Here is a 72,089-nt window from a genome sequence, read left to right on the forward strand (position 1 = left end):
TTTTTTCAATTTCAATATAGTCAGATCTTGTTTGAGAATTTTTCCTTATAAATGACCTAAGGAAGGAAGGATTAGGAGACCTGAATGAAAGAAGATACACATTGTGTTCCAGGTTCAGATTCAAAATTGTAAAGAACGAATTCTACATAAAATAAAATATTGATTCACTACAATCCCAATCAAGACACTTCACATGCTTTTTTAGTAAAGCCTGACTAACAGGTCTTAATTACCAGAGATAAAGAATAAGAGAAGGCCTGAAAAAATACGTAAGGAATATTTTAACTGCAGCTTTATTACACGAAAATGAGACTTGCTATCTCCTTTTCTTTTCTTTTTTCAGGAAATCACCCACCCTAGGGGTTTGAAAGAAAATTGAACAGACATATGTTTCCATTACACGTTAAAGTTCTTTAAAAATGAGCATTTCTTTCCTTTAACTGTATTTCGGTTTAACTTGGTGATCCTCCTCCCTCTAAACGAGGGAAGGACCTCCTGCTTTCCCCATCACAGGGAGGGGGCGGAGCATCCTCTAGAAGCTTGGAAGTGAGCCGTCCCTGGCCAGTCTTGGGGGAGGAGCCGCATTACAGACAGACTTCGGAGGCCTCCGCCGAAGGGAGAGGAGAAGCTTGGAGGTAATGGCTGTCGTAAAAGCTAGTTATTTTTCGAGATTTCTGGAGACTTGGCAGTAAAGGTGAGAAAAGAAGGGACTGTTGCTTTGGAGTAGTGGGAGAGGAGTGTCGTTTTGTGAGAGTCGTTGTTTCTGTGAGGGAATTAATATCTGGATTTTGTATTCCTCCCAGCTATTTTAAAAGTCCACTCTTTAAAAGTGGGGGAGGTGATCAGATTACACCTGCGGAAAAAATACCTCATGAGGTTGCAAAAGCTAACTGTTGAATAGGGCATTTTATGTTTCAGTCAGAAAGCAGTGGTAACAGAAAAATGATGAAACAAAACTTGAGAAATTAATGGTCCTTATTTTGAAAAAAAAAAAAAGAGATTGTGATAATCCCAAATGAAAAATGAAGTTATTAGTTGGGAGTGTTGACTTTTTATATTTCTTTGGTTGTTGATTGGGTTTCTAACAAATCTTACTGTCTGGGTGGAGTTTGTATAGCAATAATCTGAAGTAATATATATCACTGTGCAAGTTTAAGTACTTCTCACAATTAGAAGTTTGGTTATCTGGCTGTTAAGAGAATGATGTATTCCTATTTGTACTGTAATATGAAAAATATCTGAAAGACCGTAAACTGAAGAATAATAAACATATTGATATAACAGAACACAACAATATATGTAGTAATAAATGATGTCTAAGGAAAAAAGAGAGGAAATTTTCCACTTCTTTTCCCACATTTCACTTAGCATATAGATCCTGTGTCACCATAAAAAATAACTGAGATAAGAATTTTAAAACATGGGGGAAAAAAACTGTCTGCACAAAAAATGTGTAAACATATAGAAACATGGAAAGATATTCAAGTATGTTGATGAATAAACGTAATTTCAAATTGTGTATTCTAATATATACACATCAGAGTGAGGGAAGGACATATATATGCATATATATATGAATACACTATTTTAAATTAAATATATATGATGAAATTTCATATATGATTAGGGAAAAATCAAGGGGATTAGACTCAAAAAAAAGCAGTGAACAATTCAGGGGTTGGGATATGAAGTTTGTGTATTTTCTTCTTTAGGTTTTGTGTACCTTTATGGTTTTTTTGAAACACATAGTGGAGCTGAAAGAGAAAAATCCATTTTGTTACAGACATAGATACCCACACACACTCCATTGTTTTTAGCTAAAAGTGGATTTTTCTGTGGATCTGAGAAGGCTGGTTATCTGGTTGCTTATGCTCTTCTTGCAGTTCAAATGTTTAGACTGTTATCCAGACTTTGGTTCAAGTAGAAGATATTTATTTGTATTTTTATATAATCTCGAGAAAGAATTCAAGAAATGTTTAAAATATTGTGAAATAGTCATGTAGGCTCTTACATGCATAATTTTGAATACTATGCAGCTGTAAAAAGAATAAGCTAATGCAGTGAACTAAATGCAAAAATAAGAAAGGATGTGGGAAGTATACTCTCAAAATAAGCAAATTGCAGAATGGCCTGTAATATTAGTACAATGTACCCAAGAAAATTTTGGAAATATACATGCTACTTTATTATTTGGGCATATGAGTGTAATTGGAGACAGAACAGTTCAACCTTTTATATATTACATTTCTCCATTTAAAAAATCTTATTTTGAAAACAGTAAGCTTCAATAATTTTCATTATGAGAAGATAAGATAAAGCTTTAGAAATAAAGAATAATCTTGTAAAAGTAATTCATAAAAAGATGATGCAGAAAATATTTATTGATGTGGAAAGATGTTAAAATTTATCCTTGGTGGGGATAAAGGTCTGCTTTCAAAAAAAATGCACATTTATAAATATGTGTTAAGAAATCTGTAAATGTATAAAACAATCCATTACATTTTGACCATTATTCTGGGGATTTGCTTTCTTTCTTGAAATAATCAAAAAATGAAGAAAGATATACAGTATACATGAGAGATATTATAAGAACAAACATTAAAATGGGAAAATATGATCCCATTTTTCTGCAACACACACACAACTCTTCAGTTGAAAATGAAAAAATGTACAAGCCTGAGAAGGCTACTGTCTGGAGGGCTGTAGTTCCCACCCTTTCTCACCAAGGACCTGGGTGTCTGCAGTTCTGGTTCTAGTCACAAGATGGCGCTTGCCAGGTAACCAAAATTTTCTTCCAGGCAACCATTTTTATGAAGTGGACAAAGCAATGAAATGTATTTTCTGTTAACAGATTATGAGACAATATGTAGAGTGTGATTGCAGTTCCGGTGAAATATTACACGTATATAAAAGAAAAAAAAACACAAGTACTGATGTGAGAATTCACAACAGAAAGCACTTAAAAAAATGTATCCACTCAGATTTGGCCTGTAGAGAGACACAAGGCAATTGTTACTTCCATTCTTTCTTGTTTCCAAATCATACTTTTTCATGAGAGGGATGATTTTAGCATGAACCAACTAGCATAACTGTATCACAGAGAGCATTTCAGATAATAAGGACAAGAAGGAAAATAAACATGGCATCTACATCACAGGGGAGATTTCTTCTCATTCCTGTGTGTCAGAATGACATGCCGGCTGAAGTTTTGGCAGCGAAGTTTCTTTACGCCTTTTCCATTTAATTGGTTTGATTCCCTGTCTCCTCTTGGACAGCTTAGGTCAATATCAGAGATACACACGACCTGGGGGATCTGCATGTGATGCCAGTCGAGCCCCAGAAAGGCAGCGTGACCACAAAAGTGCCGAGCAGGGAGAAGGCTCTGCTGGACAAGCAGCTGGAGTGAGAATAAAACCAACCACATCACAGGGCCAGACTCTCCACGATCCACGTGACACTGGGTAAGGCTCTTCCCATTTCATGAAATATTTCACATTAAACACACGTTGAAAACTTGGGGTATAATTTGTTTTGCTTCCTGCTCTGCAGCAATATAGCATGCTAAATTAAAAGCCACCTTTCATATCAAAGTCATGTTAGGTTCAGAATTTGAGATACAATTCATTTTGCTCCGTGTTCTGCAGGCGTAATGGTTTGTAATTAAAAGTCATAGCTTCTGGTTTTGAGGAAATAATATCTCATGTGTTAAAATCACTGTGAAGAAATAGTGTAAGAGACTATTCAGGTATTTACCAGAGGTTCCAGCCCATGGCCTGACTCTCCAATCCTTGACAACTATGCTAGGTTGTCATCACCACATACTAGATAGCATAGTTCTAAGGATTTCTTAAGACCTGCTTAAGGTCTCACAGCCTTCCTTAAATAGACATCTGTGTCCTCTCTTGAATGAGGTTGTTGATGCTGAACCTCGCTGTCTGCATCCATGATTTCTTTGGTTGCTTTGGAGAGACACTAACAGCACTAACAGCATAGGAAACACTAAAGCCAGCCTTCCGTCATGACAACCCAGTGAGATTTAAAAGGCCCAAATTATCCAGGAACACAAATAACGTCTCTGCCATTTTCAAAGGCCCTCCCACACACATTCCCTATTTATAGTACAAAATAGAAATAGTAAAGGTGGGATATTGGGTTTGTGTTATCATAATTCTTCTCAGTTTTTGTTCCTTTCTCCCGAAAGATGTCCAGTTCTCTGACCTCCTCTGTCTGAAATGCACTACTTATTCTTCTGAATTTGTATCTTGTCTCCAGTTTCATTGTCTGTGTTGTTTCTGCTTAGCAGAGTAAACTTATCTGTTCCCTCTTCTTTTTTGCCGTGTTTTAATCTAATCCAGCTGTCACCTATTGAAAACACGTTATTCAAGCTACTTTGTATAGTCTCAGAAGGATAAGGAGAGGCTATAGCAGGTAAGAGCCATTTACTAGCCCTAACACAACAGAGTTAAGGGCCCTTCAAATACACTGCTTTTCTAGAAAACCAGGCAGCTAGAACCACACAGTGTCCCAGGGAGTTTTCCAGCACATTGCGTATCTGTTTATTGATTTCTTGTCTATATCCAGGTGCACTAACTGAACATGTGCAAATTCAGTTTCTCTGTGATTAAATTAGGACTTCTTTCCCCTCTTTTCCCATCCTTCTTGTCTCCTCTGTTTCTCACTACACACTTAGGCAGGTACCAAAATCTTTTTTTTAAATTATTGTACCTTCAAATATGGTTTAATATTTAATATTTAGACAACCTAGGTTAATATCAGAGGTGCATGTGAGTCATGTATGTTTCTTACCTGTGCTATCAAGTAGGGGACATTGACAAGTTAGCATAGTTGTCGGGGATTTGAAAATGTTCTCTCCACTGAGCTAATAAAGGTCTCAAACCCACAACTGTCTGCCTGCCTGCCTGTTTGAACACTTCAAAAAATGTAAGTCTATCATAATGCCTCTGTGGCACACTCCTGAAGGCTAGACATTGGATTCTGCCAACAGAAATCCGTATTTCCTCACCAGAGAACCCTTGATATCCTTTACTCAGATTGGTTAGTGGAATAATTTTGATCCAGCTTGACCCTTCTTTCTTTAGAGCCCCTGATGCAGTTTTCTTTCCCTTTGTTTGTTAATCACAGGAAGAGCTGTGTCATACTGCAGCTCTGTTTCCCTAACCTGAATTAGTCAGAGGTGGCAGGAGACAGGAGTCATGTTTACTTGTTCACTGTGATGATGGATGGAACTGTGAGGGCCTCACCAACTTTACCTGCATTTTGTGACGTTTTTCTTTTTAAAACATGTAACATTATCTTAAGAGAACTAACCCTTAAAGTGATCCATTAGCAGTATGTAGGTTTTACCCCTTCCTGGGAAACAATCCCCCTAGATTAAAGGCAATTTAAATCTAAATTTAAATCTTAATTTCTTGAATATTTTGTGAACAAAAAAAGCTCAATGAAAGAGGATATTGAATTTGAAGTTTCAAATAACAAAACACAAGAACAGGGAGCTGCCAACAGTAAATGAGGATAAAGTGGAATAGGCATTTCTCTGCGTAACAGGTGGTTTTCAGTCCCTGTCCAGGAATAACCATATCTGAAAGGAAAGTTACTACCAGGACCCTGCAACACAAAACAGACGTGTCTTAACTACTCAATGGCCAAGTGAAAGTATACGGTCAGTGCAAAAGCATAGTACAGAAACATATGTTTTAATTGGTGTAAGAATGTAGATTTATGTAAAAGATGGAGACATCATAGCTAAGTATGGTAATAATTGAAGGCTGTTGTAGTTCACCAGTGGGTCCACCAGCAGGGACGTAAGATTAAACAACACTCACTCGGAGGTTACATTCACTAATTCCCCCACAATAAGAAGGTGGATGACATCATCCTTGGTTATGCCCAAGAAACAGGATTCGAAGCCCAGAAGGCACTGAGTACTGGTGGAGAGAGAACACGTCTTTCTGTCTGGGAGTCAGAGAAGACTTTGGCTTTGACTTTGTTTTGCCCCCTTCCCAGCTTTATGACCTTGCACGTGAGCAAGAGTGCCCATTTCCTCACTCTCTTGCCAACTGTCTGTTGTATCATTTTTTTGGGGGGGGCGCTTCATTACACATCAAATTAGGTAGAAAAGTGAAATTCATTGCTGTTCATATTTGCATCTCTTAATTAGGGAAGGTGAGTCTCTTTTGTGGATTGTTTAGTTTTAATTTTTATTTCTAATGTTTGGGTTTTGAGGAGCCCCCATGAATAGCACCTCTCTTTCCTCACTGAACAAATTGAACAAATTGATGTAAAATAAATGAAGTTGCAGATAGAAGCCTAAATGTCAGCTTTCGTACAAGGTGAAGGTAAGTTTCAGGGCACTGATTATTGTCAGAGTCAAGCTGGCTTTAAAACATCCAATTTAAACGATCTTACCAAACAGCCTGGAGGTTTGCAACTGTATAAGGACAGAGATACCTGTAGTTGCACTGCATGAGCTTGGGAAGTAAATATTTGGAGTGGTTAACAATTACTCCCTCAGAACACTGTGAATTGTCTATGTCCCTTACTCTCTTTTTTTTTCACCTTCACTATTTTTTTCTTGTCAATTTGTAAGAGCTACTTTAGAGTAGAGATACTTTTTGAATTGAAAACAGTTTGTCAAGTTTATTCTTCTGTTTTCAGCTTTGCTTTATAGTGTTTTTACCAGGAATAGTTTTTTTTTCAATTTTAATATATTCAGATATATATCTCTTATATCTCTCTTCATTAAGGATTTTGGCCGATGTTTTAGGTTTAAAAATGACTTTACTTGAAAAAAAGTGAAACTTTCTGAAGGATGAGGCAAACTGAGTAAAAGAGAAACCTATCATGTCCCATGGTGAGAGGAATTAAAACTGTAGAGATTTAATTCTCCGCAAAATAATGCATTAATTTGCTGCAGTCACAAACAAAGATAAAGTGGGTCTTTTTAGTGGACCTTGATCTACCGGGTCTTAAAGTCTTTTGCAGAAGTGTTACCAGAGAAGGCAAGAAAAATCTGTAAGAGGTATTTTTAACTGAGTCTTTATTATATGATAAAGGAATATGCTATTTCTTTTCAGAATATCACCTACCCCTGTGTTTTGAGTGGAAATTAAAGAGACACATGTTGCCATTTCTCTTTCGAGTCCTTTTAAAAATGAACGTTTTTCCCCTTTAAGTGAATTTCAGTTAACTTGGCTATTCTCCTCCCTCTAATTGAGGGAAAGGCCCCCTGCTTTCCCCATCACAGGGAGGGGGCGGAGCATCCTCTGAGAAGCTTGGGAGTGAGCTGTGCCAGGCCAGTCTTGGGGGAGGAGCTGCATTTCACGAGGCTGCAGCTGACAAGAAGCTTCAAGGTAATGGCTGTCTTAAAGCTAGTTTTTTTCTGGGAATTTCTTCGGGCTTTGGTATAACGGTGAAAAAAAATTGATTGTTGCCTGGGAGAGGTGGGAATGAAATATAGTTTGGGGGAAATTGTTATTACTGTGACACAATCAATCCCCTGAAAATTTAGTTTCTCCCGATATTTTTTGAAGTCCACAGTGTGGGAATGGGTGATCAGATTACAGCATCTAAATTAAGACTTCAGTAAGGCATGCTGTTCGTGTTAATTTCTTACATGGCATCCCATATTTCTATCTTCATTACAGAATATATTATCTTTTGATTTAAACATTTATTATTCTACAGAAAAAAAATAACTAGTAGAAAAATGTAACCATAAAAAGTGCTTGACACATACAAACACAAATATAAATGTACGATGAACATGGAAGGGATTCAGATATACTGTTGAATGATAACATTTGTAAAAAAAAAATGTACATTTTCCTTCCAGAGGGAACTAGACTCCCATGTTAATAGTATCTCTGTAGTGTTCAGATTACTGAGGATTTCAAAGTATATTTTTAACCAGTTTCAGCATTTTTAGAATTGCTTTATTCCATGATCATTTTTTTAATTAGTAGAGCAAAATGAAGCTGAAACAAATTTGTACTCATTTGGTTTCAGATGCATAAGCATCCATAGACACACACGGACACACAGACATACCCCTACTCCCAGTCTTTTGCCGATAGTGGAAATTTTCCTGGACCTGATCAACAGCGTAGCCTGGTTGCTGTACTGTGGCTACAGCCCTATGTTTGTCCTCCTTGTAACTCATTATGTCAGACCACAGGTACGGCTGTGGGCAGCAATAACCATTTTATTCTATCTTTTAAGTTCAAGAGTGAGACAGACAGAGGATCTGGTTTATTTCTATTAGCAGTTTCAGAAATATTGTGTGATGTGGTGCATCCTTACATTTACAATTGAATGTTATATAGCTGACAAATGGAAGTATGAGCATGTAGTGATTTGAAAAGATGTCTGAGAAGTAGTAGTAGGTGAAAAAGGCAAATTGCAGAATGACAAGTACCATGTTATGTCATTTAAAGATAAAGGACTGTGTTAATACGATATGTATAACAACATCAGAAAAAATATAAGGCTCCCTGGTATCATTTGTATAGTTTGAGAGACAAGATACTCTTTACTATCTCTATTTAAAAGTTATTCTTAATACATAGTTAATCATTTTTAACAATATCACAAATAAGTTTGAAGTAAAATGTAAATTAGGGGGGGAAATTACAGTTGAAGTGATTCAAACAAAAGCACTTTGAAAATACTGATAATGGAAAAAGTTTCAAACTGCTTGAGCACAGTAAAAAGCTGTTTTGAAATTATATGTATTCATGTATATATGTAAACAAAAAATATCGAAAGATATTCATGAAACAATAATACTGTTTTCCCAGAATTATACTTTCTTTTTAAGTCTTTCTTATCTATTCAATTCTCAGCAAGCATGCAATTTTTTTTATCAGACCCTTAGAAATAAAGACATTAGCATTCCATTTTTTGTGTGATGCATAACAAAACTTTAAATTTGAGTATGGTATATTCTAGAAGCCTAAGAAAACTGCTGGCTTGCTGGGATGTTAGTTCCCACCCTTCTCCCATAAAAAGGATCTGGTAGTAACAGGATGCAGCTCTGGTACCGGTCAGAAGATGGCGCTTGCCAGATTTTCCAGATTTTCTCCAGGCAACTATTTTTATGAAGTGAGCAAACAATGCCATGAACCGTAGTTTGTTTTAGCAGACTATGAGACAGCATGTAGAGTGTGATTGCAGTTCTGGTGAAAAAATTGTATGTGTCTAGAAGAAAAAGCCCCACACGAGGACTGATGTGAGAATTCACAACAGAAAGCACTTAAAAAATCTAGCCACTCAGATTTGGCCTGTAAAGAGACACAAGGCAATTGTTACTTCCATTCTTTCTTGTTTCCAAATCATACTTTTTCATGAGAGGGATGATTTTAGCATGAACCAACTAGCATAACTGTATCACAGAGAGCATTTCAGATAATAAGGACAAGAAGGAAAATAAACATGGCATCTACATCACAGGGGAGATTTCTTCTCATTCCTGTGTGTCAGAATGACATGCCGGCTGAAGTTTTGGCAGCGAAGTTTCTTTACGCCTTTTCCATTTAATTGGTTTGATTCCCTGTCTCCTCTTGGACAGCTTAGGTCAATATCAGAGATACACACGACCTGGGGGATCTGCATGTGATGCCAGTCGAGCCCCAGAAAGGCAGCGTGACCACAAAAGTGCCGAGCAGGGAGAAGGCTCTGCTGGACAAGCAGTTGGAGTGAGAATAAAACCAACCACATCACAGGGCCAGACTCCACAATCCACGTGACGCTGGGTAAGGCTCTTTCCATTTCATGTTAAAATATGGTTAAGCTGAGAATATGGAGTGCCATTTACTTTGATTCTGGCTCAGTGACCATAACTTTTTAAATGAAAAACCTCAGATTCTAGTTAGGAAAGAATTAAATGTGTTAAACTCCTATGAAGAAATTATACAAATGAGTATGGTGATGTCTACTTATGGAAGACTTGCAGGTTCCAGCCAACTGCCTAACTCTCAATAAATACTTGAAAACTACCCTATTCAATAAGTCGCCATGACAGCCATTCAAGATACCTGACTCCTAAGCTCATCCTCTTAATGAGGTCATTGTGTTTTTGTCTAAGTCCAAGAGACACAAACCCCAGTATCTGTGTCTGGCTGCCTTGTGTAGATAAGGCAGCACTGGAAGCTTTAAAAAGTTAAAAGATTACCCTAGAGTAAACCTCAGAAGGCCCCAAAGTACCAAAATAGCCAGTAACAGAAATGATGTCCCTGATGCATTCCTCAGCACTCCCCTTCCCCAGTCTCCCACCGCACACACACTCATTCATTCCTTATGTTTCATAGCTATAATAAGGCCTACATAGTGAAGCATTATAAAACTACTTCTCTTTTCTTGAATTTTTAAATATTTTCCCCAACCACAATATGTTTCTTTGGTGCCCAGTATTTATTTATCTTTTTGTCTGTCTTTTCCATTTTTATTGGCTACCTTCCTTCTCCTTTGACAGAAGAAGTCTCTTTGTTTATTCTCTCTTCTCTTTGCCTTTTCTTTAAGTGAGCATTGCCCATTCAAAATTATTTATTCAAGCTCCCTTGCAAGTTTTTAGGATGGTACATCTAAGAACAGAAGGAGGAAACTACTTAGTGGCCCTAAGGCAGTAGAGGCCTCTAAAATCACTGTTTTTGTGGTTAACCAGACAGTCCTACACAGATCGATGACCTAAGGATTTTTCTACATGATTCAGAGTTCACTGATTGATTTCTAGTCTATTTCAGATGTACCAATCAACCACATCACATTCAGATCTTCAGTGGTTCATTTGGACATCTTTTCTTCTTTTCTCCTGCATTGTTACGTTCATATCTGCTTGCTACACACTTAGATTGTTACTGAGCTTTTAAAAATTATTTTATCCTTGTAATACATTTTGATATCCAGTGGTAACAGTGGTCCCTTTAGTGAGCTAGTAGAAGTTAGAACTCGGTCCCAAACCCATGTCTGAATATGTCTATTTGAGAACTTCTAACACATAACAACCTTGCCATAATGCTTGTCTGAGAAACTCTGAAGTTTAGACAGTATATTTTTAACATATCTCCTCACTAAAGAACTGGTAAGTACCTTTATTCAGAGTGATGAGAGGAATAATTTTGGTCCAGCTTGGATCTTTCTTTTCCTATGGGTGTCTAGAGGATGGCGGGGATGGAGATGGAGTCGGGGTGAGGAACACAATGAGAAGGAGATTCCTTTATCTTTAAATCCCCCAAGGCAGATCCAATGAAGGTCTTTCACTTTGCTTGTTAATCCTGTGATGAACACTACAGCTTAGTCTCTCTACTTCAACACTCAGAGCGTAATAAAGCTTTATTTGATATGTGCTGGGATGATGACATTGTGATGTCCTCATCACTCTGTCTTTCACTTTCTTTTTTTTATATGTTTCCCATTGCATCATCCTGACTCTTGAATTCCCATGGGCTCTGTGTATGTTTTAGCATTACCTAGGAAATACAGAATCTCCAAACAGGACAGGTTCATCTTATGACTTCTAGGTCACTGGTTGGTATTTTTTTTTTCCCTACATTATGTGTGTTCATATACATTAGACCAGAGAGTATTGTGTCCCTTTGGCCCTGTCAGTGATTCACTATCTGGCTTGCCCTTTTCTTACCTGGAATGCTCATCCTTAGTAAGTTTTCTTCTGATATTCTTCCTCTTCAGGTGGGCTGACATTCTATCAATCAGTGAACATTAATAATAAGATTTTGACTTTATTTACAGTTTCAGCTGTTTGTGCCTGTGCCTTAGGAGTCATTGAAATTTTGAATATCCATTAAGAATCTAAGATTTCTTGTTTTACCTATGCTCATGGCTCCCTCATGGTCTTAGGGAGTATTTTAAATGGATCATTTCTTTTATATGGACCTTATACACTAAAAATGTTGATATTTATTTATTCTATAACCACTCTGTCTCTCATATGTTAATTGGCTTCTACTTTCTCACTGGGATCGTATTCTTAACCAGAACTGTCTCCAGATTATAGGCCATTGGCTTCTGCTCCTTCCTTTCCTTCCCCTCATATGGCTGACTGGCACGTGAGAGCTTTGGTACAGTTAAAGGCTCTCCCAGTGAGGATGCATTTCACAAGCTAGGTGATGCTGATGTCCTCTGGATTCTTGACATTTGTCCTACATTAACTGACTTTTCAACAAAAGAGATATTTAGTGGAAATATGAATTTATACAAAGAGTTACATAACCACATCAAAAGTCAGGTTTTAGGTGCCCCCCTACATTTTTAAAGCAAATTCAGTAATAAAAGTTATTAAAAACTAGTTAGACTAAACAAATTGAATATCTAATATATTCATTCTACATTCCAGAGGATATTTTTACACATACCTTGTGGTACTCACAACCTCCTTTGGCAATCAGTGACCCAAGGGACAAACAGAATTCCTGTATGTAGCCCCATTACTCTCACTGTAAAATCTAAACTTCTTATATGTGTTGTATTCTGATTGGATTTTAAGATGCAGGTTTATTAAGGTATAATTTACATAGAGCTAAATTCACTCTTTTAGGTATATAGTTTGATGAGTTTTGACAAACATATACAGTCATGTAATAACCAATACAGTCAGGCTATAGAATATTTCCACAACTCCAAAATGTTCCTTTCTCCCTCACTGAAGTTAGCACTCTCTCTCTACACCAGTTCCTGGCATAGGAACATGCCTATTGTTTCTGTCCCTATAGTTTTTCATTTTCCAGAATATCATATAAATGGAATCATACAGTATGTGACCTTTTGCATCTGGCTTCTTTCACTTATCATAACATTTCTGATATTTACCCGTGTTGTTGCATGTATCAGTAGTTCATTCCTTGTTACAGCTTACAGGTATTCTATTATTCTACAATTTATGTCTCCTTTCACCAGTAGATTTGTCATATTTGCTGATTGTGATTAAAATTGTTATAAACAGTCCAGAACAGATCATTGTACATAAGTTTTATTTCTCTTGGGTAAATACCCAAAGAATGAGATTTCTGAATTTTTGATAAGTTTATGTCTAACTATATTAGAAACTGCCAAAGTGTTTTCTAAAGTAGCTGTGGAATTTATATTTCCACCAGCAACGTATAAGGTCCTGTAGCTGTGCATCATTGCCACTCGTTGATACTGTCGGCTTTTTTTTCTCTTTTTAATATTAGCTGTTCTTATAAAGGTATTAGTGGTAGTTTAACTCACATATCCTTAATTACTAATGATATGGATTAGCTTTTAATATGTTTGTTTGCCATTCATATATCTTTTTTGATGAGGATCTATTGAAATTGGTTGTCCATTTTCAAAATTGAGTTGTTAATCTTATTATTGAATTGTAGAGTTCTTTATATATTCTGGATACAAGTTGTTTGTTTGTTTTTATCAGATAAGTGTTTTCTAAATATATTCTCCCACTCTGGATTTCCACTTTGTTTTTTGAAGAGTAGAAGTTTTCAGGTCGATTTTATCAAATGTTTTATGGTCCATGCTTTTTGCATTCTAATAAATCTTTATCTAAATGAAGGTCTCAAAGATTTTCTACTTTGTTTTCTTCTACATGTTTTGTAATTTTTGCTTTTACACTTAGGTCAGTAATTCATTTTGAGTTAATTTTTATATATGATCTTATCTATGGGTTTAAGGTAAATATTTTGCATATGATGTCCAATTTTTCCAGCACTATTTGTTGAAGAGACCATCATTTCTCCATTTAATTACCATTGTCAGAAATCTATAGACCGTATATGCTGATTTGTTCATGTTTTATTTATCTATATGTCTCTATCCTATGTCAATAATACAGTGTTTTGATTACTGTAGTCTTGAAATGAGGTAGTGTGACTCTTCCAACTTTGTATTTCCTTCTCAAAATTGTTCTGGCTATTCTAGTTCCTTTGCTTTTCCATATACATTTTAGAAATACCTTCTCAATTTCTACAGAAATCCTACTGGAATTTTGATAGAAATTCCATCAAATCTATAGATATGTTTGGAGAGAAGTTACATCCTAAAACTAGTTCATCTTTCACTCAATGAACATAATATATTTCTCCATTTATTCAGGTCTTCTTTAATTTCTCTCATCAATGTGTTGAAGTTTTCAGCATACAAATCGTGCACATATTTGCTAGGTTTATTCTAATTTAGTATTTTCTGGGGGTTGATGATATTATAAATGGTGCTTTCTTAAACTTTAACTTCCAATTTTTATTGTATCAAAACAAATTATATTAACCTTACATCTGGTGATAATAATAAACGTATGTATTAGATCTAGTAGCTTTTTTTTTTTCTTTTGGTAAATTCAGTAGGATTTTCTGCATAGATCATCATGTTGCATGCAGTTAAACAGTTTTATTTCTTCCATTCCAATCTGTATTCCCTTTATTTTTCAGATATTATTTATTGGCTAGGGTCTATAACATAATGTTGAACAGAAGTAGTGAAAGCAGACATCCTTGCCCTGTTCCTGATTTTAGAGGAAAAATATTCTGTGTTTCATCATTAATTATGATGTTTACACTAGGTTTTTTTTTGTAAATGCTCTTGATCAGTTTGAGGGAGATCCCTTTAATTGCTAGTTTGCTCAACATTTTTATCATGAATGTCTGTGGAATTAAGTCACAAGGTTTTTTTTGCATCAATTGAGATGATATTTTTCCTCTTTATTCAGTCTGTTGATATGGTGAATTATGTTGATTGATTTGCAAATGTATAACCATCCTTCTATTTCCAGGATAAACACCATTTGATCGTAATATATTATCCTTTTCTATACCATTAAAATTCTTCTGTATAATTTTCTATGTAATTCTATATAATTTCTGTATCTATATCATTAGATCCATGTCTTTGTTTATGAGACACATTGATGTTTAGTTTATTTGTTCTGTTTCTTCCCAGTGTGAGGTTAATGCTGGTATCATCAAATAAGTTGGAGATTGTGTCATCCTTTTCTCTCTTCATTACCATCTGGCTTGTATAACATATGTATTTTGCTTAGAGTGCAGCCTGAGCACCAGAGGATTTTTCTCAATGATCTTTCTCCAGCCTAAATTTTCAGCAGTCCCTTCACACCTGTGCCACTGGTTGAAGGTCTCTTCACACTCTTGCCTGTTTTGCAGCAGTGGGCTCCTGTTATTATTAGGTGCTAGGCTTATGGTGAGGCAGGGAGTGTTTCCTGTTGTTCTGTACAGCCTCAGCCTTACAGAGGCCCTGTGTACCTAGACCTTGAGGGCTGTGCTTTCTCAGCATCCTTTCCCCTCCAAATGGCAGCTAAACTCTGATTTGTATCTGGTGTTGCTCTTTCGTGGGAAATACATTCTTGCCCCTTGCTTAGGAGTAGCTCACTACTGCTTTTTATTCATGTAGGATCCTTGCCTTAAGGGTTTCGTGTCTTTGTCTCGGGGATGGAAGGGTTTCCTATCTCCCCTCCCCAGGAAGATAGCTATTGCTTCTGCCCCTCAACCAGAAGTAAGGGATTTTCACCTGGGTCCCGGAGGAGATGGTTTGTGCTTCTCCCCTAGTGGCTTAAGGCTTTTGCTTGCCATGATAGAAGGGTTTGGATAAGCATGTGGGGCTACATGTCTACATGCTACAGCCAGCAACAGCTGATTGCCTCCTGCATACCTGAACCACTGGCGTAGGCTCATTTTAGATTTCTGCGTTGTCCCCAGTCATGTTTGTGTGCTTCTGGTAAAGGATTGTGAAAAATAATTTGGCAGTGAGTGTGTAAGTGTCTTGGGTGCCACATATTCCAAACTGCTGACACACTAGCCCATTAAGAGTGTAGGAATTTAAGAATTCATTACAAGTTCAGCTGATTTCTCTTTACCTGCCTGCATGACAGCAGACTTCTGTCTCCATGCTTTGCCAGAGGGGCTCGTTGCCCTTCGGAATTCAGTTTACCTCAGTTCTGTGATGAGCTCAAGGAATGTTATGGTTTTGTTGATTAGCTAGATTTTTATCACTGTTAAGTTATGGGTGACATTCTCCTATGGCTTTTTATATCCTAAGTCAAAACGAAACTGATGCTTTCTAATAATATATGTATGAGTGTTATTTTTGTTTTCTTTGTTATTAAGTCTGCTTTAAGAAGACGCAGGTTTCTAAAGCATATTATAAGTGTTGATTTTTATATAATGGCTATTAAGTTTTTCCATTTAAATTTTTATTTTTTAATTATTATACAGTCAGATCATACTTTAAAGTTTCATATGTAATACATGACTTTTTGGTATACACATCTTTGGATTTTACACATGGATAGATTCATATAATATATATATAATATTCTATTATATATATAATATGTATTATGTACAATCACTACTAAAGTCAGAATCCAGCAGAGTTCCATCACCCCCTCAACTTCCTGTGCTACCCCTGTATGGTCACACACCCCCATCTGGAACCCCTGGCAGCCGCTGATCATTCAGTATACTTTTCTCTTTTTGAAAATGTCATATAAATGGAAGTGTGCTGTATTGTGGTGGACACACCCTAGGTGATCCACCCACTTGTGTAATTCCCTCCCCTGAAGTGTGGACAGAACCTGTGACTTGCTTCCAGTCAATAGAATTTGGCAAAAGTGATGGGATGTCACTCACTGCCATAACTACATTACGCTGTATAAGACTAATTTATGTTAAATTAGATGCAGAACCAGATAAAGAATTCTCCTTTAAGTTCCAGTGGCTCCCAGGACATAACTATTTCAGAGTCATTAATTATTTCATCCATTCATCCAGCCCACATTTGTAGAGCATTTTTGATTTGCGATGAGGTAGGTTCAGTGTATCTTATTGCTTAGAAGCACGGACTCTGGAGTCAGAGTACCTGGACTCAAATCCCATATGGCCGGTATTCTCTAGGTATCTTTGTAAAAGTTAATTAACCTCTCTAATACCTCATCTACAAAACGAGAATACACAGAATACCCACCTAACAGGATTTTGTGAGAATCAAGGGAAATGGTGCATACAGAGCACTTGGCAGACTGCCTGTCACGTGGTAAGGAAACATTTTTGGTTTCTATCATCTTTGTCATTGTTATTAATAATATTACTCTTGTTATGCAAAATGAGTTGGTTATGGGACTGTCCTACACTAAATAGCCATCTGATTATTAAATGAGATAATATGTCAAGTGCTGGGAACAGTGCCTGGCATATAGAAGACTTTTATAGGTATTAGATATTATTATATCTATAATTATTATCTATCTTCATTATGATGATAGTAGTAGTAGCATTAATTATTATAGGTTATCATTCTTGTCCCTCTCCTTCTACAAAACAATGAAATATAAAATATTGTCCAAGGAATTTATCTTTTCCTTTGCATTTTGTTTAGAAAATGATGAGGTGGTGTAGCACCTCCTGAGTAATGTGCGATGTAGAAAATTGACAACCTTGGAACTAACAGAGCATTGTAAATCAAGTATACTTCAATTTAAAAAAAAGAAAATAGACAAAATAAACACAGGAAAGCATAGTTTTAATATAATGACTATGCTTTATGTGCATTTGTTTTTTCCAAACGTGAAATGAGAAGACAGAATGAGAAATATTATATTATAAAATATATAATTGAATCTATCTCTTCATTTTAATAAAGCCATTTTTACACTGGCTTGATAATCTTCTTTAAATTATATAGTAATACTTTGAAAGCTTTGACAAGATTAATTGTGTAATAAGAATGATATTATTTTTGTTGGTGATTTTAAGATCACCTGTTTTTTTCTACTGCTAGAAAAAGTGGGAAACACAGTGACTTAGGTAACCCAGAAGTTTGTTATTCCACTAAGTTGAAGTAATTGGAATGAGGTTTTCCCTTATTCAGGGATTCAGGATCTTTTATCCCTAGTGAGTTGCATCCTTTTTCTAAGTCACTTCTTGGTCCAGAATGGCTGTACGAATTCTGTCATGGTCACATTCTTGGGGGTTGGATTAGGGAGAGCAAGAGGGAAAATGAGGAAAAAAAGCCCAAGACGGCTGCTTGTCCGCTCTGGAGGTACCTTTTCTGGAATCTTCACAACTATTTCTGATTGCATTCTTTGGCAAAACCTCCGTCACATGGCCATGGCTCATAGCCGGGGAGTCTGGGGAATGAAATATTTTAAGAGTTTACACTGCCACCCTGAATACAACTAGGGTGAGCAAATAGAAATTTCTGCCCCAGTCATTATAAATATGATACATGGCTGTAAAAAAAAAAAGCATTAGATAAATAACAGATGTCTATAAAAGATCAAAAGGGAAAACTTCTGTGGCAGAAAGAATGCTGTGTTCCCCAGATTCTGTTTCATTTTCCTCCTGGGTCATGGGAAGACTACCTTCCCCAGCTCCCCAGCCTCAGTTTAGTGAGTTAACTGTGACCAGCAGTGAAGCTTGCCAGACCTGGCTCCTAAAACTTTCCACAGGATTCTCCAGTGACCTTTTTCATTAGATTGCTAGTCAGTTGCAAAGACTTTGGAGGACTTTCAGGCCAAAGAAGATGGTAGAGCTGTAGGATGGAAGACGTTTGAGTCTCTTAATGACTGCTTAGAATCCTCTCTCTTTCTGGCCACTTGATGACCTCCATTGAATTTTGACATCAGCATTATAAACACTTTTGGGGCTGAACCCCTGAGATTTAGGGGTTGTTTTTAGCAGAAAACATTACATACTCTAATTGTTAGAGCCCTCAATAATATACTAGCTTAGAGATTGTATTCATAAATTTAGTGGTATGTATTCTTCCAATATTAGTGCTTACATAAAGGTGGAGTTTAAAATGTGTATATATGGTTTATTTTATATATAAATAAATTTATGTACAAATTAAAATATTTAAAAATAAAATATATATAAATCTATATATTTTATGTATTGCCAATTATATAATACAAAGGCCAAATAAAACACTTCAGTTCCAAATATCTTCATTCCCAAAATTATCACAATGAGATATCACCTCACACCTGTCAGAATGGCTATCATCAAAAAGAGCACAAATAACAAATGTTGGTGAAGATGTGGAGAAAAGGGAACCCTTGTACACTGTTGGTGGGAATGTAAATTGGTGCAACCACTATGGGAGACAGTATGGAGGTTCCTTAAAAAACTAAAACTGGACTTAGCATATGATCAAGCAATCCCACTCCTGGGCATATATCCAGAGGGAATTTTAATTCAAAAAGATATATGCACCCCAGTGTTCATATCTGCACTATTTATAGTCACTAAGACATGGAAACAACCTAAGTGTCCATCAACAGATGACTGGATAAAGAAATTGTGGTATATTTTTACAATGGAATACTACGCAGCCACAAAAAAGAATGAAATAATGCCATTTGCAGCAACATGGATGGACCTGGAGATTGTCATTCTAAGTGAAGTAAGCCAGAAAGAAAAATACCATATGATACCACTTACATGTGGAATCTAAAAAAAGACAAATGAACTTATTTACAAAACAGAAGGAGACTCACAGATACAAAAAACAAACTACAGTTACCAGGGGGCAAGGGGAAAGGGGTGGGGAAGGACAAATTGGGAGTTTAAGATTTGCAGATACTAAGTATATAAAATAGATAAACAGTAAGTTTATACTGTATAGCACAGGAAACTATATTCAATATCTTGTAGTAACATAATGAAAAAATATGAAAACAAATATATGTATGTATATGTATGACTGAACTATTATCCTATACATCAGAAATTGACACAAAATTGTAAACTGACTATTTTTCACTTAAAAAAGTATGTGTGTGTGTGTGTGTATGCAATGGAATAGTAGTCAGTTATAAAAAAGAATGAAATTAATGAAATGTTGCCATTTGCAGCAACATGGGTGAACTTGGAGGGCATTATGCCTAGTGAAAAAAGTCAGAGAAAGACAAATACTGTATAATATCAGTTATGTGTGGAATCTAAAAAATACAACAAACTAGTGAATGTAACAAAAAGGAGACACTTGGATATAGAGAACAAATTGGTGGTTACCAGTGGGGAGAAGAAAGGGGGAGGAGCAAAAAGGGATAGGGGATTAAGAGGTACAAACTACAAGTCACAAAATAAGCTACTAGGATATACTGTAGAACACGGGAAATAGAGCCAATGTTTTATAATAACTATAAATGGAGTATAACCTTTAAAAGTTGTGAATCATATTGTACACCTGTAACAAAAAAAAGAATAATTACGTATTTTGAGTGCTAATATAAAATTGTTTCCATAGTACCTAATCAAGAATAATAAAGGTGTTTTCTAACCTCCCCCCCCAAGAAAGAATAAAGTAAAAGTTACTGGAGATACTCACCAGCCACTGAAAACTAAGGCTTTGACTGCTTTGGTGGAGGGATGCCCAACACCATCCTAGGTTTGCGAGGACCCTAGCACTGAGGTCTTCACAACCCATAGTATCTTCATGTGTCTTTACATCTCACGTTTTGGATTTCAAACTGAATTACACATTGGATGCTGTGAGTTCAACGAACATTTGTTAAGTATGTGTATTTCTAGATGTTGAATCAGGTTCTGAATTAATCAGGAGCAGATAGTCATTCTCTTTGGCCAATGTATCAGTTTCCTTTTTCTGCTATAATAAAAAATAACATTTTTTATTTTATAAATAAATTTATATATAAAATAGAATTTATGTTTAAATATTTATATATAAATATACTTTATATATATTACATATTATATAATATAGGGGCCAAATAAAACATTTCATTCCCAAATATCTTCATTCCCAAAACTATCACTAGTGATGTTTAAAATTGGCTTTCTAAGTTAAATCAGAAATCTAAACTTTAATTTAATACAAAAGAATTTTAATTAAAAAAATGGGCAAAATATATTTCAGACATACAAATAAACACATGAATTTTTTAATTGATTTTCCCCACATTGAATTGTGTGAGTGAAAAATACCAATAAAATATAAGAAGGAATTGCCAGTTATTGATGAGGGTGTATGAAATGGGTACTTCCTGCCGAACCACTTATTTTCAGCCTCTGGTCAGAAATATCCATGTTGATAAAGAAGTCTCTGGAACATTCTGAAGCATTTAACACAGGAACTGAATAAAAGGCAAGACATACCAGAGACATACCGTGTCCTGGAAATAGGAAAAAAATTATAGAGAAGTCATTCTCCCTAAAATAATGTACAGTTGTAGTGCAGTCCCAATCAAGATCCTTAGTGAACTATTTTCATGAAGCATGACCAGCTGGGTTTTAAATTTACCTGCCGAGTTAAGGTGCAAAGAAGGCAAGGAAAAAATATAAAATAGTTTAGATTTTTAAAAAATAAAGTGATTTGCTACCTCTTTTCAATAACGCGTCACCCTAAGGGAAACTAAACAGACACTTGTTGCCAGTTCACTTTAAAGTTCTTTTAAAAGGAACATTTTTACCCTTTAACACTTAAGCAGCTAAACTTAGCAGTTCTTCCTCCTCTGATTCAAGGAAGGGCCGTTTGTCTTCTCCATCACAGGGCGGGGGCGGAGCATCCTCTGAGAAGCTTGGGAGTGAGCTGTGCCAGGCCAGTCTTGGGGGAGGAGCTGCATTTCACCAGGCTGCAGCTGACAAGAAGCTTCAAGGTAATGGCTGTCTTAAATCTAGTTATTTTATAGGGATTCCTCAGGACCCTAGAGTAAAGATGTGAAAAGTAGGGACAGTGGTCTTAGAGGGCTGCGAAGAGTGTGTAGTTTTGAGAGAATTGCTGGCATTTTGAAAGAATTAATCCTTTGGAATTTTTGTAACTCCCAATGCTTTAAAAGTCCACAGTGGGAGAAGGGGTGATCAGATTACAGCCTCTATATTAAGACTTCAGTGAAGCATGGCTGTTCATACTAATTTATTGACTTGGCATTCCATGTTTATATTGCTAGATATTCTATTACTGTTTGAATTTTTAAGCACTTATTAATTTGCACAGAAAATGATGGATAAAAATATATGACAGCATAGGGGGAAATACTTCTATAAATTGATTTACATATAGAAAGACTGTGTATGTGTCACCTGTACATGAGCATGGAAATGGGAACATATATGTATTTGAGTGAAGACACTTGCACATATATATGCATGTATATGTGTTTAATTAGAATAAATATGGGAGAAAATAAACTCCCATGTTAGTCAGCATTTCTGGATGGTCAAGTAACTATTTTAATATTATTTCTTAGCCTGTGTCAGTATCTTTAGAGGAGATTTCCCCATGATTAATTTTATAATCATAAAAGAAAACAAAGCTAAAACAATATACCCAATTTGTTTCAAACACATAAGCATTCATAGACACACACACACATGCAGACATACCCCTGCTCCCAGTCTTTTGCCGATAGTGGAAATTTTCCTGGACCTGATCAACAGCGTAGCCTCGTTGCTGTGCTATGGCTACGGCCCTATGTTTGTCCTCCTTCCAACTTGTCCTGTAAGACCACAGGTATGGCTGTGGGCAGCAATAACCATTTTTCTCTATCTTTTAAGTTTAAGAATGAGACAGAGAGAGGATCTGGTTTATTTCTATTAGCAGCTTTAGCAATATTGTATAGCATAGTGCATCCATACAGTGCAATACTACGTATCTGGAAAATAAACACATGAACCCCTACATGTAGTGATTTGAAATGTCTGCGAAGTAAAGTGAAAAAAAGTAAATTGCAGCATAGCATTGATCATATAATCTCACTTAAAAATAAATATATGTGTTAGCAGGACATATATATGCTACTATAATTAATGCAGCCAAATCTGGGAAAACATATCTGCCACACTTTTAACAAGATTATTTGTGTAGTTGGAGAAACAGGACTAGCTTTACTGCTGTCTATTTTTTGAAATATGAATATATACTTATTAATTTACTTACCTTACATCATCAGGGAAAATATTGCAATATTTTGTTTCAAATGTGAGGAAAACCTCATTTAAAGTAATTCATAAATCATGTGGAAAATACTTATGTAGGATGATGTTCAAACTATGCTCTTAATTGAGATCTGATGTTGTTTTGAAATGATACTCATTTGTCTATACATGTAAAAACATTTTGGAAAGATAGAAAATATTCATAGTGATTATTCGTATATAGTTGTACTTAGTTTACCATGTATCTTTCTGCATCTTTTCAATTTTTAATAAGCTCTGGATATTTTATAACCAGAAACATTGTAGTTGAACACATTAAGATCCTCTTACCATTCTACACAAAACCCTTGAACTTAGAAAGTTCTAGAAGCCTGGGAAGGCTCCTGACTGGCTAAATGTAGTCCCCACCCTTCTCTCATAAGAAAAATACATTAGTGATTGAGGCTTTGCAAATAGCTTCTGAGGAGGCTGCAGTTCTGGTTATAGTCACAAGATGGCGCTTTCCTAAACATTCTCCAGGCAACCATTTTTATGAAGTAGACCAAGAAAGCAGTGAAACGTATTTTGTATTAGCGGACTGTGAGACAGCAGGTAGAGTGTGATTAAATTTCTGTTGAAAAAGTAGATGTGTAAAGGAGGGAAAATTCACATGGCGATTGATTTGAAGATTCAAACAGAATCTATAGTCTGGCTCATAGTAGACACAAGGCAGTTGTTACTTCCCTGCTCTCTTGACCTTATTGCACACTTTTCCTGAGAAAGATGATTTAAGCATGGACCAAATAGCGTAACTGTATTACACAGAGATCATTTAAAATAATAAGAATAAGGAGGACAATAAACATCTTATCTACATCACAGATGAGTTTTCATTTCATTCCTGTGTTTCAGAATGACATTCCTTCTAAAGTTTTAGTAGAAAAATTTCTTTATGCCTTGTCCATGTAATTCATTTGATTCCCTGTCTCCTTTTAGGCAGCCTGTCTCCTTCTGGAGTGAGAATCAAGACAACCCGATCACAGGGCCAGACTCTACATCAGGTAAGGCTCTTCCCATTTCACAAAATATTTCAAATTAAAAACATATTGAGAACTTGGGATATAATTTATTTTGCTTCCTTCTCTGCATTTTTAAATTAAAAAACCACATTTCATTTTAAAATCATTTTAGGTTGAGAATTTGAGATACAATTCATTTCGCTCCCTGTTCTGTAGCCATAATGTTTTATAATTAGAAGTAATAACTTCTGCTTTGGGAAAAGAATTTCATGTGTTAAACCACTATGAAGAAATCATGGGAGAGACTATTCACATTTCTACCTGAGGTCCTAGCCAGCTACCTGACTCTTAAGAAATCCGTGATAATTATCCAGTCCAATATGTGAACCTAGCAGCCATTCTGAATCTCTGCCTTCTAAGCTCATGCTATTAACAAGGTCATTGTGTTGTGGTCTGGGGTCAGGAGATACAGACCCTATTATCTTTGTCCACCTGCTTTGGGTGGACCGGGAAGCATTTACAGCTGAAGAATTATAAAGCTGTGTGTTCAGCTAGAACAGTGCTTCCAAAGAGTTCTTGGACAGGTAGCCTTACCATCACTTGATCACTTATTATAAAATACAAAGTGTTGGATCCTATCCAGACCTTCTGAATAAAATTCTCAGGATAGGGCCTAGAAATGTAGTTTTAACAGTTCCTCCAGATGATTCTGATGTATGCTAAGTTTAGAGTCCCACTGCCCTAGGGATAACATTAGGGGCACAAAAGTCCCAAAGTATCTAATAACATTAAATAGAGTTCCTGACACACTACCACAGTCTCTCCCACCTTTGCCATCATGCACATATAGTCATTCCTTGCAATAATTATGGCAAGTTCTTGAGCTTGAGGTATTAGAAAAACACTTCTCCAATTCTTAACTCCCACCTTATATTGTGCTTCATTTTTCTTCTCCATCTGATGCCCCACTGAGCATAGTCCTTCCTTCTGTCTGTTCTCTATTTGCAGTTGGCTCATCTCCTTTGGCAAAATAATTTTATTTGCTTATACTTTTCTCCTTTTCCTTTTCCCTATTTCAGTATCTTCCATATTGTCCCATTCAAACAACGTGTTCAAGCATCCTTGGGATATTCACCTGGAGGAGAACAGGCCACACAAGTCATAAAACCTTTGTGGTTCTTTGTAGTTCTAAAAGAGGCATTGGTATAAGTACTGTTTTTGGTAGGAACTGCCTTAGTAGTGACAGGAATAGCCAGACACCTTAATCTCTAATAATAACCTCTTGGCACACAAATCTAAATCATAATGGATGCTGAGTATGTCTTATGTAATTGGCAAGACCAGTTGTGGCCAGCAAAAGTTTTGTCCAGATCTGAGACTTCGTCAAATGGTAAGAGGAAGAAGACATTTTTTCTGGAAGTTCAAATACTCTCACTAGATGAAAAAATTAATGTGGAAAGCACAGAGACAAAGATCCTAAGTAAGTCTGAAGTTGAAGCTATTGCCTCCTCACTAGCAGCACAGTCAGAGGTCAGTGGCCCACCTAGCGAGGAAACAGCCTATGCAAAGTCACTAAAAGTGGCACTGGATATTCTGAGTGAGAGAACAAATTTGACTCAAGCAAGCAGTTCAGATGAAGAAGAGACCACTACGCTGTCTCAGAATGTGCCACAAAAGCTTTCTGATTCACCCCCTCGTAAGAAGTATCAGAAGCACGAGGAAGATTTTCCAAAGTGTTTTGAGAAAAATGAAAAGCCAGCATCCTTGTTAGTGTCTTCAGAGAGTGATGATTCCCCGTATGATGACAAATCACAGGTACATGCAATCATTGACGCTATGCCGAGTGAAATGGAAACAAAGTCATCACAAGACTTCAGCTGGTGCCAGAATTTCCCTTCACTTTCAGAAGATGAGGATGAAAAGGAGAGCAAGAAAAAGATCGACATCTCCACAATTATGACTTTGCCTTCCACAATCAAAGAGGAGGATGTATGTGTTAAGGAGGAAAAGTTCTCTCCAACTTTGCCGTCGGATATCTTTACTGTGCCCAAAGCTTTGAAAGAGGAGGCCCAGGACATCTGCCCCGAGGCCCCAGCTATTTCCTCTGAATGCTCTACCTTCTCAGAGAATATTGAAGATCCTGGAGAGGGTCCCTCAAATCCATGCTCAGATACCAGCCAGAATCAACCTACTGTGGAATCAGAGACAGATGCTGTGGCATCCCCTAGGCCTTCTTCATGGGAATGTCAGGTTTCACTTGGTGCCTCTAACCGTGTCACAGATTATTCATTCCTTCTTGTGAATAATGAAAGAAATCTTCAGAGCCTGGATTTTGAGGAACTTGGGGAAGAATTTCAAGCTTCTGACAAGTCAGTGAATCTAAATTCTATTGATGCTTCCATATTAGATGACAATGAGGAAGATGAAGAACTTCCACGCTTCCTTTTTCATTATGAGCCACGTTCATTTGAAACAGGAATGATTGTCTGGTTTAAATATCAAAAATACCCATTTTGGCCAGCGGTGGTAAAAAGCATCAGGCGAAAAGAGAGAAAAGCAAGTGTGCTTTTTGTTGAGGCAAATATGAATCCTGAAAAGAGAGGCATTAGAGTGTCCTTTAGAAGATTAAAGAAATTTGATTGTAAAGAGAAACAAGCACTAGTGGAAAAAGCCAGGGAGGATTACAGCGAAAGTATTGACTGGTGCATGTCACTGATTTGTGACTACAGAGTTAGAATAGGTTGTGGTTCTTTCACGGGCTCTTTCCTGGAGTATTATGCTGCTGACATTAGTTATCCACTTCGGAAAGTAATCAAACAGGATACCTTCAGGAACTTATTTCCAAAGCTGCATAATGAAAATCCCATGGAACCAATGGTTGTGACTTCCCAGACCAAGAAAATGTCCTTCCAGAAAATTCTTCCAGACCGAATGAAGTCTGCTCGGGACCGAGCCAACAAGAACCTAGTGGACTTCATTGTGAATGCAAAGGGAACAGAGAGCCATCTTTTAGCCATTTTAAAAGGCACGAAAGGGTCCAGGTGGCTGAAATCATTTTTGAATGCAAATAGGTTTGCACCCTGTATTGAAACATACTTTGAGGATGAAGATCAATTGGATGAGGTGGTGAAATATTTACAAGAAATCTACAAACAAATAGATGAAAAAATGCTAACTCTGATAAGAGATGATAAAATTAAATTTATCCTGGAAGTTCTTCTGCCAGAAGCAATCATTTGTTCAATTTCTGCTGTTGATGGATTAGATTACAAGACAGCGGAAGCGAAGTATCTAAAAGGGCCGTCTCTAGGATACAGGGAACGAGAATTATTTGATGCAAAAATCCTATTTGAAAAGAGACGGAAACCATTAACAAATGAAGCTCATTAAACCTTCTCAGAGTCCAGCCGTAACAGGAAGCTTCCACAGATACTAGTTTAAAAAGAAAATCTCCGAATGATTCTAACATAAAAATATTTTCCAGAAATGGGAGACTTCGAGCGATGTATTCACTTTTTTTTTTTGCAATCTCTAGGATCTTTGAGTATTGCTACATCTTCATTTCCTTTTCTTACACTTCTTCAATTTATTAACATATTTCAGCAGTTCTACTTTCCCATACATTTTTAGAATGCATAATTCCTAAATGATTCATAAGGGAAAGTACTATTTTGTTTTTTGACATTTTTGTGTCTATGCTGTATAGTTAAATACAGTGTGCACAATCATTTTAATATTAAAGTTGCACTGGTTTTAGATACTAAGCAAGATAATTAGAAAAAGTTAAAAAGTGTCAATTATATATTTTTGCTTAATTTTTATAAAATATTGGGTTTTCTCTTAAGATAGCCGAATTATTTTTCCTGCCATGCTTATTTATTTTTGGAAAAGATATCTCTGAGTTATAGAACCAAAGATAGAGACGCTTTGCTATATATTATAACTAGCTGCAATTACTTTTTGCAAGAAAACAATCTGGAATTCAAAAATAAAGTAACTGAACAACCTGCATGCAGTCTATGTGTGTGTGAGTAACATCTCAGCATGCAGAAAATAATTTTGGCAGCCTTGAACAGGATTGTTCGTTCTACACTTCCCTGAAATTCCATTTGTGGGAGTGTCTATTATTCAATAGCTAAATGGTTCCTTAAAACAGACAGGCTTTTGGCTGTCTTCATAACTAACAGTGGCTGTATCTTAATATAGCCTTCTGACCACGTGTGGAAGGCAGCTAGAATCGTTGTATTCGTGGTCTGGCTACTCCCGATGTGTAAGTCCAGGCTGACCACTTAAGAGCCCATCCAGTTTGATATAAACTGTAGAAAATGCAAGCACTTTGTTCTGAGTCTTGTATCTCCAATTACATGGTCACTTGTTTCAAACCAGGCAATTTTTATCATGTGGCTTATTCGTATGGTAGTTCCAATTGCTTCCAATAATATATATTCCAACTGGTAAATCATTCCAGACTACTAGAAAGAGTAGATGGACCAGAATCTGTGAATTTGGAAATGGGTCACAGAAAAAGTCTCTATTTGGCCAAATATGATAATTATCCTGATACGTTTAAAAATACACAACTGCAAGTTAAAGTTTGAAGCCAGTTAACTGCTTATACTAACTTGAAATAAGACTTTGGTGAGAATAAATATAAAGAGAGCTATTTTATTCTAAAAACTTGATGTAAAAATAAACATTAAAGGCTTAACGTGAACCTGTCTGCATTTTTACTCCTAGAGTGAGACAGCTGTCACTCTTGGGCTTTTGTTATGTGTTCACGTGGCCGCATGTTTTATGTAAAATTTACAAAAGTTCTATGTTTTGATTTTCAATAAAACTGCTCTATCTCTCACCTTGGATGTTCACTTCATCAGACTTCAGATTGTGCAGCTACATAAGTGGTGTTTCTGTGTTAATATAGATAATACACATACATATGTATGGTTTCTTTGGAATTTTGGCTTATTGTAGTTGTCATCATTTTAATGCTTGTTATACATTATCTTATCATTCTAAATAAATGTTCACTTTCATGATTGATTTCGTGTCATTTTAAAAGAAAGCCTTCCAAAATGTCTAAGCTTCAGATTCCACAGAACTTTCTCCAGACCCTGCCTCCTGCCTAAGACCAAGACTCTTTGAGCATACAGCCTTTACCCTTCCACATAGTTTCCTCACGATCCTCATGAGCCTGAGGACCATTTGACAACACACCATCAGCACACTATATGTGGACTTTATACCCTGGGAAGACACGCTGTATTTAGTCTATAATATTGTGTCCCTTTTATTCTAGTATATTACTCACCTTCAGTTTTCTCAGTGGAGCCATCTCTATCTCTTGGTTCTAATACTTTCTTTACTACCTCATTCATTCATTCATTCATTCATACAATTGTGAATCAAGAGACCAAGCAATGTGTGGTTTAAAGCTCTGCTCTGAGGATTTAGGTGAGCCAGATGACAATCTAATTTCTAAAATGACTAGGGTGCACTTCTTCATCACAATAATGAGAAATATTTCTTAACCTCATAGACTAACTGCCTGTATTTGAAAACCAGAGCTCTCCAGCCTTCCTCATATTTGTGAGTTCCTGGGTGTATAGTTTGGGGTAAAGGAAGGGCACCTGATTCTTCCTGGATATCATCTATATTGTCATTTCCTTCAAGAATGTTTCCTTTGATTTCACAACTTGGCTAATGTTTGGCACAAGAGGCCTAGCTTTCAGCCTATCTCTTCTTTCAACAAATACATCCTCACTAAGTTTAATCATTTCTAGCTTTTGATTTAAAATGAGAGGCTTGCTACTCTTCCTTTCACTTGAGCACTTAGAGGCCATTGTAGAATTATTCATTAGCCTAGTTTCAATATTGTATCTCAGGGAATGGGGAGGCACCAGGAGACAGAGTGAGATGGGGCAACAGCCAATTGGTGGAACAGTGAGAATACACAGATGTATTAAGATTGCCATCTTACATGAGCATGGTTCGTGAAGTCCTAAAACAGCTACAATAGTAACATCAATGATCAGTGATCACAGATCACCATAATAATATAATAAAAATGAAAAATTTTGAAATACTGCGAGAATTACCAAAATGTGACAGAGAGACACAGAGTGAGCAAATGCTGCTGGAAAAGTGGTGCCAATAGACCTGCTGGACACAGGGTTGCCACAACCTTCAATTTGTAAAAAAAAAAAAAAAAAAAAAGCACTATCATATAGTATTTGTTTTTCTCTCTCTGACTTATTTCACTAAGCATAATATTCCCTAGGTCCATCCATATTGCTGCAAATGGAATATTATGCTTAGTGAAATAAGCCAGACAGAGAAAGACAAATATTATGATATCACTTATTTGTGGAATCTAATAAATAACACAAATGAATGTATATACAAAGCAAAAACAGACTCCGACATAGAAAACAAACTCATGGTTATAAAAGAAGGAAGAGATAAATTAGGAGTATGAGATTAACAGATACAAACTACTATACATAAAATAGATAAGCAACAAGAATTACTGTATAGCATAGGGAATTATACCAATATCTTGTAATAATCTACAATGGAATATAATCTGCAAAAAACTGAATCACTATGCTGTTCCCCTGAGACTACCAATATTGTAAATCAATTATACTTCAATTGAAAAAAACCACAATATCTATGAAACACAATAAAGTGAAGTACAATAAAATGAAGTATGCTTGCATACACAAATTAAAAGTTAAAATCTGAAGCCAATTAACTGTTTATCTTGACTTGAAATGACTTTTTTTTTAAGTAAATGTTAGAAAAACTATTTTAAAAACTTGATGTGAAAGTAAACACTAAAAGCTCAACCTAGACTTGACTGCATTTGTAACTCTTAAGGTAGGTCACTACAACTCACATGTAATATCATTTATATATTTCTTCACAGTAATGACTACTGTAGCTGAATTTATGGGAAGAATGAAACCACTTTATTAATTTCTCCCTGATTTTACAGACGCTCCTTTAATAAAAATTTAATAAAAATATAATAAAAAAGTACATCGCGTTTCCTATTCAATGTGGGTGAACTTTTACTTCATTAGTTAGTTTTAAGAGGAGGACAGATGTTCAGACAAAATCATTGCAAACAAAAATTGTAACATGTGATATGCATTTTCAATGTTGATTTCAATGTGTGATACAGAATTTTTAAAAAATATTTATTCATTGGCATTGCTGAAATTGTAGAGAAGTCCAGGAAAATTTCAATCTACTGAACCAACAAATAAGCTTTCAAAAACTGTCAGAATCAACTTTTTTGAAACTCTGGAATCTAATCAAAAAAGGAGCAACAGCAACCCAAATGTCCACTGCCAGATGAATGGATAAACAAAGTATGGTATATACATACAATGGACTATTATTCAGCCTTAAAACTGAAGGAAATCCTATCACAGGTTACCACAACAAACCTTGAAGATATTATGCTAAGTGAAATAAGCTGGTCACAAAAGATAAATACTGTATGATTCCACTTCCATTAGGTATTTAAAATAGTCAAGTTCATAGAAACAGAAGTAGAATGGGAGTTACCAGTAGCTAGGAAGGGAGGAAAAGGGAAATTATTGTTTAATAGACAGAGAGTTTCAGTTTGGCAAGATATAAAGTTTTGGAGATCTGTTTCACAACGATGTGAATATACTTAACACTGCTGAACTGTAACATAAAATTCATGATGATAACTTTTATATTATGTGGGGTTTTCTTAAACCACAATTTTATAAATACAACAATCTAGGGAGTCCTTAATGAAGAAAGTAGTTGATAATTTTTGGTAAGAGAGTGTTGAGGCATTTTAATTTACCTGTCTATCATCTGCCACTCACCATCTCAAAGGTGTCCATGGGGATGACAGCCCACATACCTGGTATGGCTTGCTAATGTTAGATGAGTAACATGAATCTTGTTTTCAGAGAAATGTTGTTATGTATTGTGGCCGGTCCAGCAGCTCCCTGAGGGATTGTTCAGGGGTTTGCCTTTGTTTTGCATCCCTCAGAACTTTCTCAAGTTTGGAGTAGCTCCCTGATAGCATTTGTCAAAAGCATGTAAAGGCACACACAAGCCACCATCTGGAGCAAAGAATAACAGACAAGGCAGGAAGCAGACAATCTGAAGTGTTGCAAGGAAGAAGCTAGGGAAGGAGATACATGGAAGAATAAAGGGTTTGAAATGCTTTTGTTTATATTGGGGACTCTGGAAGGACACATGCATACCCAAGACTAAATGCATACTCACAAAAGACCTGAGAAGGCCCAAGCTTTGACCTCTGATTGATCTTAAGACTCAATATAAGCAGGAAGTAAAACCTAAGGCTGAGTTTTTAATGGCCTATCTAAGCATTGAAAGCACCCCACAACAGAGCGAATGTACAAAGACCAGGGGAGATTTGTTTGTTTGTTTCTGCTTTGTTCCTTCCCTTTTTTCCTTTCTTTTTCTTCTTCTTCTGCTTTCCTCTTTTTTAAATTGACTCCAAGCTTTTAGGGAAATCTCTGTCAAATCACTAGCTGGCCACTAGGCTAATGGAACAGAGACTTCAGTGACCACACGCAACAAAGAATACACTCTTTACAAAAATAGAAAAATTAGAAAATTCACCAAGCAAACAACTACAATATACAACAGCAGGAAAAAAAGCCTGAGAAGGATAACCAAAAGAGAGCTGGTTAGCCATACTAATACTGGATTTTGTTTTAATTACAAGATACAAAGAAGGACATTATATATTGATAAAAGGGTCAGGTAATCCAGAATATATAACAATTAAAACATATACATGGGTAACAACAAACCCCCAAAATATATGAAGCAAAAATTGACAGAATTTAAGGGAGAAATCGATTCTACAACAATAGATGTAATCTTGTATATCCCACTTAAAATAATTGATAGAACTACAGAAATTATCAAAGAAGAAATAGAAGAGTTGAACAACACTATAAACCAACCAAACATAACAGATACATACAGAACACTCCACTATACAACAGCAGAGCACACATTCATCTCAAGTGCGCATGGATCCAAGGTAAACCATTTGTTAGACAACAAAACAATACTCGGTAAATGTAAAAAGATTTAAATCACACAAAGTATTTTCTGACCACAAAAGAATATAACTAGAAATCAATAACAGAAGGAAAATTTGAAAATACACAAATATGTGAAATTATACAACACATACTTAAACAACCAGTGGATCAAAGAAGAAAACACAAGAGAAATTTAAAAAATAACTTGAGATGACTGAAAATAAAAACACAATATATCAAAATTATGGAATGCAACTCATGCAGGGCTCAGAGAGAAAATTATGGTCACAATTGCCTATAATAAAAAGAAAGGTATGAAATCAATAATCTAACTTAATGCCTTAAAGAACATAAATAGAAGAGCAAACTAAATGCAAGGCTAGCAAAAGAAACAAAATAAAGCTTACAGAAGAAGCATAAAATAGAGAATAGAAGAACAATAGAAAGAATGAACAAAATGAAAATTGGTTCTTTGAAAAGATCAACAAAATTGAAAAATTTTTATGTAGACTGAGTAAGAAAAATAGAGAGAGGATAATAATCACTGAAACCAGAAATAAAAGTGAGTATATTACTACTGAACTTACAGAAATCAGAAGGGTAATAAGAATACTATGATGATTGGATGTCAACAGATTATGGTTTATGAAATGGACAAATTCCTAGAAATATACAAACTATCAAAACTGATTCAGGAAAAATGGAAAATGTGAATAGTTCTATAATAAATAAAGAGGTTAAATCAGTAATCAAAAACTACTCAAGAAAGAAAAGTCTCTCAAGTAAGTCTTCACTGGTGAATTCTACCAAACTTTTAAAGAATAATGGACATTTATCCTTCTAAGAAACTTTGAAAAAAATAGAGGAGGAGGGAATTCTTCCTTACTCATTTTGAGGCGAGCATTACCCTGTTCTTAATGGCAGACGAAAACCACACATGAAAACTACAGACTAATATCCCCCATGAATATAGATACAAAAATCCTCAACAAAATACCAGCAAGCTGAATACAACAGTAAATTTAAAAGATTAGATACTATGACCAAGTGGAATTTGTCCCAGGAATTCAAGGGTTACTTATCATACAAAAATCAAACAATGTAACACACCATGTTAATAGAATAAAGGAAAACCCCACATGATCATTTCTGCTGATACAGAAAAAAACACTCAACAATCTCAGAATAGTAAGGAACTCCCTCAAACTGATAAAGGGCTTCTAAGAAAAATCCACACCTAATATCACATATACTGATGAAAGACTGAAATCTTTCCCTCTGAGATCAGAAACCAGACAAGAATGACTGCTTTCACCATTTCTTTGAAATTTTATTCTGGAAGTTCTAACCAGAGCAATTAGTCAAGAAAAAGGAAAATAATAGGACATTCTGTTGGCTATTCTGGGCCTTTTGCCTGTCCCTATTAATTTTAGAATCAGTGTTTTCTTTATCCATAATATAATTTGCTGGAATTTTGATTGGGATTGTGTTGAGTCTATAGATCAAGTAGGGAAGACCTGATATCTTAACAATATGAGTCTTCTACTCATGCACATGAAATACCTATTTACATTTTTTATTTCTTTTGTGAAAATTTTATAATTTTCCTCATAAAGATCTTATACATATTTTATAAAATGCATGCTTAAGTATTTCATTTTTTGTACTAATATAAATGGTGATGTGTTTTTAATTTTAATTTCCAGTTGTTCATTGCTGACGTATAGGAAAGCAATTGACTTCTGTATATTACCGTTCTATCCTGCAACTTTGCATAAATGTCTACCAATTCTCGGACATCTTTGTTGATTCTTTTGGGATTTTCTTCATTGATAATGATGTCTTCTACGAACAAAGAGAGTTTTATTTCTTCCTTTCCAATCTGTATTCCTTTATTCCCTTTTGTTATCTAATTGCATTAACCAGGACACTCAGTACAATGTTGAAAAGGCATAGTGAAAGTGGCCGTCTTGCTTTGTTCATCAACTTAAGGAGGAAAGCATCTACTTTCTCATCATTAAGTGTTATGTTAGTCGTTGGTTTTCTGTAGATATTGTTTATCAAGCTTAGGAAGTTCCCCTCTATTCCTAGCTTGTTCTGAGTTTTCATCATGAATCTGTGTCAGCTTTTATCAAAAGCTTTTTCTGTGTCTGTTGATATAATCCTGCAGTTTTTCTTATTTAGCCTGTTGATGTGATGAATTACATTAACTAATTTTTGAATGATAAACCAGCCCTTTTATATACCTGTAATAACTCTCTCTTGGTCATGATGTATTTTTTTTATATACATTGTTGGATTCAACTTGTTAGGATTTTGTTGCAGATTTTTGTACCCATGTTCATGAAAGGTATTGTTCTATAGTTTTCCTTTTTTGTAATATCTTTGTCTGGTTTTGGTGTGAAGGAAATGCTGGGCTTCTTCAGGAGCAGTTTCTGCTGTCTTTTTCCTGTGTATGGATGATGCTTTCTTGTCTTTTTGTTTATCTCTTAATTTTTTGTTGTAAACTGGACATTTTGAATTTGACAACTGGGCCACTCAGTAAATAAGTTTCTTCTCCCTCTTCCAGCTTTATTGTTGTAGTTTTTTTTTTTTCTTAGTAGTAGTAGTAGTTGTTGTTTGTTTAGTGACTTCTGGACTAATTTTGTAAAGTCTGAATTCCTTGTCATGTTGTAAACATTTAAGTCTCCTTTTTCTTCCGCTTGCTTAGTAGTCAGCTAGTGATCTGACAGAGATTTCCTTAAACGTCTGAAATTTTTTAAATCCCAGTGTTTGCAGATGGGGCCTTTGTATATGTTGGAGCATGCCTTCAGCACTGAGCCTGTAAGTTTGTAACTCTGCCTTTCCTCCTTTTTTCGCTTGCACAGAGCATAGAAGTCAGAGATGACAATTTATAGCCTTCTCAGATCTTTTCTAAGTATGCACTGTACCCTGGGCTTGTAGGAGGCTTTCTGTATTCCCAGGAATAAGTCATCGTTTTGCTAGCCCTTATTTCCCAAATATATCATCCCCAGCCTTTACTCCTAGGCATTTTAGTTAGTCTATTAATTGCCCCAACTGTAATCCATTACCCTGGGCAACAGCAACTAATATATTTGCATTTAAATGTTTTCAAAAAATGTACCCTGTAACTGCCTCAAGGCTGGGTAAGTTAGGTGTGATAAGAGCAAGCCTTTAACCCAGTACTCCAGGGATCCACCAAAGAGATCAAAACAATCAACCACCTTTCTTTTAGAATAAGGTTTCTATTATCCTTCTAGCACAGCTACCTACACAAGAATACAGCTTGTTGTCTTCAATGCCACCACCAAATTGAGGAATGGAAGTTGCAGCCAAGGTAAGTTAAAATGTCACAAAACTCTCTTACCAAGATTCAGCTGTTTTTCCTTGATTCTTGTCCTGGTCACTGCAAGCTTTCATTTAGTGCCCATAGTTCTTACAAAAGAACTGATGGGAGAAAATATTTGCAAATGATGTAACTGACAAGAGCTTAATATCCAGAATACACAAACAGCGCATACAACTTAATAACAAAACAACAAATAACTCAATCCAAAAACGGGCAGAAGACTTAAACAAACAATTCTCCAGTGAAAATATACAAATGGTCAATAGGCACATGAAAAAATGCTCAATATTGCTGATTATCAGAGAAATGTAAATCAAAACTACAATGAGGTACAAACTCACACCAGTCAAATTGGCCATCATTCAAAAGTCCACAAACCCCAATGTTCATAGCAGCACTATTTACAGTAGTCAAGACATGAAAACAACCTAAATATAAGAAGATGTGGTACATGTGTGTGTATACATATATATACACACATACCTACAATAGAATATTACTCAGCCATAAAAAGAATGAAATAATGCCATTTGCAGAAACATGGTGGACCTAAAGATTATCATATTAAGTGAAGTAAGTCAGACAGAGAAAGACAAATATATGATATCACTTATATGTGATCTAAAAAAATACAGATTCTATTTATAACCCCAAAAAAGACTCACAGGCATAGAAAACAAACTCTGGTTACCAAAGGGAAAGGGCAGGGAGGGATAAATTAGGAGCTTGGGATTAGCAGATACAAGCTACTATATAAAAAATAGATAACCAACAAGGACCTACTGTATAGCACCAGGGAACTATACTCAATTTCTTATAACATATAATGGAAAAGAATCTGAAAAGAAAAAAATACATATGTATGTGTAGGTATAACTGAATCACTTTACTGTACACCTGAAACTAACATTGTAAATCAACTACACTTCATTAAAAACAATTTTTTTAAAAAGTCCACAAACAATAAATGCTGGAGAAGGTATGCAGAAAAGGGAACCCTCCTACACTGTTGGTCAGAAGGCAGTTTGGTACAACTTTTATGGAAAGCAGTATGGAGATTCCTTAAAAAACTAGAGTTATCATATGATCCAGCAATCCCACTCCTGAGCACATATCTGGAAGACACTCTAATTTAAAAAGATACTTGCACCCCGATATTCATAGCAGCACTATATACAATAGCCAAACATGGAAGCAACCTAAATGTCTACCAACAGATGACTGGATAAAAAAGTTATGGTATATTTATACAATTTAATACTACTCAGCCATAAAAAAGAATAAAATAACGCCATTGGCAGCAACATGGATGGACTTGGAGATCGTCATTCTAAGTGAAGTAAGCCAGAAAGAGAAAGAAAAATATCATATGATATTACTTATATGTGGAATCTAAAAAATGAAATAAATGAACTTATTTACAAAACACAGAGTCACAGACATAGAAAACAAACTTATGGTTACCAGAGGGGACAGGGGGTGGGAAAGGATAAATTGGGAGTTTGATATTTGTAGACACTAACACTATGTATAAAATAGGCAAGCAACAAATTTATATTTGTATAGCACAGGGAACTATATTTAATATCTTATAGTAACCTATAATAGAAATGAATATAAAAAGAATTATATGTATGTTTATAATTGACTGAAAAATTATGCTGTACACCAAAAATTGACACAACATTGTAAACTGACTATACTTCAATTTTTAAAAAAAGCAAAAAAAAAAGTTGATTCTGACAGGTTTTTCCCCATTTATTAATTACTTTTGTGGAGGACAAGTTTTTTGTCATTACCTACTCTACCATTTTTCTTGCTACATTATGTTTTTTAAAACTTTTTTGTAATTAAGTTTTTGTGAAATAACTACATTCACAAGCAGTTATAATAAATCATTAATGAGATTCTTTGTACATTTTGTTGTCCAATTTGCCTCACTGGTAACACTTTGCAAAAGTATAGCATAATATCACAACAAAGATATTTATATTGACACAGTCCACTAGTCTGACTCAGATTTCCTCAGTTTTATTTGAGTTTGTGTGTGTGTATTTAATCATATACATCTTTTTCCCTGAGTGGTTTTGTGTATTCACCACAGCAGTCAAGACACTGAACAGTTTCAACACCACAAAGATCTCTTTTATTGCTCTTTTATAAACATACTCACCTCCCTCTCCTCCTTTGCCCATCCCTAATCAGTGGCAAACACTAATCTCTCCTCCATTTCTCAAATATTATTTCAAAAATGTTATAAATGAAATAATAAGATTTATATCCTTTTGTGTTTGTCTTTTTTCAGTCATCATAATTTCCTGGAGATTTATTCAAGTTGCTGTGTATATAACATGTTTAGTTTATTACTGAGTAGTATTCCACACTATGACTGGAATGGCTGTACTATAGTTTCTTTAACCCTTTACCCTGTGAAGGATAACTGAGTTGTTTTCATTCTAGACTATTACAAATAAAGCTGCTGTGAACATTTGTGTGACTATTTTTTTTGTGAAAATAAATCTTCATTTCTCTGAGAAAAATGTCCAAAAGTGCAAATGCTGGGTCCTGTAATAATTGCATGTTCAGCTTTATAAGAATATGCCAAACAATTTTCCAGAATGTGTGTACCATTTCACCTTGCCGCTAGCAATATATGAGTGATCCTATTTCTCTGCAGCTTCACCAATAGTTGGCACTGCTACTATCTTTTATTTTAGCTCCTCTAATAAGTATGTAGTGATATCACATTGTGGTTTTAATTTGCATTTCTCCAGTGGCTAAATATATTGAATACCTTTTCATGTGCTTGTTTTCCATCTCTATATTCTGTTTGGTGAAATGTCTGTTCATGTCTTTCACCCACTTTCTAGTTTCTATTTACAGTTGAGTTTTGAGAGTTCTCTAATATATCTAAATGTTAGTCCTTTGTTGGATATGTACTGTGCAAATGTTTGTCCACTTTGTAGCTTTTCTTTTCATCTTCTTCACATAGACTTTCAAGGGCAAAAGCTCTCAATTTTGATGAGGCCTAATTGATCATTTTTCCCTTTTTTTTCCATTATCCTTTTGGTGTAAGAACTCTGCTTAATCTTATCGCCCAAAGATTTTCTCTTATACTTTTTTTCCCAGAAATTTATAGTTTTGTTTTACATTTAAGGCTGTGCTCCATTTTGAGTTAAGTTCCTAAACTAAGTGTTATGTTTGAGTCAAAGTTTATTTTTTGCTTATCAATGGCCAATTACTCCACACCATTTGTTGAAAAGCCGATCCTTCTTCTACTGGATTGTTTCTACACCTCTGTCAAAAATCAGTTGAGCATAGTTGTATGAGTCTATTTCTGGGTTGTCTATTCTGTTCCCTTGAACTATGTATCTATCTCTCCACCAATATGAAAATATCTTCATTATGAAATAGTTATAAATATAGATACATACAACATTGTGTAAAATGGTATCATTCTTCCTTTACAAAATTGTTTTGATTATGATAAATCCTGTGCCTTTATATATACAATTTTGAATAAGGCTATCTATACCTACAAAAGACTTACTGAGATTTTCATAGGAACTGCAATAAATCTACAGAGAAATTTACATCTTTCCTACTTTTACTAAAGACTTTACTAAGTTGAGTCATCGAATCCAAGAACACAGTATGCCTCTCCATTCATGTAGATCTTCTTTTATTTCTTTCATTATTTGTAATTACCAGCACAAAGATCCTGTACATGTTTTAACAAGTGTATGCCTAAGTATTTTCATTTATTTGGAGTTATAAAGTACATGTTTTTTCATTGATTAAGGAAATTAAAGAAAACTTAAAGTAATGGAAAGGTATCCCATGCTTTTGGATTGGAAGAATCAATATTGTTAAAATGGCCATACTGCCCAAGACAATCTACAGATTTAATGCAATCTCTATCAAATTACCCAGAACATTTTTCACAGAACTAGAACAAATCATCCTAAAATATTTATGGAATCACAAAAGACCCAGAGTTGCCAAAGCATTACTGAAGAAAAAGAATTAAGCTGGAGGAATAAATCTCCTGGACTTCAGACAATACTACAGAGCTACAGTAATTAAAGCAGCATGGTATTGGCATAAAAACAGACATATGTACCAATGGAACAGAACAGAGAGCCCAGAAATGAACCCACAAACTTTTGGTCAATTAATCTTTGATAATGGAAGCAAGAACACACAATGGAATAAAGACAGTCTCTTCAGCAAATGGTGTTGGGAAAACTGGACGGCTGCATGTAAATCAATGAAGTTAGAACACTCCCTCACACCATACAAAAAATAAACTCAAAATGGCTTAAAGACTTAAACATAAGACAAGACATTATAAACCTCTTAGAAGAAAACATAGGCAAAACATTATCTGACATACATCTCAGCAATGTTCTCCTAGGGCAGTCTACCCAAACAATAGAAATAAAATAAAAAATAAACAAATTAAACTTACAAGCTTTTGCACAGCAAAGGAAACCATAAGCAAAACAAAATGACAACATATGGAATGGGAGAAAATTTTTGCAAAAGATGAGACTGACAAGGGCTTAATCTCCAGAATATATAAACAGCTCATACAAGTTAATAAGAAAAAAGCAAACAACCAAATCCAAAAATGGACAGAAGAACTAAACAAGTAATTCTCCAATGAATACATACAAATGGCCAATAGGAACATGAAAAAATGCTCAATATCGCTAATTATCAGAGAAATGCAAATCAAAACTACAATGAGGGAGGTGTCACCTCACACCAGTCAGAATGGCCATCATTTCAAAGTCCAAAAACGATAAATGCTGGAGAGGGTGTAGAGAAATGGGAACCCTCCTACACTGGTGGGAATGCAGTTTGGTGCAGCCATTGTGGAAAACAGTATGGAGATTCCTCAAAAGACTAAAAATAGACTTACCACATGATCCAGCAATCCCACTCCTGGGCATAAATCCAGCGGGAACCTTAATTCAAAAAGTACCTGCACCCCAATGTTCACAGCAGCACTATTTACAATAGCCAAGACATGGAAGCAACCTAGAGGTCCATCGACAGATGACTGGATATAGAAGAAGTGGTATATTTATATAGTGGAATACTACTCAGCCATAAAAAATAAGAAAATAATGCCCTTTGCAGCAACATGGATGGCCCTGGAGAATGTCATTCTAAGTGCAGTAAGCCAGACAGAGAAAGAAACATAGCATATGATATCACTCATATGTGGAATATAAAAAAAAAGAGAAATGAACTTATTTATAAAATAGAAACAGACTCACAAACTTAGAAAACAAATTTACGGTTACCAAGGGGGACGTCAGTTGGAAGGGATAAATTGGGAGTTCGAGATTTGCAGATACTGACTGGTACATACAAAATAGATAAACAAGTTTATACTATATAGCACAGGGAACTATATTTGATATCTTGTAACATCTTATGGTGAAAAAGAATATGAAAACGAATATATGTATATTCACGTATGAGTAAAGCATTGTGCTGTACACCAGAAATTAACACAACATTGTAAACTGACTATATGTCAGTTAAAAAAGTAAAAAAAAAGTATTTGTTTTTTTAATTTTCATTTCTGCATGTCAATTGTCAACATATCGAAATACAATTGATTTTTGTGTGTTGATGATTTATCCTGTAACCTTACTGAACTAACATTTGTCCTAAGCAGATTTCACAGGTCTATACAATTCCTTTGTATGAATATGTGGTAGCAGTTATTATGGCATAGGATAAAAATGTACACTCATGACGTAGTCTGGAAGCTGTGTCACTAAACAAAACCCGTATGTATTAAGTATCATCATAGCAGAATCACTGACTAGAAATGGAAATTAAGAGGACTTAAATATACTAAATAGTAAAGGTAGGCACTTCAGGTAGGAACTAGTGACTGGGGTTGCCAATCATTGCAAATTTCTAAACTTAGAAGATAGCAGTATCTCAAATGACACCCTCTGATAGAGGAGTCAGTATTCATGAGTGGGTCTTTCCCACTCATCCATAGATGTTTAAATAATATAGTTCCATAATTGCCCTCTTAAAAGGAGATTTCTCCCATTGAATTTATGATTAGGTTTTATCATTTAAACATGTTGCATAAATTATTGGCATTACTGTGAAGCTAAGATTGTGTCCATGCACCCTCTTTTCATCAAATACCATTCAGTTGTTGCTACGGTCTTTGGTAACACCATGTACTGTGTTCTGGGAACGTAATTTTCCATGGCATAATTGCTTTAAAATTCTGGAAGTTGCTTCTGTTCTACTTACATTTATGAGCTTTCTAGGATGCCAGCTTCAGGACCACAGGGATTTTTGCCTCTCTTATTTCTGCTTCATATCCAGTGCCTTGAGCAGTGCCTAGAACTTGAGGTATCCCAAAAATATTTTTAAATGAATTAAATGAAGGAGTATTATGGAAATCAAATCTTTTGAGACCTGTTCTTTCTCTGTATTTTTAAATGAAGCTCATGAGAAACCTGTCACTCAATTCCTGTGATTTCTGAGGCTTAAAAACACTTTACCAACAGAGAGGCATTAATCAAAGGGTACAAACAGTTATGCAAAATAAATAAGTCCTAGAGATCTACTATACAGCATCATGCCTATAGTTAATAATGCACTGAATACTTAAAAATTTGTTGAGAGGGTAGATCTTATGAAGTGCTTTTATCACAAAAAATAATAGTAATAAAGAAAACAGGAGAAAACTTTTGGAGGTGATGGATATTTTTATGACATAGACTGTGATAACGTTTTCATGGTTGTATATTTACCTGCAAACTCAAAACTGTATACATTTAAAATGTACAGCTTTTTATGTCAATCATACCTCAACCAAGTGATTTTTTTAAAAAAACGCTATGCTCATTCCAATGTAATACATTGGAGGACGGAGCTGTTGACATAAGTTCAGCCTTACCCAGGTGTCAGGAACACCTTTGGCCAAAATTAAATAGAAAAAAAAAAACCATGATGGAGGAGTTTAAAACCTCTAGGCTTTAATTTAATTTGACATAGGAGCAAAACAATTTTTATTAAAGTCTTTGGAGTTTATTTATGGGAAATTCATAAAGGGAAATGAGAGCTTTTTCTTTTGTTTTCACATTTGGAGCATCTCTACATTCTGGTCATTTTATTGTTGGTCTATCTAAACGTGATCTTATGTTAGAACTTCTGATGAAATACATTGAACAACATAGATGAATGTAAGCGAGGATGGGAAGTAGGAGAGGGAGTGAACTTAGAGTAGGAGACCAGGGCTACAGAGACAGCAGGGTTATGTTTGTAAATGAAAAATTTGCTGTTATGGGTGTGGGAAATCTTGCTAGTGAGAGCATGGGTGGCAAGGTGGCTGGACAAAGGCCACAATGAATTGATGGTAATACTGACTGCAGTGCCAGTAGCACAGGGCTCAGTAAGCAAGTAAGAAAGTTTCAATATGCTGGAGAAAAAGAAAAGACACTTCTAGTAAAATTTGGTGACAGGATACCCAGCTACCCACTTGGCTTATTGTAAGTTTAACTAATGATTAAAACATGTGAGTTAAAAGAACAAAGATCTTACAAAACTTTGGAATGACAGTGGCTCAAAGCTCCTCTATTTCCCTCGGTACTTATTTCCTTGTTGCAGGACTTCACAGTAACACTCCTGCTCTCTCTCCCTAACGTTCTCTCCCTTGGGGAGGATGAATGGTGAGCTTGGGAGAAGACACTGAGTATGCCTGGATCAGTCCCTTCTTTTGTCTCTGAATCTGTCTACAATAAGAGTTCATTCTGGCTTTCTTTATGCCATAAGTTAAAATGGACCTGTTCTGTGGTGCTAGGAGATGGTGAAGGCAGTGATTTTCTAGCAGTATCAGAGATTGAATAAGTAAATTTGTCTAGCTCAAAGGGGAATTATTTGCAAACATTTTGGTTAAATATCAGGAATAAAGTAAACATTTTGATGTCCACCTCTCTGTCACCCATCTTATTTTTCAATTGATTCTAATCTAGGGACCATAAAAGAGTTCTTAACACATCTGCTGTATTAATCTCAAAAAGAAAAATAAAGCTGTTCAAATCATTAGTTTTCCAGGATGACTTAATATAAATATAAATAATTAGCAGGAAGAGAAATGTGGGAAATATTTTTGTGGATTCTTCCATTTCAGGAACTTTGGGAGATAATCCAAAGTTTCAAATTTAAAAATCACTGTACTAGACATTGAGAATAAACTGCTTTTTCTGTGAGATTTCTCTTGAAAGGCTTTTGTCATTTCTGTTCTTTGGCCAACAATACAGAGCACAGGCTACACTCTGAAAGAATTCTAATCTCTCAGTGTATTTCAAAAGCAATTATCTTCAAATGTATTTATATGTCATTTTTATATAAACTCGCCTTTGTATTAAAAGAAACATTCAATTATATTTGGAGTTTTAGGATAAAAGAGAGTATTAAACTAAATGAGAAGTTGAAAAAGATTTTCCCTTAAAATTGGGAAGTTTGGGGTAAGTTATTGGCCCAGGTGAAACACAATGAGAATACATTTTGTTTATCCAGATTCAGAGTCCAGCTGATATGTGATTGAACTACTCAGCATAGTAAAATGTAGGGTTTTTCAATGTATTTATCGTTTTTTTGGGCGGGGAGGGTGAAGGGGGAGGTAATTAGGTTTATTTATTTATTTATTTATTTTAATGACGGTACTGGGGATTGAACCCAGGACTTCATGCATGCTAAGCATGTGCTCTACCACCGAGCTATAACCTCCCCCCAGGTTTTTTTTAAAGCAAAGGAGAGTTTTGTGCTCACATTTGTGACAAACATAATTTTTCCACTGCATTACTGGGATATTTATATACGCAGGGCGTATTCATCGAACAGTGGAGTATATTTTATACATCTTTACTTTCTAGTGCTCTGGCATTTAAAGTAAGCCTTGACTATTGGCTTCTGGGTATAAAGATTTATATTTAGTCTTCTGAAGAAAAGGGAGTTGGTTTGTAGGCTTTGTGTGTGTTTGTGAGATGAAAATAGTGGGAGAAACATATGGAAATGGGAACGTTGGTTCTGGTTCCAGGTAATACAAAATAAGCACATGCCACCCATCTCTGCCACTGAATACAACAATAAAATTTGAATAGAATGCGTGGATATATATACCTATATCTATACTACATCTACACCTACATCCACGTCTGTGTACCTATCTATATACATATATTTTAGACCATGAAAAATCCTCAGTAAGATGAAAATACTAAAATTATACAAAATATCTTCTCTGACCATAATGGAATTAAACTAGAAATAAATTATAAAAAAAATTTTTTAATCCCCATTGTTTTAAAATTAAACATCATTCGTAAGTAACTCAATATGTCAAAGGAGAAGCCATAAGGAAAATTAGACACTATTTTGAATGGAATAAAAATGAAACACAACATATGCAAATTTTTGTGATGCTTCTAAAACAATACTTAGAAATCTATATCATGAATAGGAAAGAAGGAAAGATCCCTAATCAATGATCTGAATTACCACATTAAGAAATTAGAAAAAGAAGAGCATATTATACCCACAACAAGCAGGAAGAATGAAATAATAAAAATAAGAGTAGAAATCCATGAACTTGAAAGCAGTATATCAATAAAGCAATGACACACTAATTGAACAATACACTGATCAACTCTCTTTGAAAGAAATCCAGAAACTAGCTGAGAGGCTCCAGGATCCAGAGTGAGAGTGAAACCAGCCACATGTAAGCCAGTAGGAAAATTCGAGACACCCTCTTTCAAGCACTACATCTGTCACAAGGCCATATGATCATAAGGCACTCTCAGCTCCAAGCTTGTACCTGGGGAGGGAAAGCAAGAACTGGGCCATATGTCCAATGTTCTACTTTGCTGGGGGATTCCTGAGGTACTGGTTTCTGCCTTGCCTGTCTGAGTGTTGATAGGACCCAGAATACTGTAGACACTAAGAAAAAAGTCTGCAGTTTGAACTAGCAAGCTAAAACTCACCCTAGCTCCACCCATCAACTCAGCACAGTGCAAGCAGGTGATAAATAACAGCTTCCAGCTTCTCCCTGGGGAGTGATCAGATACCTCTGGATGGCTAAGAACAAAGACGGTTGTTTGGACTAGCACAAAGCTTTGAGAGGCCTCCAGAATCTTTGGCCAAGGTAACCGGTGCTGGTCTTCTCCTTTATGAGGCCAGTCTGTGAAGACTAGGAGAGATGGCTTTTTTGTCTAATGCACAGATACCAACACAAAGAATCAAGGAAAATGAAGAAGCAGGGAAATATGTTCCAAACAAAAAAAGTTCCAGAAACTAACCCTAAATGAAATGTAGATATATGATTAACTGAAAGAGAATTCAAAAGAACTATAATAAAGATGCTCAACAAGTGCTGGCAAGGATGTGGAGAAGTTGGAACCCTCGTACACTGTTGGTGGGAATGTAAAATGGTACAGCTGCTGCTGTGGAAAACAGTATGATGGCTCCTCAAAAAAATAAAAATTGAATTACCGTAGAATTGAGCAATTTTTCTGGATGGAGATCCAAAAGAATTGAAGGCAGCATCTCAAGGAGACTTTTGTAAACCCATGTTCATAGCAGCATTATTCACAACAGCTAAAATGTGGAAGCAGCCCAAGTGTCTGTCAATGAATGAATGGATAAGCAAAATGTGGTATATCCATACCATATTCAGCCTTTAAAAACCTTACCAAAAAAAGGAAATTCTGACATATGCTACAACATGGATGAACCTTGAAGACATAATGCTAAGTGACAAGAAGCCATTCAGAAAAAGAAAAATACTATGTGATTCCACTTATATGAAGTACTTAGAGTAGTCAAAATCATAGAGACAGAAGGTCGAATGGTGGTTTCCAGCACCTGAGGGGGAGGGGAGAATGGGGAGTTATTTTTTTAATGGGTATAGAGTTTCAGTTTTATAAGATGAAAAGACTTATGGGGATGGATGGTGGTGATGGTTGCACAACAATATGAGTGTATTTAATAACAATGAACTGTAAATTTTTAAAAATTTAAGATGGAAAATTTATGTTATGTGCCTTTTACCACTAAATAAATAAATAAGCAAACAAATCTTTTTAAAAATTCTGTCTTGACTCAGTTTTGAGGGCCTCACTAGAGTCCTATCAGTTCCCTTTCTCAAGCAGCCTATTCAGGCCACACCCCCAACCACCTCCCTTATTGGACTCTCACACTCTAGACTATTATATTCCTGCACTATCATCCCAGGACCAGGTACCAGACAACAGGGACAGCCCTCATGCCCTAGAGCCTGATGAAATTATTCAAACTGGTCAATCCTAAACCTGCTTACCTTGCCTTTCCTGTTTCTTCCCCCAGAATCTGTGATGAAGGCTCTTGCCCACAGTCTCCCCTTCTCCCTCTGCCTTGAGACTGACCCGATGCTTCTCCTGAGTGACACTTCGTGGCATGCTGTGTTCTCACCAGGGAACTGTGAGTATTAAACACGGTAGCATTCTTTCTGACTTCTCTCTCTTGATCTGCATCTGACCTCACTGTAATTCACTCAAGATAAAATAGTTAAAACAGAAAGGAGAGAGAGAGGGAGAGAATGACAGAGAGAGAGAGAGAGACTTCCCTCTCTGTTTCCCATTCCTCATAGTGTCATCCCAACAAAGGACCTTCAGAAATGTCCATTTTTCTGTTTATCTGCCAACTCCAAGGCACCCATGATTGCACCAACAGAAAGCCCTACAGCAGCAGTCTTCTGGGATCTCCCTTTCCTTAGAGGTCTGTGTGGACTGGAGTCCTTCTCTGAGATTGTATGGCTCGGCACCATCCAGGCAGCTCCCTTATGCAGAGACAGGTTTCCTGGTTTGTGGATTTCCCTTTGCTGAGCCCTTTTAGCATCCAACACAAGTTAAGCAGTCTCTTTTCCTCAGAAGTCTGTGTCCTAGCACTGAGGGAACCATCCTCCCCTCCTATAGGCTTTCAGATCTTCCCTTGGTTTGCCTGCTATATCTTTAATCTTCAATTTATGTCTATTTAGATGTCCCAAGCCTGTTGAGCCAATTCTCTCTATTAAATCCCCACTCTTACTAACCCATTTGGTTTCTGTTTCCCTGACTGCACTGACTGATACACATCTGTCTGTGATAGGACTCTGACTAATATTGTGTCTTTTTTTCCTGTAGTGGCTTTTCAGGTTTCCTCTTAGCCTGTGCTTTTCAGGATCACCCTGTGAATCTGCAACTTGATTTACCTCAACATTTTTTGGAGAAATGCTGATCCATCTTGTCTTCTTCCTCAGTCACTGTCACTCTCCTTTGCACCGTGTCTTATAAATTTCTTATATTATTTTCTACATTTTCATTCTGTTGCCTCTCCACTTTATCAGTAGAATTTTTTACATTTCATCCAGCTACTTTTTTCTCTGTTCAGTCTGACTAATCTGTTTTAAAATTATTGATTTATACATTTCAGTAAATTTTATTTATTATTGAATTTGTCACTATCTCTAGTTCTATCAGTTTTTCTAATGTTTTTGTTTAACCTATGTTCTTAGCTCTATACAATTTCTTAATTGAATAGTTTCTTTGATAATGAATAGTTGCCAGATAATCTGTTTTTCAAAGCTATTCCCCTTCAATTCTCTTTTATGTTGTATTAATATTGTCCCATTTTTGAACCCTCTTACACTACTGGTGGGAAGGCAGTTTGGTGCAGCCACTGTGGAAAACAGTATGGAGATTCCTCAAAAGACTAGGAATAGACTTACCATATGACCCAGGAATCCCGCTCCTGGGCATATATCCAGAAGGAACCCTACTTCAGGATGACACCTGCACACCAGTGTTCATAACAGCACTATTTACAATAGCCAAGACATGGAAACAGCCTAAATGTCCATCAACAGATGACTGGATAAAGAAGATTTGGTATATTTATACAATGGAATACTATTAAGCCATAAAAAACAACAACATAACGACAATATAACACCACTTGCAGCAACATGGATGTCCCTGGAGAATGTCATTCTAACTGAAGTAAGCCAGAAAGAGAAAGAAAAATACCATATGAGATCCCTCATATGTGGAACCTAAGAAAAAACAAACAAACAAAACATAAATACAAAACAGAAACAGACTCATAGACATAGAATACAAACTTGTGGTTGCAAAGGGGGTGGGGGGTGGGAAGGGATAGACTGGGATTTCAAAATGTAGAATAGATAAACAAGATTATACTGTATAGCACAGGGAAATATATACAAGATCTTATGGTAGCTCACAGTGAAAAAAAAAGTGATAATGAATATATATATGTTCATGTATAACTGAAAAGTTGTGCTCTGCACTGGAATTTGACACAACATTATAAAATGACTATAACTCAATAAAAAATGTTTTAAAAAAATACTATCCCATTTTTCAATTCTTTTTTTAAGGAGGGGTAATTAGATTTCATTTATTCATTTATTTTTTTAATGGAGGTACTGAGGCTTGAACCCAGGACTTTGTGCATGCTAAGCATGCACTCTACCACTGAGCTCTACCCTCCCCCCAGTTTTTTCAATTCTTTAAATATATTCCTAAAATTTTTTTAAATATTTTTTCATCATTTTTCAGGAAGTAATATTTTGGTGTATAAATAAAATAGAAATACATTCTCCTGGTTAAACCTTACAATGTGACTCTAATATTAGAGTCAGCTCTCATCAGCTGAGCATCCTCTTCTTCCTCCACTTCTTTCAGATCAAATCTATTTTATCAGTTCTGTATGTACCATTCAAAATCTTTTTCCATAGATATGGATATGTCTGTATGTCCTAAGAAAATAATAGAGAGTATTGTTTTCCATCTGGGATTTTTACATTAATGATATTTTGTCTCTTTGGTGTGTAATATGATTTTTACATTTGATTATATTTCTTTCTGTATTAATATATTTAAGATTCATCTCATTCTTTTCTTTGATGCATAATATTTCATTTTGGCCTTGACTTTGTATAACTTATTCTACCCCCAATAATGGCACTTTGCTGCCAGTTGTTTATTTTGCTATGAAAACAGTGCAATGAATAATCATAACAACAGTCAGTTCTCTCCTGGAGCACAACAGAGAGACATTAAATAGATGCTGAAAGAATCACACATCCAAGTCACATACCTCTCACTTCCAGAAAAAGGAAGTAACGTTGCCTTTTAAACCCCATAACCAATGTCTGAGTCATTTACAGTTACAGGGGCTTTAGGAAATCTCGAGTCTTCGAGGTTACAGGGAAAGGAAGGAATTAAATATAACGCTTAAAGAAAGTTGGCCTATTGAAACATGGACTAATTGTGAGTTTTATGTAGAAAACTGTTAAATTGAGAGGATTCTCTGTGGTGTTAAAAAATACTCCCTGCAAATAAAACTAAGAAGAGGAGACTAGGAAACAGAAAGGTGATACTGAAAGTAACAGAGCTAGTGAGAGGCAGAGCCGGAACTCAAGTCTGCAGATGTCTTTCTGGGTAGCTTGCTGATTAGGAAGCACGGCTGTGAATGGCCCCAGTATGAGAGTTGCCAAATCAAATACAGAACACTCCATTTCAATTTCATATAAAGAATATTTTTTAGTGTAAGCATGAGCCATGAAATATTTTTGTGTACCTGAAATTCAGATTTAATTGGGCTTTCTGTACTTTTATTTGCTAAATCTGACTATCCTACCAATATTTATCTTCTATGTTTAACTACAAAGGCTGTGTGTCTTGGTTTCTTTTTCCATTTTCTCCTCACACACACAAAAACGTCCTGAAAATCTTCATTCAGTTTATACACAGGTATATTTCTGGACTTGTCTGGGACATACCCTATGAGTCCTAGAAGGTTTGAGATGGTTCTTCTTGCTTTTGAGTCCCTTGACTGAACACAGAGGGGTCCCTTCTATGCTATGCTTGCTAATAGGAAGCAAAGCTGCAGTCAGCTCAGTCTCTCTAACCTGAATAAGCGTGTATTAAAGAAACTGTGTACGTGTTTACCTATTCTGTTGATCAGTTTGTGTGGGCATCATCAGATGTACCTACATTTCATTTTTAAAATTAATCTTAACATAGCATATATGTAAAACACTTACATATGAGCATATTACCCACAATAGTCTATAGGTTTCCTCTTGGCCTAGGGACCAGCATAATCTCGAAAGTAGCAACCTCGTATTCATCCTTTGCCCTGTGTTCCTGAGCAATATGGAGCAGTTTATCTATTCTCATTCAAGTTGTTTTTCATGGTCCTTGGTACGATGAGTAATTTTTTAACAAATTCTGGATATTTTGACTATTCTTTTGGGAGATTCTCGATGTTATGTAAATATTCCATTTCAACAGGCAGTCAGCAAGTTTCCCTTTTCTGGAATCGTTTTCTTCAGACTACCATGTCCATAAGCATTTCTCAAAAAATTTACCAGTGTCCTTAGTCCAGGCAACTCCTCAGTGGCTGGTTTCCCTAATACTATATCTGGAAGGTTAGTAGTCACTAAATTTTCTCCTTCCCAGTTTGTTACAAAAGTATCAAAAATCCTTGGACATGGCCTCAATACATTCCCAGTGACTGTTGGAATCAAGTATCTCCATTATCAACAAAGATCTTGGTAGAGGGAAAAATCTCATTTTCACATGTTACTCAGGTTCTGCTTTCTCATTAGGGTCATCTCAAAGTCCAGATTCTAACATTTTCTTTTCTACCTCATTCACTCATTCATTCATTTAGTTTTAGTTAGTGTCATGAGTAATAAGTGGACCACTGACCTGTGGTACAAGGCTATGTATGATTTAGATGATAAATTTAAGGTACAATAGAAAGGATGTGATAATCTTGGGAATCAGGACATCTGGAGCTATTGAATGTTTGCACTGGGTGTGGGGCTATATGGATTTTGAAATCCCTTTCAGCACGAGCAGCTGGTATTTCATATTCTAAGGTGATCCTAAACAGACATTGAACTCAGTATTCGTGTGTCTGACAGGAAACCCAGAATGATCAACTATCCTTTTCTTCCAGTTTAACTCATTGTTTTAAAATCCTTTTATTTTACACTAATGGTAAATTTTGGGAGAATTGCTGAAATAATTTCTCCTAACATTTTATTCACTTATTCATGTACTGCATTGATTCTGAGGATGAATTTATATTCCAATTTCCTTGGAAAGCTAATGTAAAACTGATTGTTGAGCTGATATTCTGGTTTCCATGACAACTGGAATATGCTATCTAATGGTCACAGGTAGAAACGGTTAGCAAGGATATTCACGGGGAAGAAGAATGGCATACATGCATGTATAACAGGCCAATTGTGGAGTCTACCATCACTATGACTGTGATTATGTGTCTTTTTATGTGTGCGTGTTTGAGGAAGTGAGTTATTTTATTGGAGAACATGGGTCTGATCCCCCCTGTAATTTGGGAGAGACTGTCAGGTCCTCATGAAGAGAGTGGTAAATAACTGAGTCACCAGTTGTTTATTCAATTTCCTTGTCTCTATGCTCTAAAATAGCCTGACACCTGCGTGGAGAGAGCCTACTTAGTCCCTCTTTGATTCTTTAAAATGGATTCTGTTTTTGAATGTAAAATAAAATGTTGATGATCCTAAACAGGGTTAAATTAATTTTATGACTTTACAGTGTATATAATATTTTAAAATTTTAACATTATGTATTAAAATTTCCCCTGAAAACATGGGTAAAACTTGTCAGGAAAAAAATTTTAGTAATTATCTAAATTTTCATTAAATTGTCCTATATATTCAATACCAAAATAATTATCAAAAGTTCCTTTTAATTACACAAGGCAATTATAAAATTTATCTAGTGTCAGTAAAGTGCCAGAATAAAATATTTTTGTTACATGGGACCATTACAAACTACTCTTTTAGTGTAAAAGTTTCCTTATATGTGGAATCTAAAAAAAAAATTGACACAAATGAACTTATCTACAAAACAGAAACAGACTCATGGACATAGAGAACAAATTTATGGTTACCAGGGGGCGAAGGGGATGGGAAGGGATAAATTAGGAGTTTAGGATTTGTAGGTACTAACTACTATATATAAAATAGATAACCATCAATAGCACAGGGAACTATATTCAGCATAGTGACTCAGTTATATATACAGGTATATATTCTTTTTCATATTTTTTATATGTTTATTACAAGATATTGAATATATTACATTATCACAGACATAGAAAACAAACCAAAAGGATAAGGAGGGGAGGGATAAATTGGAGTTTGGGATTAGCAGATACAAACTACTATATATAAAATAGATAAACAGCAAGATCCTACTATATAGCACAGGGAAATATATTCAATATCTTCTAATAAGCCTATAACAAAAAACTATGAAAAAGAATATAATCAGTTGCATTTCTTTACACTAACAATGAATTAGCAGGAAAAGAAAGTAAAGAAACAATCCCTTTTAAAAATCACATCCAAAACAATAGAATACTTAGGAATAAATCTGACCAAGGAGGTAAAAGACTTATACATAGAGAACTACAAAATATTGATTAAGGAAATTAAAGGTGACTTAAAGAAATGGAAAGATATCCAATGCTCTTGGATTGGAAGAATCAATATCATTAAAATGGCCATACTGCCCAAGGCAATCTACAGATTTAATGCAATCCCTATCAAATTACCCAGGACATTTTTTACAGAACTAGAACGAACAATCCTAAAATTTATATGGAATCACAAGAGACGCGGAACTGCCAAAGCATTATTGAAGAAAAAGATAAGGGACAATAGAAGTAAGAGCAAAAATAAACAAATGGGACCTAATTAAACTTATAAGCTTTTGCATAGCAAAGGAAACCGTAAGCAAAACAAGACAATCTACGGAATGGGAGAAAATATTTACAAATGATGCAACTGATTTTTGTATGTTAATCTTGTATCTTGCTACCTTGCCAAATTCTTTTATCAGCTCTAGTAGTTTTTGTGTGAAGCTTTCAAGGTTTTCTATATATAGTATCATGTCACCTGCATATAGTGACAGTTTTACCTCTTCTCTTCCAATTTGGATCCCTTTTATTTATTTTTCTTGCCTGATCGTTGTGGCTGCCATTTTTTTTTCACAGTTTATTTTAAGCTGATAACAACTTAACTTCAATCACATACAAAAACTCTACATTTTAACCACACACACACACATACACATGCTTTATGTTAGTGTCATTACAGTTTACATCTATTTATATTGCATATTTTTAACATGTTTTAAAATTATAGTTACTTCAATACTTTTGTCCTCTACCTTTAATACTATAATTAAAAGTGCTTTTTTCCCCAACACCATTACAGTAATTCAGTATTCTCTATTTGTCTATATATTTAACTTTCCTGATGAGTTTCATACTTTCTTTTGCTATTGTGTTCCTGTTTAGGGTCCTTTTACTTCAACTTGAGAAATTCTCTTTAACATTTCTTGTGAAGCGGGAAAGTAGTAATGGACTCTCTCAGATTTTTGTTTTTTGTTTTTTGCTTTTTTTTTTTTTGGATAGGGAGTCTCTATCACCCCTTAATCTTTAAAGAACAGTGTTGCTAGGTGAAAAATTTTTGGTTGGCATTTTTTTCTTTCAACACTCTGAATATATCATTCCACTCCCTTGTGGCTTGCAAGTTTTCCCTTCAAATATTCACTCAGTCTTGTGAGGCTTCCCTTCTCTTGCTGCTTTCAGAATTCTCTCTTTGACTTTTGATAATTGACTGTAACGTTTCTCATTGTGGATATCTTTGGTTACATCTTATTTGGGATCCATTGGGCTTCTTGGTTATGTATGTCCACTTCTTTCTCCAAATTCAGGAATTTTTCAGCTATTATTTGTGAATAATCTTTCTGGTCCTATCTGTCTCTTCTCCATCTGGAATTCCCACTATGCATAATTTGTGTGATAGAATCCCATAAAGTTTCCCATTCTTTTCATTTTTTATTTTTTGTTCCTCTGACTAAATTATTTTCAATTGATTATTTTTGTATTTGCCAGTCCTTTCTTCTGCTTGCTCTAGTCTCCTGTTGACTCCTTTAGTGAATTTTCCAGTTCAATTATTGTGTTCTTCAGCTCCATGAATTCTTTTTGCTAACTTTTAACATTGTCCATCTTTTATTGAAATTCTCACTTTGTTCGTGCATTGTTCTCTTGATCTTGGTGAGCAATGTTATGACATGTAATTTGAATTCTCTGTCAATTTCTGTTAAGTCATGTATCTTGATTTCATTAAATTTAGATTCTGGAGATTCATCGTGTTCCTTTAGTTTGGAACATCTTTGCCTGATTCTTCATTTTCCTTGACTCCCTGTGTTGATGTCTGTACCTTAGACAAAGTAGACATCTCACCCAGTCAGTCTTCATGACCTGGCCTCACACAGGAGAAGACCCCTACTCATCACCTAGGCTAGAGATTTGGAGGCTCTCCAGCAACTCTTTCCCTCCTCAAGGAGAGGCAAGCTGCTGTATTTGTGTCTGCTCACTTGATGTTGAGCAGAGGAGGATTTATGGTCTCTACAAGTCCCCCAGGTGGCTGGACTGTTCTAGACATATCAGAGCTCCAAGACTGGAAAGACAAAAGCCAGTCTTCTGGGGAACCTCTGAGGAAAAGTTAGGGTACCTGACCAAACTCTTCTCTCCCCTTGGAGAAGCTCAGAGCTAGGAGGTTTCTTCCTGATCAAATGGCCCTGTGCCTGAGGCAGAGAATGAGATGAGAAGGTGTCCTGAGTCTTCCTGCTGGCTTCATTGAGTCTAGTTTCATATTCGCCCAGGGTGCAGGAACATTTCATTTAGTTTCTGGATTTATCACAAAGGAAATTTGCCCATTAATTGTTGCTGAATTGATATGTTTTTGAGGAGGAAGAGGGTCCAAGACTTCCTATACTACCACCTTGCTGATGTAACTCTTAGATATTTTATTTCTTGATGATCATTAAAAAACTATGAATTAGTCGGTCATAGATTGGGTGAGATAAATATCTGTTATTTATATTAATTTGATTTTGTATTTAAATATTAAACCAGGTTCTAGAAGATCTGGGTCAGTACAAATATTCGAATATTTGTAAAAGCCGAAAATTTCTGAGATTTTGAGGGATACATTAATGGGCTAGGTATTGTTCAATGTATGTACTAATGACCAAAGGGAGAAAGGAAGAAAGAAGGAAGGAAGGAAGGAAAGAGAGAGAGAGAGAGAGAAAGAAAGAAGGAAAGAAAGGAAGAAAAGGAAGAGAGAGAGAGAGAAATAAGAGAATGAGATCTCTATGGGTAAAGAAAATGAAATGAAATTACTGGAAGTTTATATATAAACTTGGTAGTAAAGGATATAATGAGAAGGGACCTCTGAGTGCTGTGCCAGTTCATTTAGATCTTTTTTATGAAAGAGATTTTCTTATTATTTGTTTATATATAAGCATGCATCATTTTTATCAGGAAAAAAATGATATTTATATTTTGAGGGTATGTAGGAAATACACTATGAACATAATTCACACTTTCTAAGTGATATACTAATATGAACTATAAAGTATGTTGAAATCTGGTGTAGAACCAGAAAAATAGACTTTTTAGTTTTAGAAATATAAAGACAAAAAGAAAAAGAGAGACTCAAATATTGACAATAATATTTTTACCACTTTTGAAAAAGATTTTTAATAAGGATTTCTATGGTGATGAATACTAGGGAGAGATACCTGCCTACTTTGGTGGTTGGTTAATCTGAGTTCTGATTTGCATGTTCCACATCCCTCCTGTGTGACCTTGGGAAACAAACCCTCCTCCAAGCCCCCTGGTACCTGTTTCTTCAAACTTTGGATAATCTGATTTTGCCATTATTTTTTGTTTGTTTTACCAGTCTGATGAGGTGAAAATATTGGGATGCTTTTGCATTTGAAATTCTTTGTTTTTGAAGAAGGTAACTTTTACTATTCACTGGCTATTGTCTTTTTAAATTTCATTTTTTTATATAAGTGTAGTTGATTTACTGTGTTAGTTTCAGATGTACAGCAAAGCGATTTGGTTATATATATATATAGACACATTTTTTTCAGATTCTCTTCCATTATATGTTATTACAAGAAATTGAATATAGTTCCCTGTGCTATACAGTAGGTCCTTCTTGTTTATCTATTTTATATATAGTAATGTATTTATATGTTAATCTCGAACTCCTTATTTAACGCTTCCCCACTCTTTCCCTTTCGGTAACCATACTTTGTTTCCTATGTCTATTGTCTTTTTTTTTTTTTTTAATGTTTCCTTACTGTGAACTTGAGGGTGTGTAATAAATCTCATTTTCCTTCCCCATGCAGCATGCTGAGAAAGTTTAGAAAAATATCTAAATATTTATCAGCTGGCAATTTAAATGCCAACAATTGGAGCCCAGCATTTCTAGACTGAAGTCTTATATTCCCATGAACTGTGGTCCCCTCCATACTACCAGAAATAACCTTGGACTTTTTTTTAACACTTTTATTCATCCTTGATATTCCACATAAAATACAGTGCATGTTTGTGACCTCTAATCAATCCTTGCATTGAAGAGATGTTGATATTTTGTCTCTTTGTTAGAAAGGGAGACTTGGAAACAGAGCAGCTAAGAAAAATGCTTATAGCCATGCATGGCTTGAGTAGCAGAACCACACTCAAACCTCAAGTAACTTACTGAATGATTCTCTGGTGGGAAAGCTACCCATGGACCCACCCTACTATTTTACATCCATGAAAAAAATATAAGAGCTGTAATGTGGGTCATGATATCTGTCTTGGTTTTTTCCTCATAGAGAAACTATTGAAAACTTTCCTTCACTTACACACATGCAATGACTGTCCCACCTGGCCTGATTTCTGTGTATCCCAGGAAGAATGTGGTGGCTTCTTGAATAAGAGAGCCCAGGACTAATGACAAAGGGGATTTTCTCTGTTTTTAATTCTGAGATTCACTGTAACAGTTGTGTCTCTCTTAAGCTGAATAGCTATGTGTGACAGAAACTATATATATATTTGTGAACCTTGATAAATCAGTGAGTTCCTTGTCAACCCTCATTCAGTTTCTTTTCAAAATTCTTAATCTATCATATCTGTAAGAGTCATACAACTGAACATCCTTATCCATTGGCAGTGTGTAAATTCCAGCATTTCCTAAGGGAAGTAAATTCCTAAATGTCACTGGTTGAAATTCATTTCTCAGTGTTTGTCAAACAGAGAGCAGTCTGTGGGAGTTCAACCTCTTGTCAGAACTCTTTTCCTTCTTGCCATTATCTTCATATATATTTTCCATATATTGACTGCCTGTTTTGGCCTAGACAGTAAATCCATGTGAGGCTTGCCTGCCTCTGTACCTGAAGGCTTTGATATCTCTACTTTCTCCTATCATGATATTTATACAAAGTATCCTGAGAGCTTGTGGGCATTCCACCCACACCAACCAACTTACCCTCGTGACAGCCCGTTATAACAAAAGAATCTCAGATGATAACTTCTGTATTCAAAAAAACAAACAAACAAACAAAAAAAAAACTTTCCTGTATATTGCTTTAGCCCAGTGTTCTGCACAGAGTCATCACAATGTCAGGTTCTGACATCTTCTCTTCTACTTCATTTACTCAGTCATAGCAATGTGAGTCACATGTTTAGACTTTGTCATCTGGTATGATGCTGATGCTCTAATGATAAATTTAATGAGTCACAGAAAGTATATATCCATCTTGTGATTCAAGTGCCAAGGGAATTTCTTGGCAACTGGGGTTGCAGTGACTTATGCCTGAAGGTTGAGGTAATAGATCAGTGTGAGGAACTGACTGAATATTCTGTGCACCACAGTCTGCTATCAGGAATTCCTGTGACACAACTTTAGTAGAATTGAGTGTGTGTTTCTGTTGGTCAATGGTGGCAGTCAGAGCCTCCTTGACGTGGAAGTCTGTCCTGAGGCACTAAGTTAAGGGCATCTGAGATGTTTCCAATGCCTCTTCCCTGTTCCTGAAGTCAGGGCTCAACTGTGGCAATTGAGTATTGGAGACAACTTTAAAGGTCTGCAGATTTTGGCATCCCTTCAGGACCAAGCATGTGGTATTGTTGGTTCCAAGTTAATCCTGACAGTGAGTCTATGAGAAATCTGAGCCTATAAACAAGCCAAAAATTTCTTTGTTACCATTGTTTGGAAAGTTTGGCTCATGAAATACCTACTATTTAAAGGCTGCTAGTATATTCCTTAATATGTTTTTGTTCATTGGTTAGTCGGAGTGGCATAGGTTAGAGTGGCTGACCTCACAACTATGAATCTGACCCTGTGAGTGAATGTATATATCCTCGTTTCCATACAATGCCACACTAATGCAAGAAATATGTAACATTTTGGTTTTGTGGCAACTGACCATGCTATCAGTTTCCGATAGATTGATCATATAGAATTATGGGCAGAAAAGGGGGAAAATCGGCATCATTTACAGGCCTATACAAAGTCTATCATCATAGGGTGTTTGTATGTGTCTGTGTCTGTGGGTTGAGGTATATGCTGGGGGTTGATGGTGCTAGATCCCTCCTGTTTTCTGGGAGACACTGGCAGCTCATGTTAAGAGGATCCTGAAGGGGCTGAGTCCCCAGCCAGTTTTCCCTTCCTTGATTCTGTCAACGAAGATGGTAGCACTGTGTGCTAGGTGGGCCAATTTGACATCTAATTTAATAAAACAAAGGCCTCTGTATTTTTCTAAGCAAGCATCCTTGTTTAAGAACGCTTTTTTTTCTAGTACTTTAAAGATGTGTCATATGTCATGATAATAGCTACATAGAGTAATAATCTTTTCACAATTTAAGAAGCACACGTAAAACGTGAAGTTATAAAACAGGAGTTGGCAAATTTTTCAGTGAAATAACGGATATTAGATACCCTATACTTTGGGGGCCATACAAGTCTCTATCCCAATTACTCAACTCTGCCATTGTAACAGCAAATCAGCCATAGACATCAAGATAAAAAATGAGGGCAACTATGTTCCAATAAAATTGATTTTTAAAAAAGGCAGCAGGCCAGATAGTTTGGGACCGCTGGTATAAAGGATTAGATTTTAAATGTTTGGAAAAATCTAGTGTTGTCTCTCTGGGCTCCAATTCATCATCATCTTGCTTACAGCCACTCACATAGTTGAGTATCATTTTGGAAACCAGTTCTCTAAAGCAATATTTATCTGTTGTTTTTTTCACCAGCAATTTCAATCTCAATGTGACTGCCCTTTACCTGTAGCATAAAGCACAAGTCCCTGAACAAAGACAGTTTCATGTCAGCTTAAGTGCCTGTGAGGAGATATTGTTGATGATGCAGTTAGTAATTCATTCTATTAATTATGTTTTCAGAGAGAAGCATAGTCTTTTCGGTACTTATTGCTGACTTCCTTGTATGAAATGCACTTTAAGAGGAAGCAGATGGCAGGTAAGGGAAATCTGAATCTCTCAGTCAACACGCATTAGAGTGTGTACAGGTGCTGTGGCCAGGACTCTGATAGCTCTGTTTTTCCTTTACCAACCATTTGGGTCTGATCATTCAGAATGCCACAGGGAGACAGGAAATCAAGAGGAAAGAGAAGCAGGTTACATTTCCTTTCTGATTCTTCTTGCTCTCTGTCAGTGTCATCCCAACAAAGGCCTTCAGCCAGCAGGGCTATGTAGTTCCTGTAGGGGCAAGAAGGACCAGTTTGTAAATTTTCTTCTAATTTCAGGGACATTGGATGTTGCACCCCCTCAGAAAATATGCTCAATGTCATTAATCATTAGAGGAATTCAATTTAAAGCCTCAGTGCCACACTACTTCACACCTATTAGGATGGCTATTATCCAAACAACAACAACAACAACAAACAAACAAAACAACAAAACAAAACAGAAAGTATCAAACCTCGGCAAGAATGTGGAGAAATTAGAAGCCTTGTACATTGCTGGTGGGAAGGTAGTCTGGGGCAGCCATTATGGAAATCATTATGGTGGACCATCACAAATTTTTTAAATAGAATTATGTATAAAATTAAAATTTAAATATTTTACTTTTATAAAGTTAAATGTAATTTTATAAATGAAAAATAGAATTATGATCTACCAATTCTACCCCTAGCTATACACCCAAAAGAACTGAAGTTGGAGACTCAAACAGATATTTGTACACCATGTTCACAGCAGCATTATTCATAATAGCCAAAATGTGGAAGTAAGCCATGTTGATTTTGAGATGAATAAACAGAATGTGATATAGTCATACAATGGAAAATTATCCAGCCTTCAAAAAGAAGGAGAATCTGACACATGCTACAACAATACTGAATCTTGTAGACATTATGCTAAGTGAAAAAAACAAATCACAAAAGGACCAATAACATGTGATTCCACTTATGTGAGTATTAAAAAGTACCTCAAACTCAGAGTAGTCGAATTCATAGAGATAGAAAGTAGAATGGTGTTTCTCATGCACTGAGTGGAGAATGGAATGGGGAGTTATTTGATAGGTACAGAGTTTCAATTTTGAAAGATGAAAAAAATTCTGGAGATGGATGGTGGCGATGATTGCATAACAGTATGAATCTGTACACTTAGAATGGTTAGATGGAAAATTGCATAATACATATATATATTTATAGCAATTAAAAATATAAGATTACTTGAGGTACAGGCCTTCAGCGGCAACCTGCATATCTCCATTCCTATATTGTGGTTGTAAATATTTTGTTGTTTCCCAACACCAACTCTCCAACTGTTATTACAGAATGAAGTAGCTGTAGAGCAAGGAGAAAATCAATTGTGCCATAAAATTTCAACATAAAACGATTTCAAAAACATGTTTAGGAAAATGGGAACAGTCTTATCCAATATTACACGGACCATGGTAGATCTGGTTCTGCTGGCTGGATCTCTTGATTCTCACTCCAACTCCTGTCCACCAGAGCCTTTGCCCTGTTCAGTGCTTCTGAGGTACACTGCTTTTCCAGGGCTCAAATGGCATCAAATGTGGTAATCCGGGTACTGTGCATTTCTAATGTCAATCCATAAAGTACAAAGCAGGAAGGAAATCAAACCAATTGAACAAACTTAATTAACAATATTCCCCACCCCGACTCTAGAATATATGTTATTCTGAAAGAGGTGTGATAACTTAATATCAGCTATATTGTAGATGATATATTTATTTCCTCCTTCTGCTGCATATCAAAATATTTCCATATTATGTTACTTAGGTTATGCTAATCCATTCCTATTTCAGAACTACTGCTTTCATGATAGCATCCTTTTTGGACACAAAGATTTAATAGTATCGTGTGTGTGTGTGTATGTGTATGACAGAGAGAGAGAGAGAATGTGCTCGTGTGTATGCAACCAAACTAGGGTCCCTGATGTTGATATATTTTTGTTCTAAAATAACTTTAAGGAGCTTAGAGGAACTAAAAACTATGTAGAAAGAAATACAGAGAAGACATTCACTGTTAATATTATGGTGCATGTGCTTCCAACACATTTCCTATGCATCTGTACACACATACATGCACATATTATATAAAACTATATTTCTTCATTCAACAGCGCATTTGACCACCTTCTCACGTAAATAAATATTTTCAACATCATTTTACTGGATATCTTTTTTTTTCTAATGTCTTCAGTGTTTCCAAAATGTATTTTTAAAAATTTTGAGCAATACAGAAGTGAATAATGTGAAAGATGAAATTGTTTTCTCAGTGTGACTTGCCACCTTCCCACTCAGATATACTGTGTTAATGGATTGCCATATATTTTTCCAGTTTTCTGTATTCATTGTAGAAATATGTATTATAATTCACTTGTATATTTTAGCTCATGCATTATTGACTTCAAAGTTTATGTTTCATAATGTAAAAATTATTCCCATGATAAATGCATATATGTGTATGTTTCTTTTCACATACTTGTGTGTATGATATGAAACATGTTATGATATTTAAATATACATATTTTGGTGATAATCTGCACAAGCATTTTTCTTGGATGGTGTACATGATCGTACAGCTTTGGAGGCCTCTGTTTTAGAGAACTCAGAGACAAATCAGCTCTCAAACTACAGGTGTCATCTGAGGACACAGGAAAAAAAAAGAGAGGGAAAAATAGTGATTCAATCACTCCAGTTTCCCCTCAGCAGGACTTATAAACTTTTTCCATAAAATCAGAGTGATTAGCCTCCAAACAAAAACCTCCCCACACTCCAGCACACACACACAGACACACACACACAGACACACACACACTCCACATTCACAAGAGACAGAGAGAAAAATGAAGATATATAAATATTGATCCCCTTTTGCACACCAGTATCAATGCCACAGAATGTTGAAAAATACCATACTAATTTTTTCAAATAAATTCAATTTCTCAAAGGTCCATGGGTATAAAAGTATATCTGATATTGCACTTTAGAGTTCAGCCAAACACTGTCTAAAAAGACTGAGTACACAATGAGATTATAACAATAAGGAAATACTATAATTGAAAGTTCTGAAATGTACAATATCATGGTCAATTTTAGATCATTAAGAAATAAATTCTTCAATTGAGTATTTTAATTTTTCAAACTCCCTGTTTAATTTCTGTTCTATGTATGACATTCACTCTTTAGTTAAAGGATGGAAGAATTAGCTGCAAATTAACTTTATTTCTCCAATCAACAGCCATGGTTTTTGGAGGAATTATTTTGGAAGCTCTATTTTGTTAACTCCTTTCTTAAGTGAGAGCTTTAATAACTTCTGGGGAAAAAAGATAATCTTCGGCAAGGAATTCTCTCAAAATCAGGGTAATTTTCTTAGTTAAAAAAAAAAAAAAAGCCACCACACCATTACCAGGAGGAAGTAATTCATTTCTTTTCATCTTTACCCCATGGACTCCTGACTACAATTACTATTTAGCAAAGCTCTTGTAATCTTTAGGATTTATAATTTTAAAGGCTTCCCAGAAAAGTAGTTTCATAAAATATGAGTAAGAATTTCCCCTTACCATAATAAAGGCACAGTCTATAAAATTGTATTTATAAGGAAAACACATTATTGCCTATTATTGCACCTTTTCCTCTCCGGATTAATTTTAGCATATATTTTCCCATGTACTTTTTTAAAAAGTTTATAAGATATCATTGGGTTAGCAGTGAATTTTCAGAACAATTACATAAGAATTTCTGTCTTTAAAATTGTCCTTTTACGTTGTTCACCAATTCATATATTTCTTCAGAGGGGTCGTGCCTCATTTTAGGAAGGTTGTTTTTTGTCCATAGCATTTAAATGGCAACTATTGCAATCTGAGGATGCACAAAATTGCCCTCAGTTTGCTAATTAGGAATAAATTAGGTTAGACTTATTCCTCATTTTCTGAATTATATCGTATGACCGTAAATATGCATACACATATTCACGTTACCAAACTTTCAGTACTGAATCTCTGACTCCTGATTGTTCTCTAAACAAATAACCAGTCACAAAACCTATTCTTCAGGTAGATGCATTAGAAGACCAGACCGTCTCCTACTTAGCAAAGGAAAAACATGAGCACTTCAGAAAAAGAACTTTGCAACACTCATGGTTTATCTTTAAGACATTATTTTAAGACTAGAGTGAATACCCTCCCTTTCAAAGCCCATTCCTTTACAAAACTCAGATTGTTTCTCCAGTCCAGCAGGACAACTTTCTTTCCAAGGTGCTCTTTAACTTCAGTCCCTATTACCCTGCCATACGAAAGGTATCTAGTGTGCCCTGTAAGTGTAATAATATCAAGCATAGTGTTTTGAGTTAAAAAGTGAAGAGTAGTTTCTTTTCCTAAAGGTGAGACCTTTGTAATTATTAACATTCAAGTGAGGGAACAAGATGTTTTTCAGACCCTATCAATTCCCCTGTGTTGTGCACAAGGATAAGAAATTGCTCATGTACACAAGATAAGTCATTGCATTATAGTTCATTATAACCACAATGACATAATTGGATATAGCAATGTGTTATCCATGGGACAGGCTTAAAAATTGATAGTCTAAGCCAAGAAGGATGTGTTATTTATCCATTACAAAGACTGATGCAGACCTAAATGCATTGACACAGAAGAAAAATTCCAGTTAATATAATAAGCTTAGAGATCAACGAAGTGCAAATGATACAGGTCATGTAAAACACTACACTACACGTAGAGAGCAATGCTATGTATGTTTATCTCAGGATAAAATGGGGTACAAACGAGTCTTGAATGGTAAATGGAAATCTGATAACATAGTTACGCATGAAACAAGAGAGTAACAAAAATGGAAACGAATAGTAAAGGGAAACTTGATTTTTCCCCATCATATTGTAAAATATTACACAGAGGGTGTTTTTATATGTACATATGCACTTAAGTATAACTTTATAGAGAATTTAAGGAGGTATGAAATGAGCTATCAGATATAAGTGAACAAAAAGAAAGTAACCAATGGTAGCAAAATGGTCCCATACAAAGAGAACATAAGGAAAAGATCTTTGAAAAGTTCTTAGGCTGATATTTTATATTGATCAAAGGAAATATTTCTTGTTCAAATGTATATACTGAAACACCTAAGAGGTATGTAAGGAGTCCCAGGAGAGATTCTGGGAAAGTAAGAATATTGGAAGGGACAATAGCTGAGAATTTTCCAAAATAATGAACAAAATCAAGTAGAATATTTATGATGTGTTTGAAAAACAAACATAACCTTCACACACACACACACACACACACACACACACACACACACACACACACACACACCTAGGCCAGTTATAGTAAACAGAAAACAAAGCCAAGGAGAAAAACAGAAAAGAGAAGAAACACAACCAAAAACAGTCATGATTAACAAGCAAGAGCCCTCTTTTTTCTTCTTTCTTTTCTCTCTTTTTTTTCAATCAGAGTTAACTTAGAATTGTTTTGAGGCTGAAAAAGGCATAAGGGAAACAATGAAGTAATGTGGAGATAGCAGAGGTAAGAATGGGCTAGAACTCTTAGGTCTGGAGAAAACAAGTGAAAATATAGCAGTTCTGAGAACTCATGAGTTTAGATGAGGGGTCCTTCCTCTGCTCATGCCAGAGCATCGGGATCTCAGAGGAGGCCACCCTCAAAGTTGAGACCCAGAACTCTGGAGTGAGAGAGAGAGAGAGAGAGAGAGAGAGAGAGAGTTAGTTCACCAGTGTGCTAGCACTGATCTTTCTGAGGGGACCTGATAAATCAAGTCCTTGAAATTTGGATGAAAAAAAAATGTATTTTAGATATTCTGCCCCTACTGAAATCATATCACCTTATTTTTGCTTAGGGCCTTTATTCAAGTGACACTGAGAGACCCAGGACCAGAGAGGAAGGTCCATTCTGCTTCTCTTTCCTGTCACCCTTTGGTAAACCTGACTGGCAGAGTCCAACAGGGAGCAGGTTGGTAATGGACTTGGCAGACTCCTGGTCTCAGTATCATGAACAGTGTACAGGATATGGAGCCAAAAGACTTTGCTATCCTTTAACCAGGACCTAAAGCATATAGCTGACAAAGAATGCAACAGCAAGTCTTTCAGATATTATGCATTTCTTCTGAAACACAATAAATACAGAGGTAATTCTAACATTAGCAACATCCATTTTCTAAAATGCAAAACCAAAAATCCAGAGCATTTGTTAAGGAACTCTTATCTTATGTTTATATAATAGACAGAGAGCCATTTACAGATTTCAGTTAGTGGTGTGATGGCAGGAAACTTGTTTATTTCCTTGACTGAGAATAAATAAAGAGAATGTTTATTGACAATATTTATTCATTTGTGTGTCAGCTGCACACAATGAGCACAATATCACAAGTGCCACCTACTGGCCAGAGTGGTAACTTTGAGCACTTATGCAGGGAATGAAGAGAAAAAAAAAAATTCTACTAGTGAGGAATTCTCTTAAAATTTGAGCTCTTAATACCACTCTGCCTGGAAAACATGTCAAAGACTTGGAAATAGGCACAAGAGATTACCGGGGCCCTACAGTGGAACGTCAGGCATTGGCTAATGGGCCCTCCAGGGATTGGCTAGCTCATTCTGTAGACAGATGGCCTTTTCATTGTATTTGATTGATTAGACAACTTTACCAATCTATAAGAGACATAAACATTCATGTAGAAAACAGACAGTATTGCTGTTATTTCTTGTTCATAGCAATGTAAATGATTCCTATTCTTAGCAAAGCACATACAATTTGTCCTATAGAAAAACAAGATCGGTATCTCAAATTCTTATTTGAAAACTGTTTAATAGTTTATAGGTTCCCTTATTAATTATTGAGATAAATAATAACTTGGACAAGAGTTCATTTAACAATAGCATGAGAGTCTCAGCATCAAAGAGCAGTGTGTAAGATTTGGTGCCGAGAGAGAGAGGCATAGTACTCACTTCTTTCTAAAGCACATATCCTGACAACAAATGCAACAGTAATTCCTTTAGATGCTATGACTTCCTTTTGAAACATAATAAATACAGAAATAACTATAACACCAGCAACAGCTACTTCCTAAACCACACACGCACAAAAATCAGAAACTTTGTTAAGGAGCTTGTAACTTATGCTTAAACGGGGATCCATTTACAGATTTTAATTAGTGGTGTGATGACAGCAAATTTGTCTTTTAAAAAGAAGATCTTTCTTAATCCATGTGTCAGCTGCTCAAGGTGAGCACCATATTAACCCTGCAGTTCCACAAAGTCACATTAGAGCTTCCAATCCTACTCGTTTTAGCTCATCATATTTTGACTTCAAATTTTCTCTCCCGTAACATAGACATCATCTTTTTTTAGTAGAAGTAGATATAAAATGAGCAAAGTACATCCTTAGGGTATAAGCAAATTTCTTTTTAAAACAGAAATGTAAGATCAGAAATAATTGGAGACCTCTGCTTTAAAGATCTCAGATCACAATGCCCTCACACAACAAGTGTCATCTTAGGACACAGAAGAACACAGAAAGTTGACTCATTACCTCAGGATCTCTTTAACAGGAATTTCCAGCTTCTTCAATAAAACAGGAGGCTTTATAGCACCTAATCTCCAACTAAACACCTCACCTTTCCAAAACACACATACACAAACATGCACACACAAACTATCTCACAGTGATAGTAGTCACCTACTAGGCTGCATATTTTTGCTGCTAATCCATCCAGCCTGTAAACATCATTGTTAAATGTTTCTGCCTCTAGGATAAAATGGCATATGCAAGTTGTCATAGAAACCAGAATGTCATCAAAATGTTCTTGTTGATGTTAGCTTTCTGAGGAAACCAGGAAATGCACGTACATCCTCAGAAGCTGCGTGTTGCACTTGATCTTAGTCGCTTATACCATTCCCAATCTAACGAATGAATGAATATTAGAGATAATACTTGAAGTTCTCCAGGGAACAGGCATTTAGAGAAAGGAAGCTTTTTACAGAAGGGATTATCAAGGAAGTAAAGAGGGGTTAAGAAGTATGGTTCCCCTGTTAGAGACACAGATTCATGTTCCAGTTTCTGTTACAAACCACCTTTCATCTGTAACCCAAGAGTCCAGGAGCATTTGTGCAGGTGGAAGCCAGTGGATTGTTGGTCACTTTAAAATGACCTGCCGAGCATCAAGTGTCTGGATGTCAGAGGAAGGCAAACTAGAAAATCAGGTTTTGCCAGGGCCAAAGGAAGCTATGCCTACAGTTGGACAAATGTATGTTATTAGGGCTGCAAGGAGAAAACGGTTTCCAAGAAGAACAACAGCTCCCACAAAGTATCCCGTGCCCTAGGACGGCAGGGAGATAAAGCTAATTATCTCACGTTTGGGAATCTGCTATGCCCAGGTAATGCTAAAACCACACTGGCAGTGAATAATACGCTTAGGGGTAGGTTTCTTAAAACCACGTTAAGATTTTTTTTTAATTTTAGCAAGGTTGATAAGGACTGCACAAAGTTATCAGGGTACACAAGCACACACAAGTTCTGCCATATGACGCAGCACTTTCTCCTATAATAAGCCTAGAGACAATGCCTGCGTGGCCGAGGCTGGGCAGTAATGCGCATGAAACGGGTACCCAGGGGAGGAGGTGTGCCGTTCTGGTTTCCAGGATTTCCACGTTCCTTAGTTTAAAATCCCCCTACTGTGCCCAACTATTTTTAGCCACCAAGATGATGTCACTGAAAGCTGCATCAGCAAGTGACGCAGAGACTCAGCTCTCATGCACTGGTCTGAGCCAGCTCCAGCACATCACTGGATCTGTGCCCTCTAGAGCAAAACAAAATCACCCCTGTCTACTTGGGAATCCACAAAAGAAGGGCCATGCTGAATTAGAGATACACCAGTGCACAAACTACGTAAAGGATTTCAACAGGTTCTTAGGGCACTGGAAATGGAGGTAGTTGTCAAGACCCATGATCTAGCCTAGCTAGTTTCTCCAGGAGGGTGAATAGTGGGATGTTTTCATGGTCACTCATTTTAAATCAGAGCCTTCAGAAAGACAGATGAGGGTTTGTGTCTCAACTCTGCCACTCATCAACCATGTGACTTTCCACTTGCTGCTTAACCATGTTGTTCCTTTGTCTCCATTTTGGTGAAATAAGGTAATAATGTCTCTTATCTTTAAAAGGCTGATAAAAAATAAAACCTTTTAGTTTTCAAAAATATAGTTATTTTTCAAAAAGCATATGCTTTTAATCTAAGCATGAAATGTTTAACATTGTTATTTTTAATGAATAAATAAATACATTTTAAATGTTTAGCATTATTTTCTAATTTTCAAATACTGGCAGGCATAAGCCACCTAAACAAAGCTTTTGGGGGTCTTCAGAACAAAAAGTTTGAGAACAATTGTTCTTATAGAATTCAGGAAGGTGGCCATCAATCTGCTTCATATAGTCTCGTAAGATGACTTTCAAAACATCAACTCTCTCTCACCGTTTGTTTCCAAAAAACACAACACAGTAATGGATCAGAATGCAAAATGCCAACTGCATTGCAAAGTGGTGAGATCAGGTCTACTATATCCCTCATGTTGGTGCGCAGCCTACATGAATGTTCAGAGGATCCGTTCTCCTCAGTTAATGAGAGGAAACGTGAGAGTCAGTATCCCCTATTTCAGTGGCATTTTTCATTTTTCATGTAACTTATCATTCCACATCACTACGTAGCATTCTACCTCACTTTGTATAAGCAGCATTGTTATTCCATTGCATGCATGGTTTTATGCATGCATGTTCGTATTTTGCCCCATGTTGTGTTATAAGCATCTTTTTCAAAAAAATAAATGTAATACCTCTGTGTTCTGAGGAGTCACAGGAATATAGGTAAGTGCCACCTGCTGATCAGAGCTGGTAATCTGCACAGCGAGACTAAAAGGGAAACACACCCAAGGACACTAGGGCAACTAGAGACAAGTTTCACAGGCAAGACTCTCCAGCCCGTGGAATATTCCACCATCACCTAACAACAAGGCTAGCCTGTATGTCTAAGTGTCTCCCTCTCAAAACAGTGTTTTGTTTAACACAAGGGTATATATTGTTTACATCTCTTTGTTCCCCCTCATCGTAGGAACGCTCACTGAAAATTCTAAGAATTGGTTGAGAGTTTCAGTGTAAACATGAGTGTCTATCCCCCCAGGCTTTTTTATTCTACCCATACATATATTTTTATTATTTTTTATTGAAGTACAGTTGATTTACAATATTAGTTTCAGGTGTACAACATAGCAATTCGATATTTTTATAGGTTGTACTCCACTGAAAGTTATTATAAAATATTGATTATATTCCCTTTGCTATTCATTACATCCTGGTAGCTTATTTATTTTACACCTCGTAGTTTGTACTTCTTAGTCCCCTTCCCTTATCTTGCCCTCCCCCACCCCTCTCCCCAAATGTAATCACTCATTTGTTCTCTTTATCTGTGAGTCTGTTTCTGTTTTGTTATATTCATTTATTTGCTTTATTTTTTAGATTCCACATGTAAGTGAAAACATAGAGTATTTGATAAAGAAGCTGTGGTATATGTCTTCAATGGAATATCACTCAGCCATATAAAAGAATTTTAATTTTGCCATTGCAACAACATGGAAAAATCTGGAGGGTGTTATGTTTAGTGAAGTCAGACAGAGAAAGACAAATTCTTCATCCATACATTTTTTTTAAAATAAACTCTATGAATAGCCTTTTAAAAGAATTCCATAGCATATTTTCACATCTGCATCTTGATGTGAATCACTTTGATGGTGCACATTCCACAAACCTCAGAAATAATAATTTGAGTTATGTTTTTCTACCAAAAGAGAATATATTCTTAAACAATTGATATGGAAATCTCTTCAGTAAAACCATTAAACTGCCCTGTCATCTTATTCTTTGTCTCTGTCCCAATATACCCTCTATTGCTAGATTCGTACACACCTTTAGAACAATGTGATCATTTTAGGATACAGAACATCACCCAACTAGTTTTTATCTACCCCCAATTTCTCAGAGGACCTTGGGCATACACAAGTATCCAGTACTTCAATTTATCCTTAAATAAAATAAGGATGCAAGGTGAGAATTCACAATTTAATCAACATAAAGGGCAAATATTACTACAAGGAATTCTCCACACATTAACTTCACAGTATGTTGAGGATGATCAAGCAATAATATTCCCAAATAAGTACTTTACATTTTCTAATATATTTTATGACACTGAATTTTG

The 72,089-nt window shown here is 35.8% G+C and overlaps 1 protein-coding gene across 13 annotated transcripts; it reads left to right on the forward strand.

Annotated features, from left to right (window-relative positions):
• The first annotated feature begins 458 nt into the window (after window positions 1-458).
• On the forward strand, window positions 459-48,787 carry PWWP3B (PWWP domain containing 3B). 13 transcript variants are annotated; one of them, XR_010379416.1, is made up of 9 exons: window positions 459-694; window positions 3,276-3,461; window positions 7,236-7,370; window positions 9,587-9,770; window positions 21,532-21,637; window positions 23,892-23,956; window positions 36,246-36,322; window positions 47,729-47,842; window positions 48,544-48,787. XR_010379416.1 is itself a non-coding variant. In XM_064482882.1 (7 exons), exon 7 carries the CDS (start codon window positions 25,220-25,222, stop codon window positions 27,302-27,304), a length of 2,085 nt encoding a protein of 694 aa, XP_064338952.1. In that variant the 5' UTR covers window positions 462-694; window positions 3,276-3,461; window positions 7,236-7,370; window positions 9,587-9,770; window positions 21,504-21,637; window positions 23,892-23,956; window positions 24,994-25,219; the 3' UTR covers window positions 27,305-29,260. The 13 variants fall into 13 exon arrangements, 8 of the variants coding, with proteins under 8 accessions (XP_064338952.1, XP_010978328.3, XP_064338955.1 ...); XR_010379417.1 differs by having other exon boundaries at window positions 461-694; window positions 36,251-36,322; window positions 47,729-48,787; XR_010379415.1 differs by having other exon boundaries at window positions 462-694; window positions 47,729-48,787.
• Window positions 48,788-72,089: the final 23,302 nt, after the last annotated feature.

Source organism: Camelus dromedarius, chromosome X, assembly GCF_036321535.1.
Source record: "Camelus dromedarius isolate mCamDro1 chromosome X, mCamDro1.pat, whole genome shotgun sequence".
Lineage (NCBI taxonomy): Eukaryota > Metazoa > Chordata > Mammalia > Artiodactyla > Camelidae > Camelus > Camelus dromedarius.

What these genes read in the sequence shown, in the direction of transcription:
- PWWP3B (XM_064482882.1), top strand. Translation starts at nt 25,220, where the DNA reads ATGGATGCTGAGTATGTCTTATGTAATTGGCAAGACCAGTTGTGGCCA.